The 72,089-nt window shown below is 42.5% G+C and overlaps 1 long non-coding RNA gene across 3 annotated transcripts; it reads left to right on the forward strand.

Annotated features, from left to right (window-relative positions):
* The first annotated feature begins 6,466 nt into the window (after window positions 1-6,466).
* LOC143669948 (uncharacterized) lies at window positions 6,467-38,506 on the forward strand. Of its 3 annotated transcripts, none has more exons than XR_013169138.1 (4): window positions 6,467-6,887; window positions 33,768-34,191; window positions 34,343-34,544; window positions 35,558-38,506. It is a non-coding gene; the product is annotated as an uncharacterized LOC143669948 (long non-coding RNA). The 3 variants fall into 3 exon arrangements; XR_013169136.1 differs by lacking the exon at window positions 6,467-6,887 and adding an exon at window positions 31,707-31,987; XR_013169137.1 differs by lacking the exon at window positions 6,467-6,887 and adding an exon at window positions 31,707-31,987 and having other exon boundaries at window positions 35,579-38,506.
* The last annotated feature ends 33,583 nt before the right edge of the window (window positions 38,507-72,089 follow it).

Consider the following 72,089-nt stretch of genomic DNA (forward strand, 5'->3'; position numbering starts at 1 on the left):
GAAACTAAGCAAACCAAAACACAGAACTGTGTTCTGAAGGAACTAAGTGAAGGACCACTGATGCCAAGTGAGAAACCCACACAGGAAACAGAGGCTGAAAGCAATGGAACACATGAGTAATAGATTAGTTGTTACCAGCAATGTGCCTTCCCAGCTGAGGGGTTCTGAATGGCATTAGCCTATCTTGAGTGAAGTAAACTCTTATTCAATTTCCTTTGTAAAAGACATTTCATTTCTGGTATATTACATTCCAGTAACTTAGCAAACTAAAACACTATATAATCATACAAAGTGTACAACAAATGGTTCACAGTATTAATGTAGATCTGTGCATTCCTCAAAATTGATTTTTGAGCATTTTTATCACTCCATAAGAAAATAAAAGTAAAAATAACATTCAAAACAAACAATACCTGATATCCCCTATTGTTTATTTATTTAGTGTTTGTTGCTTATTTTTTCTTATCTTCCCATATACTGGATAAAGCAATTGTCAGTCACAGGGTTTTCATAATCACATGATCACATATTAAAACTCTATAGTTATACAATCATCTGCAGAAATCAAAGCTATTTTATTACAGTTCAACACTTTCAGGGATTTCCCTCTAGCAACTCAAGTCCATGAAAAACTGTAAAGAGATAACTATACACTGCATAAGAATAACTTCTGGGACAATATCTCAGTCTTATTTGAAATCTCCAAGCCACTGAGACTTTATTTAGTATTATTTCTCCTCCCCCTCTTGGTCAATAAAGATTTCGCACTCTCATGAAGCTGAGGCCAAGCTGATCTCACGGACTGTTGTCTCACATTTCTAGGGAGATTTACACCTTTGGGAGATTTACACCTCATTTAAGGGTGAAGGCAGTCAGTTAACCTGTGGTTTTGGCTTTAAGAGAGAGGCCACAAATGAGGATCTTTGGGGTGAAACTTTAGCATAATAATAAGTAGGTTTTTCTTCTCCTTTGCAAAAATAAGTTTCATAAGGCAAAAATAAGTTTCCCCAAGATCAAGGGAATGTCCCATCAAATTGGCAGTCCCCAGAGATTGTGGCTCTTAAGCTTTTTCCAAAATGGTCCCCTCATACCTTAAAAATTGGTCTGCCCTCACAAGATTGAATTTAAAAAAAGGACATGGCTTTTCTGGGGTACATAACAGTTTCAAACTAGTAAACTAATGAAAGGTCCAACAATTATTATTTTTTTTATTTTCTCAAAGGTCCACCTCTGGTTTACAATTCTGATTCTCACAGTTCTCTTCATGGTCTCAATTCCTTTTATTTTTCTCTACTCATTGTTCTTTCTTTCCTTCTGCTTGCTTTGGAGTTAGTTTCTGTTTTTTTATAGTTTCTCCAGGTAAGCATTAATACCTTAATTTTTGCTCTTTCTTCTTTTCAATATATGCATCTAACATTATATTTCCCTCTCAGCCTGACTTTGCTGCATCTTTGAGTTTTGAAATGCTGTGTTTTAATTTTCCCTTTCCTCAAGATATTTACTGATTTCTCATGCAATTTTTTCCTTGACCCATTTGTTGTTTAACAATATGTTGTTTAGCCTTCATATATTTATGAATGTCCAGGGCTTCCACCTGTATGATTTTCAACTTCATTCCATTATCATCAGAAAGTGTTTTGTATAATTTCAATCTTTTGAAATTTATTGAAACTTATTTTAAGACCTAATATGTGATCTAGCCTGAAAATGATACATGAGCACTGAGAGAAATATGTATCCTTCTGTTGTGAGGTATAATGTCCTGTAAATGTTTCTTATTTAGGTCAATTACTGTATTATTCAAAATCACTGTTTCCTTATTTTCAGTCTAGACATTCAATTCCTTCATGAGAGTGTATTGAAAATTCCAACTATTTTGTAAAGGTCTTACTTCTCCCTTCAATGTTATCAGTGCATGCCTCATATTTGGTGTCACTCTGGTTCATGCATAGACATTTATAATTTTTATCATAAATTCTTGATGAATTGTTCCTATAATTAATACACAGTGTCTTTTTTGCCCCTTTTAATTGTTTTTCATTTGAAGACTAATACATAATGTATTAAAATAGTTATCTGTGCTCTTTACTGGTTTTTGATTGGGTGAAATATCTTTTTTCATTCTTTCACTTTCAATCTGTTTCTTTCCTTGGGTCTAAACTGATTCCCTTGTGGACAGATATGGTTTGGTCCTGTTTTGCAATCCATTTTTACAGTCTATGCCTTTTGATTGGGGACTTTAATCCATTAACATTTAATGTTATTACAGTAAAGCTATACTTGTCTTTGGGATTTTAGAGGTCATAAGTTTTTTTCTCTTTTTACCCTTACTGATAGATTTCATTCTACACTCTTCTCCTGACATGTCTCTCCTGTGTTTTCCTAAATATGTAATGCTACAGTTAGTATTTCTCATAGCACTGGTCCTTTAGCCACAACCTCTTCAAGTAACTATTTGTCTGAAAATATTTTAAATTCTTCATCAATTTTGAATGACAGTTTTGTTGGAAATGGAATTCTAGTTGGCAGTTTTTCTCTTTCATAATCTTAAATAGATCATCATTGCATCTTATCTGTATGGCTTCTACTGAGATATCTACACATAATCTCATCATATCTACCCTGTATATGATCAATTTTCTCTTCATACTTTCAGATTCTCTGTTTGTCCTTTACTTTTGACAATCTAATTAGTAAGTCTTTGTGGAGATTTATGTGGATATATTCTTTTAGGGTATGCTGCCTTCTTGGATCTGTAGTTTTTTCTTTCATAAGATGAAGTTTTCAGTGAGTATTTCATCCATTAATTTTCTGTCCCTTTTCTTTCTCTTCTCCTTCTGAGACACCCTAACATATATTCCTGTGCTTCATGTTGTCATTTAATTGACAATGCAATGAAATGCATTGCTTAACAATTAAAAAGTAAATAAACACTTATTATACCTATATCACACACCAATTAACAGGTAACCAGGCTTCATAAACTTAATTTCATTAAATTAATAAAATTAGTTTAATTTAATAAAAATTTTGGATTACTTATTTTCAGAAGTGTAATCAAAAGACAAATTGAAGTTAGACCTTGAACCACATCCATAACAGTACTCAAAAACAGAAAGGTATAGAGGTCATACCAAAAGCAAGGTAATTTTTAAATCTGGATCTATGTCTCATTCCCAGCTCCAGGGGAGTCAAAATTCTATTTTGACTTCCTGATCCAATTTTACTGGATGGTCTACTCAGCCTGTCTGATTTCCAGACTTGGAATTGGAAATGTTTTCTCTATTTGTATCTTATTAAGGCACCAAGGCTCTTGTTTGTGGGCAAACAGAGGAAAATTTGGTTGCAAAGCTGCTAGACTAAAAGAGTCTAAGCCACAAGAGGCTTGATTACAATGCTCACTCATCATAGTAGTGTTCTAGAACTTTGGGCATTTAGATGTCCTCTCCTCTTAGGAACTTTATGGGGTTGCCAAATTGATACCAGTGAAATTGTTGAGTTCACTTTTTGTTCAAATGGTCAAACCCTTCTTGAGATGGGCAGTATTTCAAAAGAGAAAGAACTTATTGCCAGGCATGTAACAGGAGATCAGATGACCTGTAAGTCTAAAAATACATCTCCCTGAACTTCAATACTTCTGATCACTGTATAGTACTAAAATCATGGGCTAGTTTTATGATAGTGAGCAAAATGACTCAAGATGTCAAGTTTAGTGGTGGTCTAATTATTGAGTATGAACAGGTTGATTACATACTTGGTCACAGAAATTGTGTAAGAAAATAGTTGCCTTGATATTATGACTGGCATAATTTTAAGTATTATAATGAGGTATAGGTCACTTATAGGTAAAATTTAAGCTACTCTATGTGTCAGGTGAGCCAGTTTTGCTTAGATCCAGCTTCATCTACCAAGATAGTTTTGGAATTGTATTGGGTTAGATTTGGGTAGTCAAGTCTCTTCAATAATAAATATTAAGGGATACCTTTAGTGATCATAAGACTCTAAAATTGAAAAACAAGATAAATGGGCACAAATGAGTATCAGCCACACAGTTTTTACAATCACAATATAAAGGCACTACTACATTTTCAGTCCTAGGTCTCAATGTCCTCACCCACTCCTGTGAGAAGCACAGTGAGAGATCTGCTCCCTGAATTGGGGAAAGCTAAAGGCTGGGACAACTGAGGGTATACTCCAACACATATAAATTAGAGGACACATACTCATATTGAGGCAGATTTTTGCTGAAAAAAAAGAGAGAAATGATCCTTGCAGTCAGCCTAACCTGATGAGGTGCAGCCTGTTTTCTGAAGGCACAGAGCTATTAGGATGGTTATGTCACTGAATAGGGAGATACAAGGGTAGTTTAGTGGTAGAATTCTCACCTGCCATTTGGGAGGCCAGGGTTCAATTCCTACCCGATGCACTTTCCCCAAAACAAACAAACAAGCAAACAAATGAAAAACCAAACAATAGCAAAAATTCAACAAATGGTGCTGCAATAAGGGGATACTCACATGGGAAAAGAATGAAATGTGACCCTGCCATACAGCATGTAAAGAAAAAAAAAGTTATTGAACAATGCCATCCACTGAGCAGAGCATAAAATGCAAGAGAATTCAATGAATTTTTGAGAAACTACCGCCAACATTATTTCAGGTTGACTGGGACAGGTCTATACCCACTGCATGGGAACCAAACACTGTTTTGGCTGATAAATGTGGATGACCCAACTATTAATGCAGTGACCTTAAACAAATCTAGGTCTTGAGGATGATGATAAATGGAGCAACAATGGGAGAAAGCAGGCTTCTTTTTCCCACAGAGACATTGCTGTAGTGTTGAATGTCTGCTCCCATCCCTGAGGCCAAACACTGTACATGCTGGTTCTGGAGGTGACTGAGTAGAAGAACAAAACTGGAACTCGCTGGTGAGAGAGATGAACAGATGGAGAGCAAACCTGACCAATAGGAAAATCCCAGACAAAAGAAATAAAATGACCTCTATAATAAACTAACATGAAAATCAGATACATTGACACCAACGAAAAGTCACAACTTATAGCAGTAAAAATGAAGATCTGTCCCAACCAAAGGAACAAGCTAACTCCTCAACTAAGATTCATGAATTGAAATAAATATTTAATGATGCTAGAACATATCTTCTAAATCAATTCAATGAGTTGAAGGAAAATATGAAAAAAACATGAATGTTATAAAGAAAACACAAGGTGTCCATACTGAAGAACTTGAGCACTTGAAAAAACTGATGGCAGAATTTATGGGAATGAAAGAAAATATATAAGTGATTAAAAGCAAAATGAGGACATATAGCAGCAGATTTTAATAGGCAGAACAACGAAATAGTGAACCAGATGACACTATATCTGAAATTGTACACACAAAATAAGATAGGGAAAAATGGAAAAATTTGAGCAGGCTCTTAGAGAACAGAATGACAACATGAAATGCATGAATATGCATGCTATGGGTGTTTCATAAGGAGAAGAGAGAGGAAAGTGGGCAGAAAGAAAAATGGAGGAGATAATCAATGAAAATTTCCCAATATAATACTACTGGTCCAAGAAGTTCAGCATACCCTAAATGGAATAGATCTAAATAGACCTATGCCTAGACACTTAATAATAAAATGGATAAAAGTAAAGACAGAGAATTCTGAAAACAGCAGGAGAAAAGCACAACATTTTCCCTTTCACATACAAGAAAATCTTGGTACGACTAAGTGTGGTTCTCTCAGCAGAAAACATAGAAGCAAAAAGGCAATGGGACAATATATTTAATACACTGAAAGAGAAAAACTATCAGTCAAGAGTTATATATCTGGTTTACACTTTGATATCATTTATATGACTTGCTGAAGAGGTAGAAACTACAGAATTGATCTGTCATTACTGGAGGTAAGAGCTGATGAGAGTTTGACGTCTCTCATGTAGCAGCATCAAGAGATTATTTGGAGTGATGGAACTTTTCTGTATCCTGATTTTTGTGGTAGTATTTGGTGAATACTCATGGAAATGTGCACAAAAATGAAGTATATTTTACTTTGTTAGGAGTAGCCAAGAAATAATGGAACAAAACCAATAAAGTTGTAGATGCTTCAAATATTTTTCATGCTCTTTGCCTCTTGGTAAACTTTAACTTACTTTTAATCTTTATGAATTTCTTATTCTTGACATTTCATAAAAATGGAATCATACAATAGTAGTTCTTTTGTTTCTGGCTGATTTCACACAACAAAATGTTTCAACATACACTGTTTTGGCATCGAAATGCAGTTCTGATATTTTGTACAAGGATAAACCTCAAAATATCCATAAAATTTGAAATAAAATTAATTAATAAATAATAATATGGTGATAAGTCATAGTAATATCAGAAATAGCTACCATAAAAATAATCCAGAATGCATGGTAAGAACAGATTATTTTTATTTTATTAATATCAAAATATCGGCTTGTCTTGCATGTGTGATAAAACATGCTTTGTGTTGACTTGAAACTGTTGTGCACTCAAAATATCGATGTTCTTTTATCCTCATTCAATACTGGTGGGTGGAATCATTTAGTTAGATTGTTTCCATTGAAATGTGACCCATCCAGTAAGGGTGGAACATTTTATTTAGGTGTTTTCCATGGAAATTTGTCTCTACCCCTTCAAGATGTGTTTACATACTGGAGTCTGCTAAGAGGGAAGTATTTTGGAAGAAGCTTCAGAACCCACACAGTCAGAAACCTTTTGAAATGGAGAAAGAAAACAACCTCAAGGAGCAGGTTTTAAATGAGAAGCCACAGACCCCAGCTGATGTTAGCCATGGCCCTTCTAACCTGACAGAGGTGTGGCAGATCCATTGGCCTTTCCTGAATCAAGGTAACATTCTCTGGATGCTTCAGTTTGGATATTTTTAGAGCATTAGAACAGTAAACTTGTTACTAAATTTCCTTTTTAAATTGTTTATACATTCCAATTCTCATACATTGCATTCCAGCAGATTTAACAAACTAAAACAGACTTGGTGCCAGGAAAGTGGGGGCACTACTGCACTTCACGAATAACAAACATTTTTAAATGTTTTTTAATGGATAAGAAAAATATTCCCAGACAATTGTGAACAGTTTGAAAGAGAGGGCCTATAATGCCTGTTTTAGTTTGCTAGCTGCTGGAATTCAACACACCAGAGATCATCTCTTGGAGTCCCTTTAATTATTATTTTGTTATTTTTTTACTTAACAGCACTTCTAAGAATTATATAATTAAATGTGTCAAGTTGTTTCCTTGTGATTTTTTGTTACTTCAAAATAATAGTTGTTAATCCATTGCATGTAATTCACATAATTTAACATCATTTTATATTGCATACACAAAGATGACCATGTGTATACTGAGAACAAAATGCTTTTGAGATTTTTTTGCAATAATCTTAAAGAAAAGCAGGAAACATTTTCATGTATGCTGAAAAGTATTTCTCAATTAAGTCCATTTTTATTTAGTTAATATAAACAACAAATTCCATGTTTTTGAATAAAATATAAAACCATAAGAAGTTTAATTATTACATTTCCATATCATGTAGTGCATATCATAACCCAAGAGAGAAATTTGCCTTAGTTTACACCACTTGCTGCTACTCCATTTCTAATCTTCTCTTGTAAACATTTCTAAAGCATAGAATTTTCACACTCAGTACAATATTCAAATTTGTATGGATACTCCCTTTTTAGTTCAGTCATTAATTTTACTATGATAATTCAAGTGACAATACCTACACTGTGGTAGTCTTTTCACTGATGAATTCACAAGATTGTAAGTTTTCATCATTAACGCATGTTCCTGCAATGGCCAATCAAAAACTGCTGATGATCTTTCATTGATTAATATTCATTGATAATTCATATTACTTTATATTGAACAGACTTATGCAGAATTTTCATAGAAGACTGTGTAATGTTAAATTATGTTTTTCAGATATGATTCTCTGATAACAGACAAAAAGTAAATGACATGGGGGAGATTTTTTTGCATCTGCACATTTTGTTGAGATATATTCACACACCATATATTCCACCCAAAGTATCAAACAGTGTTTTACAGCATCACCACTTAGTTGTGCAATCATCATTAAATTCAATTTTAAACAATTTTCATTGTTTCAAAGAGAAAAATAACAGATACTTGCCAGAGACCTGGGTTGGATTCCCAGTGCCTGCCCATGCAAATATATATATATATATACAGATAGACACACAAAAAAAATAAAAAACACCCAATATCACTTAACACCCCCCATTATTGACTTCTAGTATTGGTATGGTACACCTGTTACTGTTGATAAAAAAAATTTAAGATATTAGTGTTAAATATTGTCTATAGCTCAGATTAGGTAATTCTTCCCATTTACCACTCTGCTAACTCTTTGTACAAATGCTGTACATTTTTAGTAATTCATGGAAGAATTTATTTTTATTTGTAGTGTTCATCAGTGACGTACATGACTTTAAACAACCCCTTTCAATCAAATCACCTACAATATAACAGTGTTACTTATAATCCCAATAACAAGTTACCACCACCTCTATCCAGTCCCAAATATTTATGTTCAACCATCTTAACAATTCTGAGCAGATTATATAATTGCTCTGCCTTCTATAATTTCTGCCTATCTCTTGGCACCCTATATCCTACATTTTTAAAACAGTGAGTTTACATATTCTAGATATTTCTCCTTTTGTGTCTGGCTTATTTCATGCAACATTATGTCTTCAGTTTTCATCTGTTATCACATACTTCAGGAGCCCATTGCTTCCAACTGCTTCAAAATATTCCATTTTATGTATATACCCTATTTTCTTTATCCATTCATCTATTGATGGACATTTGAATTGTTTCCATCTTTTGGCCATTGTAAATACTGCCATTATGATCAATGGTGTGCAAATGTCTTTTCCTATCTCTTCTTTCAGATCTTCTGGGTATATACTGATTATATTTCCATTTCTGGTATATTGCATTCCAGCATCTTTAACAAACAAATACACTAAAGTTCCCTTTTATTCAAATTTTTGGAAGAATTTGAGCAGAATGTTGTTGGTTCTTTTTGGAATGTTTGATAAAATTACCCTGTGAAGTCATCTGGTCCTTGGCTTTTGTTTATAGGGATGCTTTTGATAACTAATTAAGTCTCTTTCCTTATGATTGGTTTGATGAGGTCTTCTATGTATCCTCCAGTCGGTATAGGTTGTTTGTGTGTTTGTAAGAAATTATCCACATCATCTCAGTTTAGGTTGTTGGCTTACAGTGGTTCATAGTAGCCTCTTATGATCTTTTCTATTTCTTTGGGGTCCATGTTAATACACCCCTTTAACTCTGATTTCATTGTTTTGCATCTCCTCTACTTTTTACTTTGTCCATTTAACTACAATTACATTAATTATTTGTTCTCTTAGAACCAATTTTTTGTTTTATTGATTCTCTCTATTGTTTTATGTTTCTCCAATTCATTTATTTCTGCCCTAATTTTTGTTACTTCTTTTCTTCTACTTACTTTAAGGTTAGTTTGTTGCTATTTCTTTAGTTTATTTTTTCAGTTGGGTCTTTCTTCCTTTTAAATAGACATATAGGACAATAAATTGCCCTTTCAGCACAGCCTTTATTGCATCCCAGAACTTTTGCCATTTTGTAGTCTCATTTTCATTTATCTCCAGATGTTTTCTGATTTATCTTCCAATTTCTTCTTTGACCTACTGAATATTAAGAGTGTATTATTTTATCCTCATGTACTTGTGAGAGTTCCAGTTCTTTGATGGCTATTATTTCCAGCTTTATTACATTATGATCAGAGAAAAAACTTTGAATAATTTCAATCTTGTTAAAATTATTAAGACCTGTTTTGTGCTGCAACATATTATGTGTCATAGAGAATGATCCATGAGTGCTTGAGAAAGCACTGGTGTTTTGGAGTGCAACCATCTATATATATCTATAAGTTCAAATTCATTTATCATCTTGTTTAGGTTCTCTACTTCCTTCTTGATTCTCTGTCTGGTTGTTCTATCTAAGGTAGAGAGTGGTATGTTAAAGTCTCCCACCACTAATGTACAAACATCTTTTGCTCCTTTTAGCTTTAATAGTGTTTGCCTTATGCACTTTGTAGCTCCTTGTTTGAATGCATAAATATTTATGATTTTTATTTATTCATGGTGAATTTCTCTTTTTACTAATATATGGTGTCCTTCCTTGACTCTGATGACATTTTTTAATTTAAAGTCTATTTTGTTTGGTATTAGTATAGCTACCCTAGCTTTATTTTGGTTGTCACTTAACTAGAATATCTTTTTGCATGCTTTCATTTTAAACCCACTTGCACCTTTGGGTCTAAAATGAGTCTCTTTTAAACAACATATAGATGGATCAAATTTTTAATCCATCCTGCCTATCTTGTCTTTTAATTAGGGATTTTAATCCATTCACATTCAAAGTTACTCCAAAGGCAGTTCTGAATTCAGTGATCTTATCCTTTGGCTTTTATTTATCAGATACATATTTTTATTTCTCTCTTTTTTGCCTTAAAGAAATGCTTACTAATACTCTTCAATTTGGTGCTCTTCACAGAACCTCTCTGTCCTGTCTTTTTTCGGTCAACTGTACTCTCTTTTTTTTTTATTTCTTCTTGTTAAAAAATTCTCTCACCATTGAATTATTTGTGAATATTTAAACTCTCCCTCATTTTTTGAAGAAGATCTTTGTTGAATAAAGAATTCTTGGGTAGCCATATTTCTCTTCTAAATTCTTAGATACATCATACCACTTTATGGTGTCTGATGAGTAGTCAGCACTTAGTGTTATTTGGTTGCACTTTTATGTAGTGATTCACTTTTCTCTTGCTACTTCTAAGACTTTCTCCTTTTCAGCATTTGAAAGCCTGATTTGTATGTGTTTTACAGTGGGTCTATTTGAATTTATTCAATTTGGAGTTTGTTGGGCTTCTTTGATTTATACATTTATGTCTTTTATAAGGTTGGAAATTTTACCCTATTATTTCCGCAAATAATCTTCCTAGCTCTTTACTCTTCTCTTCTCCTTCTGGGATACCAATCATACTTATACATGGGTACTTCACTTGTCAATCGTTTCCCTGGGATCCAATTTAAAAGTTGTCATCTTTTCCACTATTTGTTCTTTCATGTGTTTGAATTCAATTGCTCTGTCCTCCATTTAATTTATTCTTTCTACTGCCTTTTCAAATACACTCTTGTGCCTCTCAAGTATATATTTAAATTTTATCTACAATATCATTCATTTCCATAAGATCTGCTGTTTATATATTTATTATTTCAAATTTTTCTTTATGCTCTTCTAGTGTCTTCTTGATATGCTTTATTTCCTTAGTAAACTTATTGAACTTCTTTAGGAGTATAACATGAGAACTGCTTCACAGGAAATACCAAAGGAAGTCCTGCCAGCAGAAAAAAGATAGGAAAGAGGGTTTGGAAGAGAATATGGAAATAATGATTATCAGTAAAAGTAACTAAAAAGATAAAAAGAGTGAAAAGTAATAGATCTGACAAATAAAGGGTAAAGGATAAAGTGGTTGAAGTAAGGATGGTTTTGACAGTAACAACATTAATATTAATGAATTAAACTCCCCAATGAAACGTTATAAATTTGTAGACTGTATTAAAAATATGACCCAACTATATTCTGTTTACAAGGGCCTCATTTTGGACCCATAAATACACTTAAGTTGAAAGCAAAAGTGTAAATAAAGATATCTCACACAAATAGCAACCAATGATAAAACTAGGCTAGGTATACTAACATCAGGTAAAGTAGACTTTAAATGAAAAAAATGCTATGAGACAAGGAAGGACATTATATATTAGTAAAATGGGTACTGAACTGAAAAGAAATAATATTTGTAAATATTCCTGCATCTAATAAAGTTGCACAAAAGTATGTGAGGCAAACACTGGTAAAACTGAAGGATGTGATAGATGTCTTTACAATAATAATGAGAGACTTCAACATATCAATCATTCCAATAGATAGAACATATACATGAAAGATCAATAAGCAAACAGGGAACTTAATTATATGACAATTTAACAGGATCTAATAGGCACATATAGAAATTTTCACTTCAAAAGAACAGGTTATACATTCTGCAAAATTGATCAAATTCTGGAACAAAAGACAGGTCTGACTAAATTTTAAAAGATAGAAACTATGCAAAGTACTTTTTCTGATCATAATGGGATGAAGCTAGAAATCAATACAACTGTAGAACTGGAAATTTCCCAAATGTATGAAGGTTACTTAAAATATGCCCTTAAACAGTTAGTGAAAGGATTTGTAAAAGAAATCAGCAAATATCTTGAGATCAATGGAAATGAGAACAAAACATATAAATACTTATGGGGTGCAATGAGGGCAGTACCGAGAGGGAAAATTGTAGCTTTAAATGCTTATATTAGAAAGGAAAGAAGATATAAGGTTCCAAATCCAGGAAATGAATTCAGCTAAGGTTCCCATACCAATAATACCTACCTACATTGCACCTTCTGTGTATTAGTGTATAGATTTTTCTACCTAAAAATTGAAAATAAGACATGTGCTCTCAGCCAAGACTATAGCAATATATCAGACAGCAAAATTCAATGTTTTGGACTATCCAAAACTTTATGTTGTGCCCTTATAAACAATATTGAAACACTGGCTATACTCAGGGAGATGACCTGCAAGGTGTCATTCCTGATCCCTTACCTCTCACCTCCCTTTCTTACCCATTCCCCAGGCCCTGCCTTTTTTTTCAAGTTCCTGTCTGGGCCAAGTAAGAGCCTGCTGGAGAGTCTTGATAAGCATTAAGCATTTGATTGTCCCAAAAGAAATAAAAGCATCTTGAGAGAAGAGGTAGATGACCCACTCTTGGTACTCTCTCTTTTGGTCATAATTTTAGTATGTACAAACAAAACTAATTTGCCTGTACTTGGTTCTGTAATTGAGGTTTGAAACAGGAGTGTTTATTCCCTTTTATAGATACAGTTTCATTTTTCAGGACCTTTGTTTTTTTACCTGTCCTCAAGGCTTAGACTTAGAGCACAACTGGGCATGAAATTCTCAGCCTCTTCTGAGTTTGATTTTGAAAACTGGACTTACTAGCTGACTGACACTGTGCTGGTCTTTCTTGAAATGAAGAGCATCCATTTCAGACCATCTGTCTCTCACCTGTCTCCAAAATAATTTTGTGTCCAGAGAGATCTATTTCCTTTGAGATTTTAGAGAATGTACCTGGGTTAGGAGAAGGCCTTGGAGAGGTCTAAAGGGTGTATTTGTACTTATGTGTGTGTGTGTGTGAGTGTGTGATGAGTGGCAGCCTAGTTTATATTTATATTTAACTAAGGTAGATTTGACCACCCAATGTCCTTTTTAATTAGAGTATTATTTCTTGACTCATCTTAGTAATTTTTATCAGACATTTTTTGCTTCATTGCAATATAATAGGTTTAAAGTGCCTATGCTAAGGACTTCATTATGTAATAGAGAAAAGTGAGAAATTATGAAGGGAACATAGTATTCTTACAGTATTATCTTGGAGTAGGGAAAAACTCTGAAGATCACACAAGAAAGTACCAGAACATTTGAGAAGTGGACAAGCTTTTTATTGCCAGCAGGCTCAGAGGACTTCTGTCCAATGTTTAATTGCCCAATATCCTTTGTCTCCAGATTATATATGCTAGCAAGCCAGGAGTACAGAAGCAGAACTTGCAGGGTGAGTTACCATGGGAATGGATGGGTGGTGCTGTAAGCCCTGGTTCAGGGCTGATTTCTCTTATCTGGAAAGTAGACATTTCATTTTGCTGTGCAGGCAGGCCTGGACATGATGAAGAAGGCATTTTGTTTCACTACATCTTTCAGAAAGCATGCTTTTATACATTCTTGAGAGTACACAAATTCAAAAAGTTATTTTAGTAAGGAAATACAGCAATAATACTGAGGTCACTTTTATGAACTACCTAATTCCCCCACTTTAGATGATATTATTCATCTAAAAAATAATTTAAAGTAAAATAAAATAAAGAATTTTATTCTATAGATGTAGCACCGGTTTCACTTGTGGGACTAATTTATATTGATGATAGTTTGAGGGGTGCAGGCTATGAAGATGAAGTGGGAGGCAATTTTTCTTTCTACTAAGGCTTCTATAGTTTGACTTATACTTTTTAGTAAACAAGAGAAGGGCAGGGGAGGATAAGACATATACTAAGCAGCACTAAAACACCTCCAATCAAAGTTTTGAACCTCCAAAACGTTGAGAACCAACACCCAAACAGGTTTTTGGGTTCCCAGCCATTTCAGGTCTGAACTGGGACACGGGCTAGGGTTCTCATGTGATTGGTGATTTCCTCTCTTACCTTTCCTTGGTCATCTAACTGCAGGCAATAGTTGCAAAAGTTGAATTTTCCACATACTCCACCTTCCTTTGTTAACAGGTAGTTAAGAGCTAGTCAGTCTGATAAATGACCTTTATAAATTTGGTTTGTTTCTGTGCTAACAGATTTAAAGCCCAGGCAGTTTCAATTGTGATCAGTTCAACTACTGCCTGGGGCTGAATGATGTGATTTGACATGCAAATTGGGGACAAAAACAGCATCCGGCAACTTATATAGAAAAGGAGTAGTTACCTGGATATGGATAATGCCACCAAATTAAAGTAAAATTAGTTTCTGAAAAGAATTGTAGGCAGACTACTTCTAGGAGAGCTAGCAAATGAAAAACAAACACAGAGATGAGGATAAGGGAAGTCAGGCCACAAACACAGCAAACCAGGGTGCCCATGTCGTGAATCCTCAATCTTTGTCCTTGTGTGGTTCAGCCAACCCTGGAGTGACTGAAGCAAGGCTCAGAGTCTGACGATTTCCTCCAGCTTAAGCCATACATGGACCAACCAGCAGAGTGGCTGGGGCATGGAAGGTGGTTTTTTTATGCAGAGTCAGATACAGTGGGTTTTCAGGGTTAGTCTGGCACTTCTTAGATGGGATTGAGCTATTTCCAGGTTTCAACCAGGAATGGTGGATCCAGGGGATGATCTCGGCAACTTTAACAGCTGTAGGGGTAGAAAGGAGGACCGTATAGGGCCCTAACCAGTGGGGTTAATGGCTGATTTTCCAATTTTTACACAGACTATGATCTGGGGTAAAGGAGAGCATAAGGTTGTTAATAGTAGTGGGAATCTTCATTTACCAGCTGTGCAGTAGAGACATAATAAGCTTAGGCCCTGGAGTTGCTTTTTTTAAAGATGGTTCTCTGAATTGTGTAATATTTCCTTGAAGTTCTTTAATCAGTGTTGGAGGGCTTCTGAGCAAAAATTTAAAAGGGGAAAACGTGTCTGTTTTATGGGACTGCATCTTACTCTCAACAAGGCTACGGGGAGAACATCAATCCATTTTAGATTGGTTTCCTGACAGAGTTTCTTCAGATATGATTTCAGGGTGCAGTTAATTCAGTCCAATTTTCCTGAACTCTGCAGCCTATATGCGTGTGGAGATTCACTTTATGTGGAGGGTTTTGCTGAGATTTTGCATAATTTGGGCCACAAATACCTGTCTGTTGTCAGAGCTGAGGAGGCTTGGCAGACCATACTGTGGTTTGATTTCTTTGTGCAAGAACCAAACTACTTCCTGGGGTTTTCTGAGAATGTTGAAATGATTTCCACACATCCTGAGAAGGTACAGACTCCTACTAGTAAATAGTCATATCTCCTTGCCTGGGGAAGCTCTGTGTCATGTACCTGGATGTTGTCAAATGGCATTTGCCCTATGACTTGAATTCCCTAGGTGGGTTTTGTCAGTGGTTGTTTTGAGCACAAGTTACACATTTAGCACAAACTATTCAGGCAATTTGATGCAGCCAGTGAATGCAAAAGTACTGTTGAAGAAACTGCTCCAGAGATGTTTTAACACTGTGAGGATTTTCATGAATTTGCAAAACCACTCCTGGGCTGAGTGCTTCTGTGATTACTAATTGACTATCCTTGAATTTCCACCATCCATTCAGTTAAGAAGGTGCTGTTTTCTTGGCTTAGACAGGTACATTTTACCTTTGAATATTTTGGCCTCAAGCCACTTATAGATTCTAGTAGAATTGCTGTTATTAAGGTGAAATGGGTTCCCCTTTAGTCTGCTGCCTAGGCTTCTTTATTGGCCAGATGGTTCCCTGGGGCTACTGTTGTGTTTCCTGACTGATGCCCAGGGCAGCAGATGATGGTGACCTTTACAGGGGCTCATACTGCTTCCAAGAGTGACAGGATTTCTGAGTCATGTTTTATTTCCTTTCCCCCAGCATTGATCAATCCTTTATTTTTGTATAGGTCCTCGTGCACCTGAGCAGTGTTGAAGACATGATCAGTTTTAGTCTGAGTTGTCTTCAAGGCCTGCTAGACCTACAAAATCAGTAGCTCTGGGTTCTCCATTGCTAGTGGGGTGTTTGCACACCTTTCTCATCGTTTCTTAGGGTAATATGCTTTACAGTGTCCTTCTTCCTTACAGTAAGCACACTGGTTACTTTCCAGTGGAGATGTTTTCCTACCTTCTCTGGGAAGCTCCTAATAAGTGGGTGCTTTATTTCCTGGCCCTGGCCACTTGAATGTTCTGGATATTGAGAATGAGGGCTTTTTAGTGCCCTGAGTGATCACCACAGCAATCAAGTCTGCCTTTTTTTTACTTGGCAGTCTGCTTTTCTCTGTGCCTCCTGGTCTTGGTTCATGTAAACTTTGGTAGCCACCTCCAGGAGCTGGAATATATTCATTCCAGAAAGCGCTTCTAATTTCTGCAGCTATTTCTGGATGTCAGGTTGGGTTTGCCCAACAAATACATAGCTAACAAGTTTTTCATTTTTTGTACCTCTGTATTAAAAGGAGTATATAGTCTAAAGGCTTCAAAAGGGCACTTGTGGAACTGGCTAGGGGTTTCATTTGCCTTTTGCAGGACTTTAGTGGGTTTTGACATATTGATTGTCTTTCTAGCTTCCTTTTTCATGCCTTGAATGAGTGCAGTTTGGTAGAGATCCAAATTATTTTTGTTAGCTTCAGTGTTCAGGTTCCACCCTGGATCGACATCTGGGAAGGAATCTGGAGCATATTGGAATGTATTCACCATCCCTACAGGTGCATTTTTTTCCAACCACTTCAGGGCAACATGTCAAATCTGTTTCCACTTTTCTGTGTTGAAGAGGGTGATGCAGAGCTGATGACAATATTGCAACATTGACCCAAGGGTCTGTATAATTGGCTAGATTAAGTTGATTATTGCCTGAGGCTTCTCAGTGTAGGAGGGAGTGTGGTTTTTCTAGTTTATGAAGTCAGTGGTTGAAGAAGTTTGTAGAGGAATATTGGCTGAAATCCCTGCAACTGGCCATATGGATCATAATAAATTAGCCCTAGGGTTTCTTGAAGGGGCAGTTGCAGAACTTCTGAGGTGTCATAGGGTTTTCCAACTCGGGATTAGAGGTTCCAGGTTTGCAAGATTCCTGGAGGTGGTTCAGGCACACTGTGACTAGGAGAGATAGGAATCAATAGCAGTGAGCTAGTTGGAGTCGTTTATGAGGTTCAGTTTCCAGTACAGGGCATCAGGGGAGTTGATAGGGCTAATGGAACCACAGCTGGTGCTTGAGGTGGGGGTCAGGAAGCCAGAGCTGAGTAAGGCAGGGGTCATAGGTCTTTATGGGCAGTGGGGGGTACCAGAGGTTTTTCTGGGGTCAAGAATTTAGGAAGGTGGAGGTAAAGAATCTATGTCTTCTGCGGGGAGAGCAGCCCCTCTGCCCCTTTATCTTGGCAGCCCATGGGTGGGAAGAGGTTTCCTTCTATCAGTAATCTGGAGTTCTCCAGCGTTGAAAGTTTAGTGGCAGCTTGGGCTAATTGCTTTGTGACAACTGCTACAGGGAGTGTAATTCTCAGGTTGGCACAGGCTACCAGGACTTTTGCATGGCTGTCAATGCAAGCTTTTAATGATGGTGGTGAATTTTGAACAAGTTGGGACCAGGAGTCAATGTACAGGAACTGGTCAGTGTGGCCAGGCTGTCTTGTCACAACTTGTCAGATGTCTTGGATCAGTTGGGTGTTGAATGACCCCTCAGACAGCCATCCAATTCCAAAATGAACCAGTCCAATTGGCAAAATTTGTGCAAATCTTGTGGCTTAAGCTTGACTCCATAGTTTCCAGTAAATTCTTTTATTAAAATTCTTAAGAAGGTAGGATAAGGGGGTTTTGCTTTCAGTATCACCCATAGCAATATTCTTGGGGCACCAGACAAAAAAAGCATAGAATAAACAAAAGACAATTGTTTCATCCATTTCTGACCACTTCCCTCCTAGGAGTTTAGGGTTCTTTTGGCAAGAAGTGGGATGGTATAAACCCTCAACCAAGACTCTCTTGTTGAGATGGCTGTTTTACAAGTCCTATGAGACCCATGGAACTGCAGATTTGGACAATTCACTTTATGAGTGACACAGCACCAAAGCTGCAGCACAAAGCCATGTCTCATTCACACTCTTTCACACACCAGGCACTGAACGGCATGACAAGTTATGTTGCCTCCCAAAACCAGAGTGTATCTAACTACAAAGAGTTTCTCCTTCAGCTTCTCCTCTGTCCACAGGTTATTTGGCCTGGTTTAAGAGGTGATCAGTCTCCTCTTCTACCTGAGAGGCAGGATCTGTCAGTCCCTATAAATGATTGAATGGCCATTCTTACCAGTCCAATGGGTGGGGCTCCAGCTCAGGTCTCAGGGCTGCTGATCTCCCTACTGAATTCGAGGCAGCTGGTGTCCCATTCCAATCAGATGAGCCTGAGCCAGAAGAAAAGTTTCCAATCGTGTCCAGGGATGGTCAGGATTGGCCCACAGCTCAGGCCTCCCCAGAGAAAGGGAGGGTTCACAAGGGTCTCTTTTCCTTGGGATGTAGAACTTTCCAGCCAATGCACCACAAATGAAGTAGGGAAAAACTGAACACCACACAAGAAAGCACCAGAGCCTCTGAGGAATTGACAAGCTTTTTATTGCTGGCAGGCTCAAAGAACTTCTGTCCAAAGTCTGAGGACCCAATATCCTTCATCTCCAGAATATATAAGCTGGAAGGCATGGACTACAGTACAAAGAAGCAGAAATTTCAGGGCAGGAGTTACCTGGAAATGAACAGGGGTGGTGTAATAAACTCTAGCTCAGGGCTGATTTCTCTTAGCTGGAAAATAGACATTTCATCTTGCTATGCAGGTGGGCCTGGACATGATGCATCAGGCATTTTGCTTCACTACCTCTTTCAGAAAGCATGTTTTCATACATTCTTCAGAGTACACAAATTCATAAAGTCACTGTAGTAAGGAAATACAGCAATAATACTGAAGTCACTTTTATGAGCTACCTCAATCCCAGTTACTGCCTGTATTCAAGATCATAGACTTGGTATGGTGAGAACAAAAGGTTCCTATACCATATATTGATCAGTATGTCATAGATTATTGGCCAAACATGAGAGTAACTGTCAGATTTTGCTGCTGATGAGTTACCATGATGATAACAGAACTGATGAAGTGCAGAGTAATATTTATTTTATCTATGTTTTGGCTGTAGTTCACCCTCCCTTGGATCACATAAGCTGGCCTAGTGCCATCCTATCCCTTTGTAAGGTGGCTGTGGTGGAAGAAGCCATTGTGTGTATAAAGCAGACTAATAATTTCTGTGTCTTCTTACCAACTAGAGGAATGTTGATGTCAGTTCAGTGAGGCACTTAAATATGTCACTCAGCTATCTGCTAACAGATATTCTGTAGCTTATCAGAACTCATAGACTCAAGCAAATGTATTCCCTTGCATAAAAGAAAGCAAAATAATCTCATCCTGATCAATTATCAGGGTCAGAGTGATCATATGGTCCTGGGGGCTTGAAAACAGTGACTCAGGGAGGGAAATGCTTAAAGAAGAAAAGGAACAGTTCAAAGCTAGATGTTGAGAAAGGAAAATCCTAAGGATAAAATTAGGAGACATCAAGTTCATTTTCTGGAATTTGTCCTCAGAAGGATTGGCTCCCATGGGATGAAAGAAGAGGCTTTGGAGTCAGGTGCTGGGTCCCAGAGAGAGCTTGATGCCATGGGTCTTGTGTCTGCACCTACTCAGGGAAATGACTTAGGGACTCCCATGTGCTGCATTTGGGAGGATAGATGCAAACTACTTTGGGACATAAGCAACAATTGGGAGAGTGTTTAGATGTGCATTGAATTACATCTGAAGGAGCCCAGCTGATGGTTTCATTATATGTCAGTTTAGCTTAAATGAAAAATTTGGAAATCTGCTTTGCTGCAAGAGCACACAAAGGAGCAAGATATCTCTCCTACAAATAACTAGGACTATAAGGAGAATAACTTATCACAGTCAAGGTTATTTAGATATAAACCCTCAGAAAACAAAAGCAGGGTCCACATGAGAATACAAAGGGCCAAAGTTTATCAGCCTAATAAATTAAGACTGAAGAATGCCCTGTCTTTAAAAATTAAAGGTAAGTAAAAGAGAGGACAGGAGGTGGTGGATAAATCACCGGCCAAGGAAAGCAGTAATAACCACCTTTAAGCTACATGGATATGTTAAATAAAAAGGCTCTGCACCAGTATGAAACTGTTATGTAATGCAGAAAAGTCAAGTCCTTTCATCCTGTTGCAATAATTTTGCGTGGGATTTGTAAAGTTGTTTCCATGGAGATGTGACCAACCCAATTGTGGGTGGGACCTTTTAATTAGGTGGTTTCCATGGAGCTATGTCTCCACCATTTAAGTTGGGTCACCTTAGAACCAACACAGATAAATTTATTAAGGTAAAATTTCTATGAGGAATTTATTACTACTGTTTCTCTTTAAACATATATATGTATAATTCTTGCTTTAACTATTTTCAAATCTATCTCTACCAAAACTGTCAGTCTCATTATCTTACCAATGTCACTGCAGGGTAAGTAAAAAAAGCTAAAGTGAACCTTACCAAGGCACTATATATGCTCAGTATTTTAAGGAAATACATTTTAAATCAGTGAAATTTTGATAATTTTAAGAAGTAATATTTGATTAAAAATATTAAATTCATGCATCTCTTTGTGATCTCCCTTCCACTATCTCTCTCTCTATTTCTCAATCCGTGTATTTCAATATCTAATTCTCTATATCTATTAATAAACTGCTGCCAAAAAGGGTCACAAGAAACAAGAAAATGAGAAAAAAGGGGAGATTGGGACATAAATGAAAATCTATTAATTTCCATATCTATATCTCTATATATGCATATATCCAACTCTGACACTTGGGGACATTCTCTAGTTTTACTTAGTCTTGATTTGCAAGAAATAGAACCTGTGTAAATGTGATAGCACTCATACATAATCTTCGGTAACCTATGTTGAATATGCTAATTGTTTTACACATGACATTTTACCTCCTTAATAAGTCTGTAAGAAATTACATTCCTTCTTTTCTAATGGCAAGTTTGATTTTAGAGAGACATAATTTGGCCTACTTGACATCAGTTATGGACCAGGACTATATATAATGACTCCTGCTTCTTTGCCTAAGCATATTACCTAATGTGATCTTTAAAAGAGAAGTCTAATTTAAGTGTTCTTTATTTTGAAATCATGTCTTTAATTTTTGTAATTGATAGCAAAAATATAAGAGCATTTGAAAGGACAGGAAGAAGCCCAGTATCTAATGCCTACAGGGTGACATTCAGCATCTTTTCTCCATGTACTTGAAGGAATGTTGATGATAAGAACAACAATTAAAATTTAAAAAGTAGACAAGGTGAAACTGTGATTAGTGGTGTAATTTGGTGATGAAGTTCATCTGTGCATAGTACAGTAGAGCTCTGTATGAAGGGAAACTAACAGTAACTAGACAAATGAGACAGTAACCTAGTCTGAAGTGGGAATTAATGTAGAGAACCTTGACTGAACCATATGCCAATTTTTTAAAATAAGAGTGAAATGAGTACATTGGTTTAATCTGTAAATGCACAAGCATTATTTTTGAAGATGTTCCTCATATTTTTTATCATATAAAGCACAACATCAGTGAAAGCTTAAAAATAAATTTTACAAAATATGAAATACTAGCTCATTTCCTGGAAAAGTGTAGTTGGAGACAGTTTTCCACAGTCTATAGTGACTTGTTTTTATGGTTGCAAGCATGCCCATCTATTATTTTACTCAACCTAGGAAATGCCACATAATTCTATATAATTTACATTATATAGACCCCTGGGAAGTTAGATTCTGGTGTCAACTTGGCCAAGTGATTATACTCAGTTGTCTTGTCAGGCAATCACTGCCCTAGCCATTGCTATAAGGATATTACATGGCTGGCTGATAAACCAGTAGGGTGTATTAAATCATCAGTCAATTGATTGCATCTGTGACTGTTTGCATCTGTGATAAAATAGGCATATATCCAACAATGAGATTATCCAATTAGTTGAAAGCTGTTATGGAAGAAGAGGGATTCTTATGCTGCTTCTTCAGCCAATGAGCTTCTCCTGTGGTGTACATCTAGATCCTTCATTGCAGCCACTAGCCTCACAGCCTGCCCTATGGACTTTTGACACTTCCATACACATTCACCTTTATAGATCTCATATTTACAGATTTCTACTATTGGTCCTGTTTCTCTAGGGAAAGATGACCATCATAGCTTTGTGCCAGAAGTGGATCTTGAGAAACAGAATCTTAAAAATGGGGTTTTACCATTGGTTTCCTACTTTGATTAGATTCAGAAACACTAATGACTGTGTTTCCAATAATCAAGATAACACTATATAAGTCTATATATAGAGATTAGTTGGCAAAGGAGATACTCAAAATACCACTATTAGATTCACACTTATATGAGGCAAGACTCTGGGTAAAAATGTTTTTGACATCTTTCCAGAGCCTTGTGGAATAGAGAGGTATAGTTATGTTGGCTAGTTCTTGTTATATATGCTGTATACAGTGATGAGGAACGGGATGAGCTTAGGGCTTCAAATTTGCACCATAAGTGCTGTACGAATTATATAAAAGTTTTCATGTGTTCTCTGAATGAAAATCATATTTCCTGTGGTTGCAGACATGAGATGTCTGAAAATCAGACACAAAGTCTCACTCTGTTAGTAGCACATTTACAATGTAAACTAAAATCTTAACCTTACAAGGGTCTGCTGTTCAAGTAAGGGCCTTGACTGGAAAAAAATGGGAACTTGATAACAGTGGCAAATGGAGTTGGTATCCATGGAATCTGCTGAGTCTTTGACAGATAGACATGTAAAAGACTACCCTGAGTAAAGAGCTTCCCAACCTCCAGGCTGCCTGTGTAGGAAACCAGCTTCCAAGCCTCCAGTCTCCCCAGAGGAGTATGCCATCCAACGTCCACCTAAGAGATTAATCCTTCAGTGTCTGCTAACCCTATAACAACCTCCACTGTGTAAACAGCCTTATTCCTCTGTCTGGAACAACTAATCTTCATTCACCAGATTAAACTCAATGGAATGTCCTTAGGAAATTGACTTAAAAGGCACGTGGGTTTCTTGTCATGACCCTCTCTCTCCAACCCTCTTTTCTTCAAGACCTATAAGTATTCTAAAGTGCAAAGAGAACCCAAAGGTTGAGGTACAAAATATGACCCATAAGGAGGTATACTATACTCCAAAAGAACTGCAGGAGTTTTCCAATCCTCATAGACAGAAATCATGGAAGTAAGTGTAGGAATGGATATTAAGTGTGTGAGATAATTTTGGAAGTAATATAAAGTTGAATCAAACTGAATTTATTATAGGCCAACTAAGAAGAAATTCTCATTAAATGCTGTAGCTCAATGTGTTAGAAGGGGCATTATCAGTTTATTTGGAGGCATGGCTAAAGTATGAATCAAAAGGTGGCCAACATTACCTGAGTTCAAAATGCCATGTATTCTGATATAATGTAGATGCAGATATCCAGAGGCTTAGATAGATTGGCATGGTAGACTGGATGTATCATGGAAGACCTGATCAACACTTCCCAACAATGTCCAGAGGGCACATTTTTCACCAGAACCTTGAGAAATAAATTTTTGTGACTAGCTCCATCATCCCTAAAAAGTTCTTTAGTTGCTCTTCTTTGTAGGTCACATAATACTGTGGGAACTGCTGTCACTGAGCTGGAATCCTTAAATAGAATGGGGATGATCAAATGCTGAGTTGGTAGGAGCCAGGTGTTGACATTTAGGCAAGGTGAGCATGGCCACCATAATGGAGAGTGGTCCCAAAGCAGCAGTAAAAAGAATTTCACTTGCAGAGAAATGTGGCATTAGCTAGTAGACCATGGGTAACCTAATAGTAAAATATATGGGCAGTCTACTAAATTCCTGTTTGAGCTGCATAAGCAGAAGTATTACAGGGCAAGTGAAGAGAAGTCTAACTTGAATTACAAAACCAGAAAGTCTTGGCCCCTGTGCATGTTTGAAAGTATTATGTACCCTATATAAGGCATGGTTTAAGCCTAGTTCAATCTTGTGAAGGCAGCAGTTTCTTTTAATCCTAATTCAACACTTATGTTGGAATCTTTTGATTAGATTATCTCCAGGGAGATGTGACACACCAAACTTGGGCATGAAATTTGATTTGGTGAAGATATAATTGCACCCATTGCAGGTGGGTCTTGATTTGTTTACTGAAATCCTTGAAAAGAGGAAACCTTTTGGGAAGAGTCAGAAAAGACAGAACTGACAAAAGTTCAGAACAGAGCAAACAATTAGAAAACAGAGATATGGATATTTGAGATACCTGGAACCCAGCAGATGTTACCATGAGATGTTCAGGAAACCAGAAACTGGAGTGAGTCAAGGGAAGCCAAGAGATGAAAGCCAGACCTGGAAAAGCAAATTGAGGAAACTCACAGGAACAAATGCCATAAGGAATGGATCCAGGAAACAAGGGACCAACATATGCCAGCCACATGACCTCCAAGCTGAGGGAGTTCTCTGAACAGATTAGTCTTTCTTTAATTAAAGTATCTTTCCCTAGATGGCTTAGTTTGGATGTTTTCATGGGCTTAGAACTGTAAGCTTGAAATTTATTAAATTCAATTTTTAAAAGTCATTCCAATTCTGTTACATTGCAATCCATCACTTTAACAAAACAGAAGAGCTCCTTAGTTCATTCCCAGATTTGAGATAGTTTAAAGGTCAATAGTCTATCGAATGAAGGGAGGGCCAGGTACATTTGGTAAAGGAGCATTTTACACTACCTCAAATTTACATGGTTAACTTTCCTCCCAGCCTTCCCCAAGGAGATCTACAGATTTTGACCAGGGTGGCTGTGCACTGGGATAAAGGAAGTGTTCAGATAGTTCATGGATTATTGGTTACTAGCTCAGAACTGACATTAATTCCATGATTCCCAAAAAGTCATTCTCACCCACCAGTCATAGTAGGGGCTTAAGACTGATGGAATTTTGTCTCAGGTCCATTTCACAGTGTGTCCAGTAGGTCTTTAGTCCCATTATGTGGTCATTTCCCCAGTTCTGGAATGCATAATTAGAATGGACATACTCAGTAACTGACAGAATCCCCACATCGGTTCTATACCTCATGGACTGTGGGCTATTATTGGAGAAAAGGTCAGATAAAAGTCACTAGAACTTCCCATGCATAGAAAAATAGTGAATAAGAAGCAATACTGTATTCCTGGGGGGACTGCAGTGAATACAGCCACTCTTAAGGAATGAAAGGAAGTAGGGATGTTGATTTTCACATCTCCATGCAACTCTCCTATTTGGGTTTTGCAGAAAACAGATGAGACTTGGATGATGACAGTGGATTGTTGTAAACTTAACCAGGTGGTGACTCCAATTGCAGCTGCTGCTCCAGGTGTGGTTTCAGTTTTTGAACAAATCAACACATCATCTGGTGTCTGGTATGCAGCTATTGGCTGGCAAATTCTTTTCTCCCTAGAGCTGTCAATAAGGACTATCAGAAATAGTTTGCATTCATCTGGCAAGTCCAGTAGTATGCCTTCACTGTCCTGCCTCATGAGTGTATTATCTCTCCAGCTCTGCATCACAATCTTGTCTGCAAGGAACTTGACCATCTCTCCCTCTGACAAGACCTAACACTGGTCCATTATATTGATGATATCATGATAATTGGATATAGGGAACAAGAAGTAGTTACTACTCTAGACTTATTAGTGATGCATTAGCATGTCAGTGGATGGGAGATAAATGAAACAAAAATATGGGGGACTTCCACCTCAGTGAAATGTCTAGGTATCCAATGGTGTGGGACATGTTCTGATATCCCTTCTAAGATGAAGGATAAGCTATTGCATCTGGCCCTCCCTCCTATAACCCAAAAGGAGGAACAGTGTCCAATTGGCCTCTTTGGATTTTGGAGACAATAAATTCCTCATTTGGCTGTACTCTTCTGGCCCATTTATCAAATGACCAGAAAACCTGGTAGTTTAGAGTAGAGAATGATGTTTGATGAATTTGTAATGTATAGTTGTGTTAACTTGCAAGCTGCAAGAATGTGATATACCAGAACTGAAATGGCTTTTAAAAAGAAAATTTAATAAGTTACAAGTTTATAGTTCTAAGCCTATGGAAATGTCCAAACTAAGGCATCTAGAGAAGATACCTTAATTCAAGAAAGACTGATGCATCTGGAACACCTATCAGCAGGGAAGACACACTACTTCCTTGCTGGACCCTTGCTCCTGGGCTCTATGCTTTCGTGGAGAAGGGGAAGACACACTGGTTCCTTGCTGGCCCCTTGCTTCTGGGCTTTGTGTCTCTGTTCCTGTGGGCATTCCTCTTTTTGCTTCTCTGGGACTGGATTTCATCTTTTGGTTTACTTTGGCTTTCTCAGGTTCTGGCTTGCTTAACATCTCATGGTGACATCTGCAGGGCTGCAAGCATCTCCAAACATCTGGGTCTCTTTTTTTCAAGTATCCATAATCTACTGTGATGTTTCTGTCAGTTCTGAGGCTTCTGTCCTTTCTCTAGGCTCTAGCCTTTCTGTCATTTCTCCAAAATGTTTGCCTTTTTAAAGGACTGCATTAAAGCAAACAAGACCCACCTGAAATGGGTGGAGTCATATTTCCATGTAATCAAAAGTTAATACCCACAATTTAGTCTTCACCTTATCTCTTTCCTGACATATTTCATTATAAGCTTCAAGGACAAGTCAGGCTGCATTTTCCACACTTACTTTTGAAATTTCTTCAGCTAATCCTGGGTGATTGCCTTTAAGTTCTAACTTCCATCCAAAAGCAGTACTCAATTTGACCAAATTATTTGCCGCTTAAAAACAGGGTCATCTTTCTTCCAGCCTACAATGACACATTTCTTATTTCTGTCTAAAACCTCATCAGAGATATCTTAGAGCACTCATTTCTTCCAACAGTGTCTTCAGAGCAGTCTAGGCCTTTCCTATCAGTGTTCACACAGGTCTTCCAGAATCTTTCCCTTATCCATTCAAAAATCTGTTCTGATATATTTGGTATATACAAAGCACTGCAGAACCCCATGCCCAGTGCTGAATTTGGATATTTCAAAGCTGCCAGAATGTGATATAGTAGAAATGAAATGTCTTTTAAAAATTGAATTTAATAAGTTTGAAGCTCACAGTTCTAATCATATGGAAATGTCCAAACTAAGGCCTCTAGTTATAGATACTTTAATTCAAGAAGGCCTAATGCATCTGGAACACCTCTCACAGGTGGCATGCATACTGGTCCCTTGCTTCGGGGCTCCACATTTTCAGCCTCTGTGCCTGCGGGCATTCTCTACTCTGCTTCTCTGGGGCTGGCTTTAAACTCTTGCTCCTCTTGGTTCTCCTCCAGATTGTGGCTTTCTTAATATCTTATGGCAATTTTTCCTGGGTTCCAAGTATCTCCAAATATCCATGTCACCCTCTCCACAGGTCCACATCTGTGTCAGCTCTACTGGGAACTTTCTGTTGGCTCTGAGGCTTCTGTTATTTTCAATTTTCTGCAAATTGTTTCCTTTTTTAAAGGATTCCAGTAAACTCTTCAAGACCCACCTGGAATGAATAGTCACATTTCCCTATGTCTAAGGTGACATGAAAAATTGAGTGAGTCACATCTCCGTGGAGAAAGCCTAATCAAAAGATTCCAATGTACAGCATTGAATCTGCATTAAAAGAAATAGCATCTCTCACAAGATTAGATCAAGATTAAAACATGGCTTATCTGGGGTACATAATTCTTTCAAATTAGCTCATTCCACCCTCCAGACATCAAAAGACATGTTTTTCATATGGAAAATGTATTCATTCCATTAAAATATCGCAAAAACCTTAAAATATTTCAGTACAAAATAAATGCAATACAAAGTTAAAACCAGTATAAAATTGCATCAAATCCTTTACAGGCATTGTCTGTTATAAGGCAAAGATTTCCTTCTGTCATTGGACCTGTAAAGCTCAGAACAAGCTGTCTGCTGCCAATATGCAAATGAGGGATAGACATAGGATACATGGTTCTGTTTACATAGGGAGAAATCAGAAAGAACAAAGGGGTCCCCAGACCCACACAGTTCCTAAAACCTGCAGCAAAATTCCATTGGAGAATTCCATATATGTGAGTCATATATCCTTGGGGCTTTAGAAAACAGCAGTCCCATTCTTTCCCAGGGACTACACCATGGCCTTGTTCTCTCTCCAAATGCTGAGATAATTTCCAACACTGAGGATCACACAGAGGGACCATCTTTTCCTAGACATCATCCTCTCCTTTAATTGGGGCCACATCCAACCTCTCTGGGGAATATGCTCAACTTCTTCAGAACAATGCGTTAGTTACCAGGTTTCCCCCACTGCCCATATTATATGTTCCACCCTCTCTGAAGCCTGAGGTGGCACAATTCTTTATGAGCAATGAAGTCGAAAGCCCATCTTCTGCTTTTGGATCAAACTCACCCTTTCTACTTGATGGTTGTGTCTTCTTATCTGGCTCAAGACCTTAGCTTCTATCGTTCTGCTTCTGAAGTTATTTTTCCTTTACTTTGTCCATTTTTGTCCCTTTTAATGCAGACTTTCCATCAATCCTAGTTTTTGATGAAGTTGCTGAATGCTTCCACTTTTGATTAAATCCTCACATGGGGCCATATTCATTGGGGTATCACTTTCTGTAAGCCCAGAATTTTCTTGAACATAAATTTCTATTTTATTTGTACTCAAGACTTCATTTCTCAACTTATCTCCTTCCTCTTGCATTCCAGGTTGCATTTTCCACATTTTATCTGTAAATGCCTTCTGCTAAATATCCAAATTCATCACTCTCAAAATTGGCTCTCCATCTAAAAAGAATGCCTTCCTTCCAGTTTGGAATGACTGTTCATCATTTCTGTCTAAATCTTCATCAGAGGTGTCTTTAGAGTTCACATTTCTATGCATAGCCTCTTTTAAGCACTCTAGGCCTTATCATAAGTCTACCAGAATCTTCCACTTATCCATTTAAAAGGCTATTCCAACATTTTGGTATTTGCAAACCACAGCAACACCACACTCCTGGTATGACAATCTGTATTAGTTTGAATGCACTATACCAGAAATTGAACAGCTTTTATAAAAAGGAATTCAATAAGTACAAATTCACAGCTCTAAGGAAGTGAAAGTGTTCAAACTAAGGCACCAACAACAGGTTACTGTGCTAGTTTGAGAGTATTTATGCACCCTAGAAAAAGCCACACTGTAATCCTAATTCAATCATGTGTAGACAACAAACCCTATTTAGCACTGCCTGGCAGAAACTTGATTAAATTATCCCCAAGGAGATGTGCCCCGCCCATTCCAGATGGGTCATGATTAGTTTACTGGAATCCTTTAAAAGAGGAAGAATTTTGTAGAAAGCTTGAGAACCAGGAGAGCCCTGCAGAACCATGGCAGAAACATGAGGCCAAGAGTTCACCACCCAGAGGCCTTTGGAGATGAAGAAGTAAAATGCCTCCAAGAAAGCTTCATGAACCTGGAAGCCTGGAGATACAGATAGTAGACACTGTTATGTTCACCATGTGCCTTTCCAGTTGAGAGAGAAACCCTGAACATCACTGACATTCTTAAACAAAGTTATCTTTCCTTAGATGCCTTAGATTGGACATTTCTATAGTCTTGCTTTATTTGGGATATTTTCATAGCCTAGAACTGTGGATTTGCAACTTAAAGAATCCCTCCCTTTAAAAGCCACCCTGTTTTTGGTATATCACATTCCAGTAGCTGGCAAATTGGAAAAGATTTTGGTACCAAGAGTTGGGTGCTGCTGTAGTCTACAAGTACAAAACATGTGGAAACAGCTTTTTAAGTGGATAATGGGAAGGTTCTGGGAAGAGTTGTGAGGAACTTGACAGAAAAAGCCTGAATTGATTTGAAGAGGCTGTTGGTAAGAATTCAAACTCTAAAGATACTTCTGATAAGGTCTTAGACAGAAATGAGGCATGTGTTATTGTAAACTGGAAAGAAGGGAATCCTTGTTTTAAAATGGCAGAAAATCTGGCTAAATTGACAAGTGACTTTGGCTGGAAGGCAGATTTTTAAAAGACATGAATTTGGATCTCAGCAGAAGAGATTTACAAATGAAATGTGGAAAGTGCAGACTGGATTCTCCTTGCATCTTATAATGAAATGCAACAGGAAAGAGTAAAGCTGAAAACAGAAATTTTACACAAAGAAAACAGAAATGTTCTGGAATATTCTTGGGTTTCAGGAATGGAGATGCCATGAGAATGGCACACCACATAAGGATTGAGCCAAATGTATAACCAGTCGGCCATTTCAAAGAAAGCCAAGATTGGAGATGGAGTTAGCCAGGAAAGATTTGTGGAAACACCTGCTGTATGGTGGGTATGATCCTCACTTCCTACATAGAAAGCCAACAAGGGTGCTCTGGCACTCATAAAAATGGAGCCACTGCTAGTCTGGACTCAGGGGCTCAGAAAAGGGTCAATGTGAAGGCTTTCTCCCTCCTTCTCATTCACCACTGGTATATGCAAATAGACAATATGCTTCACCATTCCTGCTCTCTATTAGTTTTTTATTCTCTACCCACACCGTTTTTGCATATCCATCCATAACCCAGAGGACAGTAGCAGCAGAGGCCAATCCTTGTATCTGATGCTCCTTTGATTTACCTTGTCAACAGACAGATACAACATATAGAAACAAAGTGAATGGTAGTGTGAACAAGTATTAAAATATATTCAGTTGGAAACGCTAGTGATAAAATAAAGGGCGGGCGAAGGGACATGGTATGTATACATTTTTTCCTGTTTATTTCTTATTTCTCCTTCTGGATAAATGCAAATGTTCCAAGAAATGATCATGGTGATGAATATGCAACTATGTGATGAAATTGTGAATTACTCATTCCTTACACAAAACCGAATGAGAAAAATAGCACGATTTGCATTTCCGTGTTGTCTTTTGTTATTTGAAGAAAGAAAATTAAACAAGAAAAAAAAAAGAAAACATCACAGGGGCCTCAGCCCCTGCGTCACAAGTCTGTCGCAGTCAGCTGGGGGGAGGGGCTGCGGGAGGTGAAGCTGAGCAGGAGCTCTCCCAGTACCCAGACCCCAGCCGACGTGGCGGTGGCGGCGCAACTCATGGTCAGGGTACCCCAGGGAGGGACTGGTGTCCCATTGCCCCAATGCTACCAGGCTTCTGGCAGGTGGAGGCCGATCAGCGTGTCCAGCACGAAGGCATCGATCTCCGGTGTCAGGGAATGGTGCCACCGGACGTCCTGCCCAAAACCCAACCCCCAGTGCCCCACCGGATAACGGACACCTGGGGCGCCCGCTGGGCTTTCCTGCCAGCGCTGAGGAAAAAGCAGAGCTGCGAGGTCTCCCCAGCTGCTGAGAGGACCGGAGGCACACGGCCAAAGTCAGGGGTGTTTGTGAAGGGCTGCCTGGTGTCCTACCAGGTGGGACGTCCCCGCTTCAGGGATCGGTTTCCTGCTGAGCCGCTTCCCGGGTCCCAGGCTGGAGCCTGGCCCCGGACGGTGCTGTGCCCAGCCCAGGGGGCCAAGCGGCAGCGGAGGCTGGCCGTTTGGGAGCGGTGGTGGGGAGAGGCTGCACCCCGGCAGCGGGGTGTCCGTCGGGTGTGCGCAGTGGCGAGAGCAGCGGGGGTCAGCTGGCAGGAGGGGTCAGGTTGCTGGAAGGGACCCCAGAGTATTGGGCTGCGTGCAGGGTTGCAAGGTGCAGCGCGCTGAGCGCGCCCGATGCGGCGGAGTGCGGGCGGGAGGCCGACCGAGGGCGATGCTGGCACAGGGTTGGCGACTAGCAAGTTGGGCCCCTCAGCACAATGTCAGCGAGGCAGCGCAGCCCTCCGCAGCCTCGGCTCTTCGGACTACCAGTTGTGGATCGCGGCACTAAGTTCTGAAATTGTTTCAGTGCGCATGCTCGCGCTTGAGTGGCGAAGTCAAGCAGGGTCAGGCGCGGATCAGGCTTGGATGGGAGACCGCTCGCCGTTGGCATCTGATTTCAGGTATCTTGATTCAGTTGACGGTGATGGACAACTCATTAACGGTATTGCTTGAGTGAGGAATCGAATGATTGCAAACTGGCCACACCTGTGCTGAGGGTGCCAACACGGCGACTTTGGAATAAATCTGTGTATATCAACTGCACTCTAAGTCTTTGGAAAATTATTTTTGTCCATAAACATTGACGGCAGCGCCTTCCATCCAGGTGGATAATCAACAGCTCGCAGTATCATCACACTGAAGTGGATAAAGAACCGTGATCCTTTGGTAGAATATGAGAAGAATTCATAAGGAGGAAAGCTCATACAAGTCATGCCCTTTCTCCGTCCTTCTTATTCATCACTGGTATATGCAAATAGACAATTTGCTGTACCATTCCTGGTCTCTATAATTTTTTAATTATTTCTCCACAACGTTTTTGCATATCCATCCCTAACCCGGAAGACAGTAACAGCAGAAAATAACGGATTTCCCAAGACCACAGTCACACTGTAACATTTGAATTTCTCCATGATCATCTTCATGCGTCAAGTCTTGGGGAACAGGACTCAACAGTTTCAAGTACTTCCCTACAGCCTCTCCACTCCACCGTAAATGAAAATTGGAAGTCCATAGAATGCCTATGAATCACCAGCAGGATAACATCGGGACTGCTTGAAATCTCTTGGCCACAGAATACTTCCTTTCTCTCAGTTCTCTTTTCCCCTTTGGGTCCAGCAGTCTTTCTCATTCTCTAGATGCTGGGTAACAGCTCATCCTGAGAGTTCTGTCCCCAGTTTCCAGGGAGATTTGCATCCGTGGGGGCAGGTCATACATGGCGGGAGGGAAGGAGTGAGTTCAGCTGCTGAGTTGGCCTCAAGAAGACAAGCCCCTGTGAGCCATAAAAGGCGATGACTAGCAGGATGCAATGGAGAGGCTGGAGGGAAGTGCCTGATAACCTAGAGCTGTGTTCCAGTGGCCATGTTTCCTGAAGATGACTGCATAATGATATAGATTTCACAATATGACTGTGTGATTGTGAAAGCCTTCTGTCCGATGTTCCGTTTTTCTACCTTGTCAACAGAAAGTTAGAACATATGAATCAAAAAGAATAATAGGGGGAGGAAATGTTAAAATCAATTTCAGTTGAAAATGCTAGTGATCAGTGAAAGGGAGGGGTAAGGGGCATGGTATGTATAACATTTCTTTCTGTTTTCTTTTTATTTTGTCTTCTGAACAGATGCAAATGTTCCAAGAAATGATCATGATGATGAATGTGCAACTCTGTGATGATATTGTCAATCACTCATTATATACGTAGAACGGAATGATCAAAACCGGAATGGTGGCATTGCTTGGTGTTCTCTGGTATTTAGAAAAAGAAAATAAAACAAGAAAAAATTGGAAATAATCACAGGGGTCACAGCCTCAACGTTACAAAGGTCTGCTGCAGTCCGTAGGGGGAGGGGCTGAGGGAGTTGGAGATGAGCAGGAGGCCCCGCCTTCAGCCCAGCCCCCCGGCCGACGCGGCGGTGGTGGCAACTGCGGGTCAGGGAACCCAAGGGAGGGTCTGGTGCCCCACCACTCCAACGGCCCGAGCTTCTGGCAGCTGGAGGCCAATCCTTGTATCTGATGCTCTTTTGATCTACCTTGTCAACAGACAGGTACAACATATGGAATCAAAGTGAATGATTGGGTGAACAAATGTTAAAATCAATTTAATTGGAAACGCTAGTGGTCAAATAAAGGGAGAGCTAAGGGACATGCTATGTATACACTTTTTTCTTTTCATTTTTTATTTCTCCTTCTGAATAGATGCAAATGTTCCAAGAAAAGATCATGGTGATGAATATGCAACTATGGGATAAAATTTTGAATTTCTCGTTCTATACGCAGAACAGAATGATCCAAATAGGAATGTTTGCATTTCTTTGCTGTCTTTTGGTATTTGAAGAAAGAAAATGAAAGAAGAAAAAACAGAAAATGTCACAGGGGCCTCAGCCCCTGCGTCACAAAGGTCTGTCACAGTCCGTCAGGGGGAGGGACAGCGGGAGGTGGGGCTGAGCAGGAGGACTCACCCACTGCACAGACCCCGGAAGACGCGGCGGTGCCGGGGGCAACTCAGGTTCAGGGAACCCCAGGGAGGGTCTGGCGTCCCATCGCCCCAACGCTCCCAGGCTTCTGGCAGGTGGAGGCCGATCGGCGTGCCCAGCACGAAGGCATCGATCTCCGGGGTCAGGGAATGGTGCTGCCGGATGTCCTGCCCCACCCCCAACACCCAGAGCGCCACCGGAGAGCTGAAACCCGGGGCGCTGACTGGGCTTTCTTGCCAGTGCTGAGGGCAGCAGAGCTGCGAGGTCTCCCCAACTCCTGAGAGGACCGGAGGCACTTGGCCAAAGTCAGGGTTCTTTGTAAAGGGCTGCCTGGTGTCCTGTCGGGTGGGACGCCCGGCTTCAGGGATCAGTTTCCTGCTGAACCGCTTACCAGGTCCCAGGCTGGAGCCTGGCCCCGGACGGTGCTGCATCCAGCCCAGGGGACCAAGCGGCAGGGGGCGCTGGCCGTTTGGGAACGGTGGTGGGGACACGATGCACCCCGGCAGCGGGGCCTCCGTCGAGTGTGCGGCGTGGCGAGTGCAGCGGACTTCGGTTGGCAGGAGGAGTCAGGGTGCTGGAAGGAACCCCAGAGAGTTGGGCTGAATGCAGGGTGGCAAGGTGCAGGCTGCTGTGCACACCCGATGTAGCGGGGTGCGGGCAGGAGGCCGAGCAAGGGCGACGCTGGCACAGGGTTGGTGGCCAGCAGGGCCCTGCTGTCAGGAGCCGGACAGCAGGTTGGGGAGGGCCCCTCACCACAATGTCAGTGAGACAGCGCAGCCCTCCCCAGCCTCGGCAATTAGGACTGCCGGGTGTGGATCGTGGCGCTGTGTCGAAATTGTTTCAGTGCGCATGCTCGCAGTTGAGTGGCGAAGTCAAGCAGGGTCAGCGTGCTTTGGGCTTGGATGGGAGACCGCCTGCCATTTGCATCTGATTTCAGGTATCTTGATTCAATTGACAGTAATGGCCAACTCATTACCGGTATTGCCTGAGTGAGGAATCGAATGATTGCAAACTGGCCACACCTGTGTTGAGGGTGCCAGTCCCGGGAACGCAGCGACTTTGGAATATATTTGTGTTTATCAACTCCACTCTCTCTAAGTCTTTGGAAAATTATTTTTGTCCATAAACATTGGAAGACACCAGTGCCTTCCATCCAGGAGGATAATCAACGGCTCGCAGTATCATCACACTGGTGTGGATAAAGAATCGTGATCCTTTGGTAGAGTACGAAAAGAATTCAAAAGGAGTGAAAGCTCATAAAAGCCATGCCTTTTCCCCCTCCTTCTCATTCACCACTGGTATATGCAAATAGAAAATTTGCTTTACCATTCCTGCTCTCTATTATTTTTTGATTATTTCTCCACAACGTTTTTGCATATCCATCCCTAACCCGGAAGACAGTAACAGCAGAAAATAACGGATTTCCCAAGACCACAGTCACACTGTAACATTTGAATTTCTCCACGATCATCTTCATGCGTCAAGTCTTGGGGAACAGGACTCAACAGTTTCAAGTACTTCCCTACAGCCTCTCCACTCCACCGTAAATGAAAATTGGAAGTCCATAGAATGCCTATGAATCACCAGTAGGATAACATTGGGACTGCTTGAAATCTCTTGGCCACGGAATACTTCCTTTCTCTCAGTTCTCTTTTCCCCTTTGGGTCCAGCAGACTTTCTCATTCTCTAGATGCTGGGTAACAGCTCATCCTGAGAGTTCTGTCCCTATTTTCCAGGGAGATTTGCATCCCTGGGTGTACATCATACATGGCTGGAGGGGAGGAGTGAGTTCACCTGCTGAGTTGGCCACAAAAAGGCAAGCCCCTGTGGCCACAAAAGGCGTTGACTGGCAGGATTCAATGGAGAGGCTGGAGGGAAGTGTGTGAAAATGTAGAGCTGTGTTTCAGTGGCCATGTTTCCTGAAGATGATTGCATAATGATATATATTTCACAGTAGGATTGTGTGATTGTGCAAGCATTCTGTCTGATGTTCCGTTTTTCTACCTTGTCAACAGACAGTTAGAACATATGGAATCAAAAAGAATAATAGGGGGAGGAAATGTTAAAATCAATTTCAGTTGAAAATGCTAGTGATCAGTGAAAGGGAGGGGCTGAGGTATGTTATGCATAACTTTTTTTCTGTTTTCTTTTTATTTTGTCTTCTGAACAAATGCAAATGTTCCAAGAAATGATCATCATGATGAATGTGCAACTCTGTGATGATATTGTGAATTACTGATTATATATGTAGAATGGTATGATCATATATTAAGAATGTTTATGTTTCTTGTAATGTTTTTAATTTAAATATTAATTAAAAATTAACAAGAAAATAAACTCTCTTGAGTGATCATACTCATATATTTGATTTTTGTCAGTCCTCAGTGACACACGTAGAAGATGCCCCTTGAAAGTTGGTTACTTGAAGAATCAGTCCCCATGCCACCTATTAGTAGAGCTCTCATGAGCTCCCAGACCCTTTCACTAAAGTCCTGGCAAACCTCACCCTGCTGGGGAATTTTCCTTAAGAAGCTCTTCCTTTGTGTGTCATCAGAGTGTTTCAACTTGGCTCAGCTAGGCTTGACTCTGCTCACACCTACAGAATGTAGCCAACTCTGCTGAAGGACTGCTGTCCCAATGCCCCCTGCTAACACAAGAGGGGATTTGTTGAGGAGTAAGCCCACTTCCTCACCCCCCTGCAAAACGTTAGTGGCCCTCTTCCCAGTTCCCTGCCTCTCCCCACAGCCCTGTCCACCACCTGAAAGTGTGAGGATTTGCACATGGCTGAGCTACCCAGCTATGCCTTCGCTGCTAGCAAACCCCCAAAACAACAGGATGGCCTCCACGGGGGTATGCTATGTTCAGGCATTCTTAACACCCTGTGAATTTACATTTTAAAATAAGTATTCAGTATTGGTAGAGTCCCTCTAGGATCTGAAAGATCCTTTAATATATATGGAAGTATTTAAACTCCCCCATCTGGGAACCCTTGGTACCCTCCCACTACTGAGGACTCCCAAATAAATAGGCCAAGCTCTGGATTTTGAGGCTTCCTCTTATGAAACTTATTTCTGTAGGGGAGAAGCAACAACTACTTCTCATAGTTAAGAGGCTTAACAGTTGCTTCCAGAAAGCTTCTTTGTTATTCAGATGTAGCCCCTCTCTAAGCCCTAACTGTGCAAGGAAAATTGTTGCCCTCCCCACTACATTGTATGAGCTATTCAGGGTTGAAAATCTTCCTGAAAGTATGGGGTATGACTCCTGGGGATGAGTCTGGCTCTGGCACCGAGGGGATCAGTAACTCCTTCCTGACCAAAAGGGGGAAAAGTGTAATAACATAAGGTATCAGTGTCCAAGCAAGATCAAATGGAGTTAAGAAGCTATTTGGAGACTGCTCTTATGTAAGCTTCACTTAGAGGCTACTAATTGCCATGATTTGCTAACCCCCTACCAACATCAATCCTGTTGTCTCTTAAGAACATCTAGAGCTCGAATTGAGACTCTATACAAGTTTAATGCACTTGGTTTGCCCTCCTGGAACATATAATCCCCAGAGGGTTCCTAGGTAAAATAAATCCTGAAACCCAGAGGGACTAGTCTCTCCAAGATTATCAATTAATTATATCCCCCTATCCTTTAGTGACAACCTTCTCAACATGAAAAAGTCAGAATGGACATTGCTCAAAGATCCCTATAGATTGGGAGAAGGATCAAAGGAGAAGGAGGAGGTAGAACAGAAAATAGGATTTAACAAACAACTATGGCTAAATCACTATATTTAGTATTCCTTCTAGCCTCCAGTGTTTGGGAGGAGCTAGAAGGAAAAATCTGAGATGGTGGAATGATAGCCCATGACAGACTCTGGGATCTGTTCTGTAACTATCAAGTGTGCTTTGAAAATTATTGCTTTTTCCTTTCTTTGCTTTGTATATATGTTATATTATACAATTAAAAAACATTTAAAAATAACTATTCTTTTTCATTTTTTCCCTAGTTTCAAATGTGCACATGTAATCACACTTACTGGCTGTGAAAAAATCCCCAAAGCCTAGAATGAAGTGAGATGACCCCTGCTCTCCTGAGCTCACCACAGTGAGGGGAACAGTCAATGGTACTGACTTTTATTTAGCAAACTCTTCCCACAATCCTCTGAGGTTGGCACTATTACTATCCTCATTTTACAGATGACAAAAGGATCAAAGAGGGATGGGACTGGGTTCCAACCCAGCCACCTTGCTCCAGGGTCTGCATCTTCGACTGCTGTGTCTACCACCACTTGGCAGAAAAGTTACTGGTTTAAATTTTTTTAAAAAAACAGCTTTATTTGAGACATAATTCACATTCAATACAATGCACCCATTTAAAGTGGACGATTCAGAGAGTTTTAGTCTATTCACAGGGCTGTACAGCCACAGCTGATCTCAGGACATTTTCATCAATGTAAAAAGAACCTCCACCCCATTTAGCCTTCACCCCACTAGCCCTTACTCCACCCAGCCCGTGACAACCTCTCATCACTCTCTGTCTCAATAGATTTGCCTGTTTTGGACATTTCATACTGTTCTAATTTGCTCGCTGCGAGAATGTAATATACCAGAAACAGAATGGCTTTTAAAAAGGAGAATTTAATAAGTTGCTAGTTTGCAGTTCTAAAGTGAAGAAAATATCCCAATTAAAACAAGTCTATAGAAATTTCCAATCAAAGGCATCCATCCAGGGATAGATACCTTTGTTCAAGAAGGCTGATGAAGTTCAGGGTTTCTCTCTCAAGTGAGCAGGCACATGGCAAACACAGGGTTTGTCTCTCAGCTGGAAGGACACATGGTGAACACAGCATCATCTGCTAGCTTTCTCTCCTGGCTCCCAGGTTCATGAAGTTTCCTGGGAGGTGTTTTCCTTCTCCATCTCCAAAGGTGGCTGGCTCATGGACTATCTGCTTCAAGGTGCTGTGGATTCTCTGCTCTCTCCAAATCTCCTGCTTTCTCCAAAATGTTCTCTCTTTTATAGAACTCCAGAACTAATTAAGATCCACCCAAATGGGTGGAGATGCAGTTCCCCCATCCAGCTTAGCAACCACTCTTGATTGGACTACATCTCTAGTGAGATGATCTAATTACTGATTCAGACATACAGTATTGAATAGGGATTATTCTGCCATCATGAAATGGTATTTATATTAAAACATGGCTTCTCTAGGGGACATACATCCTTTCGGTTTGAAAGCACACATACAAATGGAATCATACAACAGGTACCTTTGTGTCTGGCTTCCTTTACTCAGCATAATGTATTCGAGGCTCATCCATTCTGTAGACTGAATCAGAACTCTGTTCCTTTCTACAGTTGAGCAATATTCCATTTTATGAGCAGATCACACTGGGCTCAGTCATCTGCTGAGAGACACTTGGGTTGTTTTCACCACCTCACTCTGTTTTATTGGGCAAATTTAACCAAGGGAAGCTTGATGAAAATAATTGGCATCTGCACTCCCCATGCCCCACCAGAGATCGATGAAGATGGGCAAGCTTTTTACCTTCTATCAGCCTCAGGTAGGCACCTCACCTTGCAGAGCACATCTTCCTACCTCAGGGGTCTTAAATAATTGCCAACTGCCTCATCGGGTGCTCAGCTAAAGAGCCAGCCTCTGACCCAACACTGGAGAGAGACCTGGGGCCTTCCACAGGGGTTTGCAAAGGCAATTTTGAAACAAGCTCTTTTCACCTCGAAGGACTGACTTCCACACTAATTCCCAGCTGAAAGTGTGACCCTGTTGTGTCATCTCTTGGGCAAACCACTTAGCCATGAGCCTTGCTTCCCAAGATGCAGCAGCACTACCTGCCTCTTGAGTTGCTAAGAGTCCATTCAGCAGCACATGCAAGCTGTTGGCACAGCTCCTGATGCACAATGCATAGCTCTTAGGACTGTTTCAGACAAAATGGTCCATTTCTGATCAAATTCTCAGGACATAACTCACTTGAATGTGCACTACAATTTATATGTGATGCAGTGAGTGTTTGTGGGGAAACAAGTGAGATTCAGGCTGGCTGGGCAGGAAAAGGTCATAAGGGTTCTGTCATCCATGGGCTTCAGACCAAGACTAAGAAAGTGAACTTAGGCCCAGTGGTCTAGTGTCAAAGAGGCTGATCTCATTTGCTAAAACTACTGGAATGCAATACACCAGAGATGGACTGGCTTTTATAAAGGGGATTTATTTACTTAGAAATTTACTAATTTGGGAAGGCATACAACAATGTCTATGGGCTTTCACTCCTGGCTTCTGGGTTCAAAAGGCTTTCCCAGGGGCATTTCCTTTTTGCATCTCCAAACATTTGTGTATGCCTTGTCTCTGAACTCTGAGCCAAACTGTGCTGGGCTCTGCTGAGCTGCTTCTCTCTCTTCTGACCACTCTCTTTTAAGCCTCCAGCTAATTAAATTAAGCATCACTCATTGTAGAAGACCCTCACCTTAGCTGGCCACAGCTCTAATCAGGCATAGAAGAAATTCACATGCTGACGATTTAAGTCCACAGCAACTGAACTGGGCACCATCATCTGGCCAAGTTGACACCTGAACCTAACTACCACAGAGGCCATGGGGGTGAATCAAGCTTTTTTTCTGTTCAGCTACATACTTAAGGACTCCAGAATGTCCAACCTTCAAAGCATTAGTACTCAGCTCCTGAAAGATGGTGACTGGTAATTCACAAAGCAACTCTCACTCACCAATTTGCCCATATCTCCAAAGCCAAGTCTTATTCATCCTTCCCCAAGCAGATCTAGAGAAATTGGGCCTCTCTCTCCCCAGTTACACTTGCCTCGGGACCAGGCAATGTGGGAGTGTTTATCATCATTAGGAGCAAGTTAACTTCAAACAAGGGACAGATGCTTTTAGGGTAATTTTATTAGCACTGGATTCTAGAATATCTTTTATATTCTTTTAATTAACACTCTGTGCTGCCCTGGGTCCTCCATAGAGGAGGGGAGGGAACTGACTGACTTGTAGAGGGTGAAAAGACTGAGCTGTTTGTATCTCCTGTCTTTAGTTATTTAAGGAATTCTCAAGGTAATCTTAGAATGTGACAGTTCACCTAAGCAGTTGGCCAGATACCCATCAATATGGTATTTTTTGGTGCATATGTTTATCCATAATAAACTAGGACAACGTGACCTATGGAAGTTGCCAGTTGTGCTGGGGACTGGGCAGGAAGACAATGGGGAAAAGAGCTGTCAACACCTACAAAGAACTTCCCTTGGCCTACACACTTTGCAGGTATTCACATCTAATTCAGAAAATGACCCAACAAGGTAGGTACTTCGAAAATCACCTTTTTACAGATAGGGAGGCCACAGCACAGAGAGATTACATAATATGCCCAGGGTCACCCAGCTGCAAAAAGGGCCAAGCTGGAATTTGAACCCACATGGACAGCTCCACACCTCCTACTCTGAGCCACAGTTCTCCATTCAGTTCTGTGTGGTTGCCTCAAATCCAATGTGGTTGTCTCAAATCCAAGGAAACTGTTCCTGGGCAGGCTCTCCATGAAAAACACCATGGCTGACCCAGCACCCACTCTCTATCTCAGGCCGACATCACTGGTTTTCCTGTGGAGCATGCCCACTTACATAGCTGGCAAGGTGCCTCATAACATGGCCACCAGCTTCCTGCAGCACAAAGACTGTGTGTGTGATAGAGCAAGGACCTGGCCTTAGAAGACACATCACCTTTGCCTTCTGCTACTGGTGAGATGGACCATCCCAGGCACCACATAGGGATAATGCAGCCCCATGGCTGGTGACTTCTGTGGAGTCATCAGTCATGGCAATCATGGGGGCCAGCTCAGGCACTGTCTACCGCAGCCTCTTTTATGTCTCTGACAGGGCATGTGGAACTGGGACAGCTATCCTGTGACCATGGAGGCAAGGGCTGACTGAGGATGAAGCCCCCACACCCAGAGCAGAGTTGACACATGGAGGACATCGGTGTTTGTGTTAGTTATCTGGTCTGCCTGCCTACCTAAAGATGAAGCCAAGAGAGGAGAAAGCAGAGTTGAGAGATGGGGTGACCAAATGCTGGCAATATCACTTGAACCCTGGATCCAGCCAATCCAAGGTTTTTCAATTACAAAGCAGTTTTTTCCTGGGCTAAGAACAAGTTGGGTTTCCCTTAAACCTTCTTTTCTCCCAGGTGAAGGCAAAGGGCATTAGAGGTCTGCTCATCCAGGCCCAGCTTGCAGGTATCCAAACCTTGGCTTTTTCCTGACATATGAGGTCCAGATCAAATGTCACCTCCTCCAAGAGGCCTTCTGTGACTATTTCATGTAAAATGGCCCCTCTCAGGCCATGCTTGTGAGTTTCTGTCTGATCCCACCTACCTTACTATCTTTACAGTACTTGTCATACCTGAAACTTACTCTTCATTTTTCTTTTTTGTCCCCCCCTTGTTATTTATTTTATTATTTATTTTTTATTTACTAATTAAAAAATTAACAACAAACAAAAAACATCAACATATCATTCCATTCTACATATATAATCAGTAATTCTTAATATCATCACATAGTTGCATATTCATCATTTCGTAGAACATTTGCATCGATTTAGAAAAAGAAATAAAAGGAAAACAGAAAAAGAAAACAATAACAGAAAAAAAAATTATACATACCATACCCCTTACCCCTTGCTTTCACTTATCACTAGCCTTTCAAACTAAATTTATTTTAACATTTGTTCCCCCATTATTTATTTTTATTCCATATGTTCTACTTGTCTGTTGATATGGTAGATAAAAGGAGCATCAGACACAAGGTTTTCACAATCACAGAGTCACATTGTGAAAGCTATATCATTGTTCAATCATCATCAAAAAACATGGCTACTGGAACACAGCTCTACATTTTCAGGCAGTTCCCTCCAGCCTCTCCACTACATCTTGAACAACAAGGTGATATCTACTTAATGCATAAGAATAACCTCCAGGATAACCTCTCAACTCTGTCTGGAATCTCTCAGCCATTGACACTTTGTCTCATTTCACTCTTCCCCCTTTTAGTTGAGAAGGTTCTCTCGATCCCTTGATGTTAATTCTCAGCTCATTCTAGGGTTTTTCTCAATCCCTTGATACTGAGTCTCAGCTCATTCCAGGATCTGTCCCACACTGCCAGGAAGGTCCACACGCCTGGGAGTCATGTCTCATGCAGAGAGGGGGAGGGTGGTGAGACTGCTCGTCGTGTTGGCTGGAGAGAGAGGCCAGATCTGAGCAACAAAAGAGGCTCTCTTGAGGGTAACTCTTAGGCCTAAATTTTAAGTAGACTTGACCTATCCTTTGTGGGGTTAAGTTATATATGAACAAACCCCAAGACTGGGGGCTCAGCCTATAGCTTTGGTTGTCCACACTGCTTGTGAGGATACCAAGAATTCAACTTCAGGAAGTTGACTTTCTCCCCGTTCTCACGATTCTCCGAAGGGGGCTTTGCAAATACTTTTCCACTCACTGATCGAATCTCTCTGGGATTCATCAGAGCATCACTCTAGACAAACCAACAAAATCTCATGTCCTACCTGAGATTCCAAGAACTTATGGCATTCAATCAAACTATCTACATAAGTTATATTAGGAAATGCACTAGTCAAAATATAAATTTTGTAACAAATAAACATTTTTTGCTTTAGTATCACACATAAGGTGACATTTTAAAATATTAATTACCATCTATTTTCAGCACCCTGCAATAATGACATTCCTTTGTTCTTCCTCATGCAAAAGCATTTTTAAAATTTGTACATTGTACATTTCACTATTATTATACACTCTAGGCATTCCTGGATTATACCATCTCAATCTCTAACATCTATCTTTCTTTCTGATTTCATTTATGTCCCCAGCCCTCCTCCCTCTATCATTCTCACATGCAGCTTCAGTCAGTGTTTTAACATAATTGTATTACAGTTAGGTAGTATTGTGCTGTCCATTTCTGAGTTTTTGTATCCAGTCCTGTTGCACAGTCTGTATCCCTTCAGCTCCAATTACCCAATATCTTACCCTATTTCTATCTCCTAATGGTCTCTGTTACCAACGAAATATTCCAAGTTTATTCACTAATGTCAGTTCATATCAGTGAGACCATGCAGTCATTTGTCCTTTAGTTTTTGACTAGTCTCATTTAGAATAATGTTCTCAAGGTTCATCCATGTTGTTACATACTTCATATGTTTATCCAGTCTTAAAGCTGCACAATATTCCATTGTATGTACATACCACAGTTTGTTTAACCACTCCTCTGTTGATGGACATTTTGGCTGTTTCCATCTCTTTGCAATTGTAAATAATGCTTCCATAAACATTGGTGTGCAAATGTCTGTTTGTGTCTTTGCCCTTATGTTCTCTGAGTAGATAGCTAGCAGTGGTATTGCTGGGTTATATGGCAATTCTATATTCAGCTTTTTGAGGAACCGCCACACTGCCTTCCACAGTGGTTGCACCATTTGACATTCCCACCAACAGTGAATAAGTGTACCTCTTTCTCCACATCGTCTCCAGCACTTGTCATTTTCTGTTTTGTTGATAATGGCCATTCTGGTGGGTGTGAGATGATATCTCATTGTGGTTTTTATTTGCATTTCTCTAATGTCCAGGGGCGTTGAGTATCTCTTCATAGGCCTTTTGGCCATTTGTATTTCCTCTTCTGAGAAGTGTCTGTTCAAGTCTTTTTCCCATTTTGTAATTGGATTGGCTGTCTTTTTGTTGTTGAGCTGAACATTCTCTTTATAAATTCTGGATACTAGACTTTAAACTGATATCTCGTTTCCAAATATTGTCTCCCATTGTGTAGGCTGTCTTTTTACTTTCTTGATGAAGTTCTTTGATGCACAAAAGTGTTTAATTTGAGGAGATCTTAGTTATTTATTTATTTCTTCAGTGTCCTTGCTTTGGGTGTAAGGTCTATAAAACCACCTCCAATGATAAGATTTATAAGATATTTCCCTACATTTTCATCTAACTGTTTTATGGTCTTAGACCTAATGTTTAGATCTTTGATCCATTTTTAGTTAACTTTTGTAAAGGGTGTGAGATATGGGTCCTCATTCATTCTTTTGCATATGGATATCCAGTTCTCTAGGCACCATTTATTGAAGAGACTGTTCTGTCCCAGGTGAGTTGCCTTGACTGACTTATCAAAGATCAAATGTTGATGGAGGAGAGGGTCTATACTGAACACTCTATTCAATTCCGTTGGTCAATATATCTATCTTTATGCCAGTACCATGCTGTTTTGACCACTGTGGCTTCATAATATGCCTTAAAGTCAGGGAGCGTGAGACCTCCAACTTTGTTTTTTTTCCTCAAGATACTTTTAGCAATTCAGGTCACCCTGCCCTTCCAGGTAAATTTGGTTATTGGTTTGTCTATTTCTGAAAAGTAAGTTGTTGGGATTTTGATTGGTAGTGCATTGAATCTGTAAATCAATTTAGGTAGAATTGACATCTTAGCTATAGTTAGTCTTACAATCCAATGCCCTTCCATCTATTTAGGTCTTCTGTGATTTGTTTTAACAGTTTCTTGTAGTTTTCTTTGTGTAGGTCTTTAGTCTCTTTAGCTAAATTTATTCCTAAGTATTTTATTCTTTTAGTTACAACTGTAAATGGAATTCATTTCTTGGTTTCCCCTTCAGATTGGTTCTAATTCTTTCTGGAATGTTTGGAAGAATTCACATATGAAGCCATCTAGTCCTGGCCTTTTCTTTTTGGGAAGCTTTTTAGTGACTGATTCAATTTCTTTACTTGTGATTGGTCTGTTAAGGTCATCTATTTCTTCTTGAGTCAAAGTTGGTTGTTCATGCCTTTCTAGGAAGTTGCCCATTTCATCTACATTGTTGTATTTATTAGCATAAAGTTGTTCATAGTATACTGTTATTAACTCCTTTATTTCTGTGGGATCATTGGTTATGTCTCCTCTTCCATTTCTGATCTTATTTATTTGCATCCTCTTTCTTCTTCTTTTTGTCAATCTTGCTAAGGACCCATCAATCTTATTGATTTTCTTATAGAAGCAGCTTCCAGTTTTATTGATTTTCTCAATTGTTTTCATGTTCTCAATTTCATTTATTTCTGCTCTAATCTCTGTTATTTCTTTCCTTTTGCTTGCTTTCAGGTTAGTTTGCTGTTCTTTCTCCAGTTCTTCCAAGTGGACATTTAATTCCTGAATGTTTGCCCTTTCTTCTTTTTTGATATAGACATTTAGGGCAATAAATTTCCCTCTTAGCCCTGCCTTTACTGTGTCCCATAGTTTTGATATGTTGTGTTTTCATTTTCATTTGTTTTGAAATATTTACTGATTTCTCTTGTAATTTCTTCCTTGACCCACTGGTTGTTTAAGAGTGTGTTGTTGAGCCTCCACATATTTGTGAATTTTCTGGTGCTCTGCCTATTATTGATTTCCAACTTCACTCCTTTATGATCTGAGAAAGTGTTTTTTATGATTTCAATCTTTTTAAATTTATTAAAACTTACTTTGTGACCCAGCATATGGTCTATCTTTGAGAATGATCCATGAGCACTTGGGAAAAAGGTGTATCCTACTGTTGTGGGGTGTAATGTCCTATAAATGTCTGTTAACTCTAGCTCATTTATTGTAATATTCAAATTCTCTGTTTCTTTATTGATCCTCTGTCTAGATGTTCTGTCCATTGATGAGAGTGGGGAACTGAAGTCTCCAACTATTAAGGTAGATGTGTCTATTTCCCTTTTCAATGTTTGCAGTGTTTGCCTCATGTATTTTGGGGCATTCTGGTTTCATGATTGTTATGTTTTCATGTTGAATTGTTCCTTTTATTAGTACATAGTATCATTCTTTGTCTCTTTTAACTATTTTACATTTGAAGTCTAATTTGTTGGATATTAGTATAGCTACTCCTGCTCTTTTTCTGGTTGTTATTTGCATGAAATATCTTTTCCCAACCTTTCACTTTCAACCTATGTTTATCCTTGGGTCTAAGATATGTTTCCTGTAGACAGCATATAGAAAGATCCTATTTTTTAATCCATTCTGCCAGTCTATGTCTTTTGATTGGGGAGTTCAATCCATTAACATTTAGTGTTATTACTGTGTGAGTAGTACTTTCTTCTACCGTTTTGCCTTTTGTATTTTATATGTCATATCTAATTTTCCTCCTTTCTACACTCTTCTCCACACCTCTTTCTTTTGTGTTTTAATATCTGTCTCTAGTGCTCCCTTTAGTATTTCTTGCAGAGCTGATCTCTTGGCCACAAATTCTCTCAGTGATTTTTTGTCTGAAAATGTTTTAATTTCTCCCTCATTTTTGAAGGACAATTTTTCTGGGTATAGAATTCTTGGTTGGCAGTTTTTCTCTTTGGTAATTTAAATATATCATCCCACTGTCTTCTTGCCTCCATGGTTTCTGCTGAGAAATCTACACATAGTCTTATTGGGTTTCCCTTGCCTGTGATGGATTGCTTTTCTCTTGCTGCTTTCAAGATCCTCTCTTTCTCTTTGACCTCTGACATTCTGACTAGTAAGTGTTTGGAGAATGTCTATTTGGATCTATTCTCTTTGGTGTATGCTGCACTTCATGGATCTGTAATTTTAGGTCTTTCATAAGAGTTGGGAAATTTTCAGTGATAATTTCCTCCATTAGTTTTTCCCCTCCTTTTCCCTTCTCTTCTCCTTCCACGACACCCACAACATGTATATTCTTGCACTTCATATTATCATTCAATTCCCTGAGTCCCTGCTCATATTTTTCCATTTTTTCCCTATAGTTTCTGTTTCTTGTCAGATTTCAGATGTTCCATCCTCCAGTTCACCAATCATAAACTCTGTCTCTTGAAATCCACCATTGTAGGTTTCCATTGTTTTTTTCATCTCTTCCACTGTACCCCACATTCCCATAGTTCTGTGATTTGTCCCCTCAGACTCTCCATTTCTTCTTTTTGTTCATTCCCTGCCCTCTTCATATCCTCCCTCAATTCATTGACTTGGCTCTTGATGAGTTTTTCCATGTCCATTCATATATTCTGAATTAATTGTTTCCGCTCCCGTATCTCATTTGAACTGTGGATTTGTTTCTTTGACTGGGCCATATCTTCAACCCTCCTGGTGTGATTTGTTATTTTTTGCTGGCATCTAGACATTTAATTACCTTAACCAGTCCATTCTTGAGATTGCTTTCACCTCTCCCACCCAGGGCCCTCTTGCTTGATGAATCTGTTGTCCATCTGTTCTTTGACCTTCAGTTCAGCTTTTTCTGGTCCTCTAGCTTAGGTCCTGTTCAACAGAGAATAATTTTCCGGTTTTGCCTTCCTGTCTTTTGCCCTGCTTGCGTGGTGCCTTTTTCCCACTACACTTAGGAGGGTCTGCCTAAACACCATAGACTCCAGTCAAGTCTTCCCAGACCAAACTGGCCACCCTTCAGGGGGAAAGATTCACCCATGTCAGCCTTCCCGAGGGTGAGACCCAGCAGGTCAAAAGACCCTCCCATGAAGTCTCTGGGCTCTGTCATTCCTATCCTGCCCAGTATGTGGTGCTTCCACCTGTGGGTCCCACCAGCAAAAGATGTTGTAGCATCTTCAACTCCGGCAGACTCTCCCTGCAGGGGGCATGGTGGAGACAGAGGAGCAGCTGCAGGCCACTTTCAGTGGCCTAAAATCACCAAGCCCTGGCGTCTGAACTCCCCGAGGGAGGGATTCCACCTGAGCTGGGCCCCACCTCTCCCCTGGGGAAGGCACAGGTGGGAGACAGCCCTGAAAACAGTCGGTTTCTGCCTATGCCTGGGGCAGCCACAGCCCGAGGAGTCCCGCTGCAGAATCCAGAGACAGCCAAGCCTCCGCAGAAACACAGCCACAAAAACCTCTGTTTCCTCCCCTTTCCTCTTTTTCCATCAGCCCAATAAGTGACCCCCACTTGACCAGCTTCACCCGAGCTGGGGGCCCACTTCCAGCAGTCAGAATCTTTCAATCAACTCCACAACACTTGCCCAACTGTGCTCAGTCCCCGCTGCTGGAAAATTTCCCCTCCTTTCCCCTCTGGGAAGCAGCCCATGGGGGAGGGGCACCTGCTGCCATGGCCTGGGGAACCCATGGCTCTGGGGAGACTCGCAGCTGGTCCAGCCAGTCCAGACCGGGGCACAGTGAGTGTTCAGTCACCGATGTGGCCCCGGGAGTGTTCTGCACTATCTCTGGTCATCTAGTAGTTGTTCTGGAGGACAAACCAAAATGCGGACATTGCTAAGCCACCATCTTGGCCACACCCCCTCCTTTATTATTTACCTGTTTTTTTTTTCCTCCATCCCCCAAACAGAATGTACACCTCCATGAAGGTCCAGATTTACTTCTGTCTTGTCCACTGTTAAATTTCCCAGAACTTGGCATAGGTGCTCAATTAAAAAGATGTAAATGTTGAATAAATGAATGAATGGATAATTGGCCTCCCCAGAAGCAGTCTAGGACATGAGAAATTTTGAAGAACTAAGGAAGGATGAAAATGATAATCTCCTCTCTCCATCTCATATGCACATGCAACCTCCTCCAGCTGCCTCCCTGAAGTCACCCTCACTAGGTCTCACTGGTGAAGCCTTCAACTTAGGGCCTCTCCACTTCATGCCTACCTCCTCCTCCTTCTTCCTACCTGCTCTATGAGGACACCTGCACAGTGGAAATGATGCAGAATTTGGAGTCACACAGTCCTGGACCACATTCAGTACCTCCAAACACTAGAACCTTGGGTGGGTCACTTTTGTATTCTGAATCTCAGTTCTCTCATACATAAAATGTGCCTGAACTGAAAGCACCATGTATAAAGAGCACATCACTTTTATAAACATTATAAAAATTATTTTGTGGATGGAGGGACACTGGCCTTGCCTAGATTAAACATCTCTCAGCAGCTTAAACTGCCTCAAGTTTGACCCGGCAGTCACCCTCCTCCCAGCAGTTGCTCCCCAGACAGTGCAATTGCTTAAATGGCCAATATTTCTCCTTGCTCAGCACAGAGCCCGATCATCACAGGGCAGCCAGGAAGGGCTGTTAGCTTGATTGGCTTCTTTTTTCATCTCCACATCAGCTGTTAAATGGCTCAGCTCAGGCAGCGGAGGTGCTCCTGCACAACCCAGAGCTGGAGCAGGGTCTGATGGAGTCCTCAAGTTTCAACAAGGTTATGACCCCACTATATTCCACCTCCCAACAGCAAACTCAAATCATGGCCTCCCCCTGCTCAAAGACCAGTAACAGACCCTCGTTCTTGCCTTGGGAATCAAGTCCAAGTTCTCCCCTTACTCTTCCATACTTAAGGGTTTCCCTACCTGGCCCCACCCTTCTTTCCTCCATAGGCTCTGCCTTCTATTGGGGTGGGAGAAATTTCATTCAAAGTCCTCCAGGTGTGCTCTACTCCTCAACTGTGTGACCCTGGGAAAGTAGCTTCACCTCTCTGCCTCAGTTTCCTGGTTTCTTCCTCAGGCAGGGCTGATTACAACCCACTGGCATCACAACTCAGTGGAAAGAAAGAGTCACTTTCCCAGTTGTTCCAGAAAAAGTGTCAGAGAAGGTTTTCATTGGCCAAACTGAGGTCACATGACTAACCTTGGCCCAATCACTGTGGTGTTGTAGCAGATTCTGTCCCACACATACCACATGGGTGAAGGGTAAGGAAGAGGGGACATGATAGGGAGATTTCCTCCCAGGAGAAGAATGCCTGGGAAGGGAGGGACACCGATGTCCACTGCAGGAGCCTGAGCTCCCTGTCTGTGTCCATCAGGTGAGACACTGGGATTGGAGGCCCAAAGCCTGTGAGTGATGGAGACACATGGCCACAGTTGCTCATGCTCACCTGGACCTGCCCAAAAATCCTGCCTGGGGCACTGGGTTGCCTGCAGAGTGAGTAATACAAGAAATGACAAAGAACAGAGAGGTTAAATATTAACCTGCCTCAGTCTGTACAGTTTGATCTGTAAAATGGGGATCAAAACTAGCACCACCCTCTTAGGGTGGTGAAGTTTAAAGGAGATGTTACACCTGTTATTATTCATGAGAAGGGCTCAGAAAGATACACACGGAGATATTGCACATGGATTCCTTGCTAACCCAGGCCCTGTCAAACCCCATGTTCCCACCATCAAACATTGGCCTAGGCCTTTCTCTCTGCCATCCAAACCCACTCAGGCCTCCCTCCTCCATGAAGCCTTGCTGGGATTCCCAATGCACTCAGACTCCCTAGAGTCCCACAGACCTGAACTTCCAGCTCTGCTCCACCAGCTGTGTGACCCTGGGAAAGTGGCTTCACCTCTCTGAGCCTCAGCTGCTTCTTCTGGAAGAGGAAGAGTACCTGAGATAGTTCTGGTGGATACTTAGCACTGACTGTACTGAAGGGCTATGCTCTCTCTGGGTCCCTTCCCTCCCTCATGGCTTAGGGGAATCTATCCATAACGCTAGTCAACTCTAATTAGCTAATAGTCTAATGTTAGTAGACTCTATTTGAGAGTTCAGAATTGAAACCCAGATCTACACCTAACAAGCTATGTGACACTGGGCAAGTCATTCTTCCTCTCTGAGCCTCTGGTTCCTCTATTTCACAAAGCAGTTATGAGGCTGGCAGGAGCCTCTAAAGCAGTGCCTGAGACAGGCAGATATATAGTTGATGGGCATTCCCTCTTTCCCACCTCCTCTGAGCAGTGTTCCCCAACTGCCCTGCTTTGGTGACCTCTTAGTCTCTGCTCCTGCCTGCACAGTGAGCTCCCTGGATGCTCAGATCAGATCAGATCACTAGTGCCTTTGGGTTCCCCAGAGCCTGGCACAGGGCTGGTAAATAGTGGATATTCTAGGTATTTTGAGATTGATGATGATGACGATAATAATGATGGTGAAAAAAAAGTCACTGGAGACTTCCCAGGTTTCCTTAATCCTTATCCTGATTTAATTTCAGCTTAATCTGATTCCAGAAGTTTTTTTCAATTCCATTTATGCAAGGATACAGGTATAAACAAAGGTAAAAAAACCCAGCATCTGCTATGTACCCAGCCCGCTACCAGGCAAGCCTCTCTTTGCCAGATTTGATTGACATCTTGTCCTCAGCCACACAGCTTCATTCAAGCAGTTTCATGGCTATGAGCTGATCTGGGGTGGTACACACAGATAAGCATGTTTTATTTTTATTTTCTTTTTTCTATTTTTGCATGGGCAGGCACTGGGAATCCAACCTGAGTCTCTGGCATGGCAGGTGAGAACTCTGCCTGCTGAGCCACCAGGGCCCACCCAGCATGTTTATTTTAACTAGAAATTTTATTTAGCCACATATATCAGAAAACACAAATAACAGCAGCTTACCCAAATAAAGGGTTTCTTGTTCTTTTAACAAGGCATGTGTAGATGGCCCATCCAGGGCCAGGAAGGTAGTTCTATCATGCTACTGACATTTGAGCCCTTTTCAAGTATCATTCTTATGGGCTCCTTTGAACTCAAAGTGTTTGCTCCACCTCCAGCACTGCATCTACATTCCAGATGGGAAGAAGGAAAAGGACAAAAGGCAAAAGACCTGCACTAGCTTCTTCTGTTCCTCTTTCCTTCCCTCTTTTAGAGTTTTCACAGGAGCCTACCCAATAACTTCTACTTACAGAACTATGTCATGGGGCTACCTCTATTTGGAAAGGAAGCCAGGAAAGGTAGAGTTTAAACTGGGCACAGGGGCTGTCTTGAACAAAATTAGGGTTTCACTGACAAGGAAGCACAGAAGAATGACTATTGGGAAGGCAGCCCGTAGCATGCACCTATGATTTCACAGGAATTATTACTTAAAGCAGTGTTTCTCAAGCTTAATACATTTGTTAAAATCACCCCTAGGGCTTTTTAAAATACAGGTTGCTGAACTCCACCAGTGTCTAACTTAGGAGGTCTGAGGTGAGAGCCCAAGAATTTGCTTTTCTATCAAGCACCCCAGTGATGCTCAGGCTACTGATCTGGACACCACCCTTTAAGAATGGCTCAAGTCTGTATTCAAGTAAAAATACATGAATTGATTTTTTTTAACATAGGCAGGCATCAGGAATCGAACCTGGGCCTCCGGTATGGCAGGCTAGAACTCTGCCTGCTAAGCCACCATCACCCGACAATGAATTGATTTTTAAAGCACAATAAAAGGACATCATAGTTGAGATGTGTTATCCATCAGATCCCAATAGAAAACAGAGGATGTGCTCACACAGGAAATTGAAAAGAACATAATAAAAAGAATATTAACAAAGGTGGGGACAAGCAATGGTGAAGCTTCCCTTCCCAGGCTAGCAACAAGTGGAGGGGGGTTTTTAACACACCTGACTGGGGCAGGGGTGGAGGCAGTTATTTGAACCCAAAGATGGCAGCTAAAGAGAGGATTCCCCCAACGCTCCATCCCCAGAAGAGTGGTAAACTTTGTGGAGGTGGGGACATGCCCAACTTGAGGTAAGGCAGAAAAGGGGCCAGGTAAAAATACCCAGCCTCTGACTCCACCACCTCTGAACTCCAACTTGCTTCTCCCACTGGCTGCATTCAGCAGAACACCAGAGGGCCACAGGCCAGGGTAGAAAAGGGTGAAGGGTGATTCTGGAGAGGTGAACAGAAGATGCCCAGCACAGAAACAGCAAAAAACACAGGGGAATGATTGAGTTTAGCAAACAATGGTTCAAAGTAGGCAGCTCCCCAATTTGTTCATTCAATCATTCACTGGCAGCCAGCATGTTGGAGGCACTGCACTCGGAGCCAAGGATTTACTGCTGAATCAAGCATGATCCCTGCCCAGAGAGACTGCTGTCTGCTGCGGTCCAAAGCACTGTGGGGGGTGGAAGCCATTCCCCCCACTTCCTGCTGCAGTCCATCCCAGCCAGTGTCATGGTATCTTCCACAGATAGCATCTGTTTGTTGCCCATGAGATTTCTGCTGTGATTTAAGCTTTCATTAAAGTTTAACTATGGGGGAAAGACTGTAAAAATAATCACCTGCTCCATCACAAATCACAATGTTATTATGTGCTGCTGAAATAGGAGATGTGGGACTGGACCAAGGGGATTTGGGATTAAGAACAAAATGAATTTAAGACACTGGGTGCCCACACCCCCCCCCCCTGGGAATACCCCATAAACCTTTATGCATATAGATTTATATTGGTGAACTGTTGACTAAGGCTCTTTTGGGGCTCTAAAAGAAACACCAGCTCTCACCAGGTCCCTGCTGCCACATCAGCCTTATGTAAAACGTCTGCCTCCAAGCTCAATAGCCAACAACAAAAATGATGAAGACTCTGATCCAGACATGGATAATTGCTCTGGCTTTCTCCTGTGAATTTAAACAGCTTTCTCAAATTACTGCTTCTGACATGATCAATAAAATTGAGCTATTGCTGTATCAGGCCTTTTGACAAAGATCCAGGGAACTGTGCTCCCAGGACTGACAGCTCACCTGGTGGGCTGGGCTAGGCTCTGGGGAGACAGGCAGCAGAGTGAAGGCAGGGAGGTGGGGGACTGGCTAAAAGCCAGATCAGGAAAAGCAGATAAATTTTCAGATTCCATCTCTCCAGCTGACCTCACTTGTCCTCTATCCCTCTTCCCCCAAATTAACCAAGCAAAGCGTATCTGTCCCATGCCACAACCCAATTGCTTTTAGCCTTGTTCAGTGATAGCTGGCCAATGAGATATCCTGAACTATGGCTAGGTGTTAAAGGAAGGGCTTGCAGCCCGTACCAGCTTTCCAGGAAACATGCTTTTCTTGGCCTCTTGTCCCACAATACCTCCACACCAAGGGGTATGATTCCAATACTCCAAGACCAAAGATAAACTCTAGCAGTGGAAATGTTAATAAATGACAGATATCATGGCAGAAAAGACATTTTTAAGTTGAGATAATATTCACACAGCACAGAATTATCCATTTTTAAATGTAAAATTCAGTGGCACTAAGTACATTCACATTGTCATGCAACCACCACCTCTTCTGAGTTCCCAAATATTTTCATCATCCCCAAAGGAAACCCCAGACCCACTGTCAGTAGCACAATTCCCTGCTTCATCCATCCCTGCTAAACAACAACCTGCTTTCTGTCTATATGGATTTGCCTAGAAAAACTGTTTTAATCCTTCATCACCCCTCACATTGACGGGTCAGGTCAACAGGTTTTGAATGAGGGCTGTAAAGCCCAGATGCTTAAAATAAATAAGGCTACAAAGGTGTGAATTCTCATCCAGGCTTCTCTTGGACTCAATGTTCAGAAGACTAGAGACTGTGAGGTTTATACGTGAGAGAAGGACCTGGAGTCAGTCTGACTTAAGTTCAAATCACAACATCATTTTTCCATCTGGGTGACCCTGGGCGGATCACACTTAACTGCTTTTAGGCTCAGTTCTCTCCTCTGTGTCATGGGGGCTTTAACTGTGGGAAACAGAAAGCTGCTCAGCCCAGCCCAGATCCTGGGGAAGGGTTATTTTAGCACAAGTCAGTTCTTGCTACTCACAGTTATGTTCTAAAAAGCAATTGCCAATGCTGAATATGTGTTTCTATGTAAGATACCTTATTTCATATGTGTTGTTGACTCACTAACTCTGAACTCACAGCCAACAGCTCTGTAACTCAGGCCCGAAGCAAGCTTCTCTAACACCCTTATTTTCTCTATAGGGCAACATCACTGCCTTGCTTAGGGAGACTAAAACACACTTCAGCCCCAGGGCTGTTTTAAAGCACAAATAAATGCAAAAATAGGTGCCACGAGAAGGGCACGTGTCCACAGTGGGGTAGTGGAACCAGCAGCGCCGCGCGGCCCTGTTCCCCCCACCCAGCTGGGAAGGAGCAGTGCCCACAAGCGCACACCCAGGCATTATCACGAACGCGCCGCGAGTGAGCTCTGAGTTACAGATACATTTTAGCAGGTTGGCGGCTTGGCAAAGTCGGAAGGCACAAGTAAAGCGGTGGACTGCACTTGTCATCGGACCCCTGGGCGGGGGCTCCACGGGAAGGAAGGGCTGCTGTGGCCTGAGGCAGCGCCACTGAGGGGCTGAGAGGGCAGCTCCCTGCCCCGGTTTCCTCAGGGCTGCCACGACCCCGCGGTGGTCATCTGCTGCTGCACACGCCATAGCCCTTCCAACAAGGCGGGCCCTCCCCGTCTCCTCAGCTCCACCCTCTCTGTCCCCTGGAAGGGAGGCGTAATGGGCAGATGGCCTTGGTGCCTGCAGATGGCCATTCCCCCTTCTTGAGCCACTCGTACCAAGGATGGGCATGGGACCCAGGCCGGGCCAATTAGAGGCTGGCAACACCCTGGCCTCTTGTGATTGGCTCGTGAATGGGCATGTGACTTCATGCAGGTCAATAAGTATCAGGTCCAGGGATTTTTGCTGAGTCATTGTAGAGAGGACTGGCTCCAGCAGGACTCAGGGTCGGTGCTCTAGGGGGTTAGTAAATTCCACTCCTGGCTTTCTGCCTCCCTTAAGGCAGCTTCATTATTATAACCAGTCCTTTCCCTCCTCCCTGATCTGGCTTCAGTACCCACCCTTCCTCCCTTCCCTATTTTTCTCTCTCTCTCTCTTCATCTACTCTCCTCTCTCTCCCCTCCTTCCCTCCCTCCTTCTATCCCCCTTCCCTGATCCCTCCCCCTCCCCTCCCCTCCCCTCCCCCTCCCCTCCCCCTCCATTCTTTCCTCCCTCTTTCCATCCTCTCTTCCTTCCCTCTTTTCCTCCCTCCCTCCTCCTCCTCTCTCTCTCTCCTGGTCTTCCTTCCTTCTCTCTCTCTCTCTTCTCTCTTCTTTCTTCCTCCCCCAGTAGAATCCCCTGCCTGCCCATCAGCTTTCTGTGGCTACAGCACTCCCTGGCTTGTGGCCTCAGCCCTTCAGCCTCTCTTTCCACCTTGGCATCACTTTCTCCTCTCTGTGCCTCTCTTTTCTTCTGTCTTCCATCAACCCTTGTCCTTAGGGGGCCTACCCAGATAATCTCGGGCAATAGCCTCACCTCAAAATCTTTAACATAATCACAAATGCAAAGACCCCTCTACCAAATAAGGTCCCAGGCCCAGGCCCTGGGGCTGAGGATGTGGGCATGAGCTGGGCAGCCAGCACCAGCCCACCACCTGGGTGGGGGCATGGAGACTGCCCTGTGCTCCAGAAGTGGGGACTGGTTTTTGCAGTGGCTCATGGTCTGTTCTGATGGGTTCTGAAGGTCTAGAGGAAAGATCAGTAGGAAACACAGTTTTGTTCTGATCTCAGGATGTGTTTGGAGGGCAAACCCCAGGAAGGACACCGAGTCTGGGAAGTCTGAGCAGGGGTGGTGCTGGACTGCCCTGGAGATGGTGGGCAGGGCCCTTAGGGGGTGGGTGCCCCTCAAGGGGAGGGTGGGGTAACCAGAGCAGCCCAGAGCTGGACTCCCTTCCAAGTGTTCAGGTCTCACAGGATGGCTAGGGCCAGGGAAGAAGAGGTGTGGGTAGGTTAGAGAAAAATTGAGGGTTAGGGAAAGCCCATGGGGGGGTCTTCAGGCCTCTAGACTCAACAGCCAGTTGCAGAAGGCCAGCAAGTAGCCTTTGGAGAGGGACTCTTCCTGGGAACAGATAGCACCATCCCCTGCTGGAACCCATGGGCTGGCTTCTTTAGATCATGGTGGACTAGTGGGGCAGGATGCTGGGGTGCTACTAAACCACTTTCTCAAGAGGATATTTGTTGATGGCTCAACAGTTAGAAAAGGCCTGTCCCCTGGGAGGGGGTGGGTGGGGTGGGCAAGACCCCTACAGCATGAGCAAATCAACCTCCAGCCCCCCTTCCCACCAGCCACCCACGAGTCAGAAGCTCTGGCCTGAAACTCTTGCTTATGCCCCAAATGGTGCCAGCTCACACTTCCTACCTGGCTTCCTCTTCCCTGAGTGTGGGCTATGAGAACAAACTGTTCTTTTAGGAAGGGAACCTTTTCCCAGCATAGCCCCAGGCAGAGTGAGAGAAGCAAAGCAAAGAAGGGAGGGGGAAAAACAGCCCTAAACACTCAATATATCATTTTGCTACTTTCAACCCAATAAAACCCATTTTCAAAGAGCCCAGGGGAAGCAGGTGTGATGCTGTCATCTACATTTTTGAAATCACTTTGGGTTTTCCTTCTGTAAGCTGACAGCAAGCCAGCAAGAGAGACAGGAACCCTGCAGGGGACAGATCACAGCATCGTGGGGCAGCCAGGGAGTGGCAGGCCATTCCTGCAACTTTCTTAGCCCATATTTTAGGTGACCACCATGGTGCTGGTCACTGGTGGGAAGGTTAAATGACCTCCTCCTTTGGCTGCCTTCTGCTGAAGTCTCCGATTTCATAAACATTATTGCAGATGTGGTCTCTGGCCAGGGAAGATATACCAGCCCCAGCCACACACCAGGCCCAAGGACTCTCAGAAGAAAGCTGGTCTGAATTTCTGAAGCCAAATAAAACACTGGCTCCAGAACATTTTCTTGTCATCTCACTGTTGGATTATGGAACAATCACCCCACTGATAGGTCCTGAGCCTGCCCAAGTTTTAAATTAAACCTCTTGAGTTTTCCCTGAGAGAGCAGATAAAATCCTTCCAGCTAAGGTTTGGAGGAAAGAATGTGGTTTGTGTGTGTGCAAGTGTATTTCCCCTAAAACTCGTTTTCTTTTGTTGGACTCCTTGAAGCTCTGTTTAAATATTTTGCTTGGGGAAATAACTATGCTTGGTGAATGCTAACACATCCTTCCAGAAGGAAATTTTCCATGGCTGCCTGGATTTCAGAGTGAAGCTCTTTCTGAAAGGAAGAGGCAAGTCCCCTTTCCAAGAAGTGAGTGTCCTAGGAGTGGTCCTGAATGTCAACCACAGGCTCTGAAAATCCACCATGCAAAAAAGCTACAGTTGCATACTGGAAGGCAGAGAGAGAAAAGTGAGAGGGTTTTGTTCCCTGGCTGATGCCAAAAGAGGCCCCACCTCAGGCAGCTGTTTAAACACTGGCCTGTTCCTTCCCCTCTCAACATCTTAGAGTCCTTATCCCTCAGGGAGGGGAAATTACAGAAGTTCCTTTTGTGGAACTCCCACTAGTGAATATAGGAGATGTTAATATTACCCTAACATTCAATCACTCAACAAATATTTACTGAGCACCTACTATGTGTCAGATTCTCTTCCAGGTACTTGAAGTGGACTCTCTGGAAGCTGGGAGCACACATGTGGTTTTGGAAACTACACAGGGCATTGCATGATGCCTGGTACATAATAAGTGTTCGATAATTTTCTTCTTGTTTAATGTAAAAGTAATAAATAAGGTGGAAGAGTCTGGAGATAGTAGGAGGAGGTGGTGTTGTCATGTATTCTATGGGTTGGAGGTGGCGGTCCCTATGCATCCTGGGTCCCAGCAAAATTGTGACCCACTCACAAAGGACACTTAGCCCAGGTGAGCTAAGTTAAAGTCAAGATTAAAGTTGAGGCACAGGTTAAAGTCAAGGGCACAGGTTAAAGTCGAGGGCACAGTTAAAGTCGAGGTTAAAGTCAAGGGCACAACCTGGCAGCATGGGATGGGCGGTACCCAGCCTCTGACTTACTCAATTTGGCCACTGAGGGTCTTTTATACATTGGAATTTTAGGTCTGCACTTGAAGACTGGGATATGTCACTCACAAATCCAGGCATCCAGCCTTTCTGGAAACATCAGAAATTCTGGCCACTCTGGGCCATGTTCCTGACTGCCATGCAGGACAGGTGCTGAGTGGACACACTCTGGTCTCCACAGGGCACCCCTGTTCCCTCGAGTATGTGCCTGCGTGCTTCTCATGGGCACACGAGTGTTCAATCCTTGATTTCAAGGGAGCCAGTGGGAGTTCTGACAGGGATCTCAGTGCGGTTTTGTTTTGTTTTGCTTTTTTATGTTCTGATTAAAGTTCTTTATTAGAGTACATTTTGTACATGAACATGCATATTTCATTTCCTTGCATGTAGTTTTGAAAGTATAAGAACTTTCTTACAAATATATACATTAAGGCAGCTTTCTATACATTTTCTTTTTTTTACTTTTTTTATTGTATAGTATAACATATACACAAAGCAAAGAAATAAAAAAGCAACAGTTTTCAAAGCACTCTTTGACAAGTGCTTATAGGACAGATCCCAGAGTTTGTCATGGGCTACCATATGATCCCCTCAGATTTTTCCTTCTAGCTGCTCCAGAACATAGGAGGCTAGAGGATTTGTTCGAGTTTGCTCTCTACTGGAATTCAATGTACCAGAAATGGAATGACTTTTAAAGGGGGAATTTAATAAGTTGCTAGTTTACAGTTCCAAGGCCAAGAAAATGTCCCAATTAAAACAAGTCTGGGCGGGCCACGGTGGCTCAGCAGGTAAGAATGCTTGACTGCCATGCCCGAGGACCCGGGTTCGATTCCTGGTGCCTGCCCATGTGGAAAAAAAAAAAAAAACAAACAAGTCTATAGAAATTCCAATCTAAGGCATCCAGCGAGAGATATGTTGGTTCAAGAAGGCTGATGAAGTTCAGGGCTTCTCTCTCAAGTGAGAAGGCATATGGCAAACAGGGTCAGTGCTTCTCTCTCATCTGGAAGGGCACGTGGTGAACACAGCATTGTCTGCTAGCTTTCTGTCCTGGCTTCCTTTCATGAAGCTCCCCCAGAGGTGTTTTCCTTCTTCATCTCCAAAGGTCACCAGCTGGTGGACTCTCTGCTTCTCATGGCTATGTCATTTTCTGCTCTCTCAGAAATCGCTCACATTCTCCAAAATGTTTCCTCTTTTATAGGACTCCAGTAAACTAATCAAGACCCACACAAATGGGTGATTGGATTACATCTCCAAGGAGATTATCTAATTACTGTTTCAAACATACACTACTGAATAGGGATTAGAAAAAATGGCCACCTTTACAAAATGGGATTAAGATTAAAACATGGGTTTTCTAGAATATGTACATCCTTTCAAACCAGCACAGGCTTAAGAATTTTTTTATCATCAATCAACTATTTTCCTTCTTTTTTTTTTGTGAAAAATAACATATATACAAAAGAGCTATAAATTTCAAAGCACAGCACCACAATTAGTTGCAGAACACGCTTCAGGCTTTGATGTGGGTTACAATTTCACAATTTTTAGTTTTTACTTCTAGCTGCCCTAAAATACTGGAGACTAAAATAAATATCAATTGAATGATTCAACATTCATATTCATTTGTAAAATCCTATCTTCTCTGTATAACTCCACCATCACCTTTGATCTTTCCATCCCTCTCTTTAGGGGTGTTCGGGCTATGGCAATTCTAAATTTTTTCTATTGGAAGGGTCTGTCACTAATATATTGGGGTAAAGAGATAGAACTATCTGATGTTCTGGAGAAGCTGAACTAGGTTTCAGGACTTATCTGGACCAGGGACCCATCTGGAGTTTGTAGGTTTCTGGAAAGTTACTCTAGTGCCTGGAACCCTTGTGGAATCTTATTTATAGCCCTAGGTGTTGTCTTATATATAGCCCTAGGATTGGCTGCAATGGTCTTGGCTGGGAGTTGGCAGGTTGTGATAGGTAGCAAGGACTAACTGAAGCTTGCATGAAAGCAACCTCCAGAGTAGTCCCTCGACTCTATTTGAACTCTCTCTGCCACTGATACTTTATTATACTTATTTCCCACCTCAGTGGCATTTTGAGTAAAAAGAGGCCTTCTCCCCCCATGTTGGTGCAGACATGGGGTGGTGTGGAGGGATCCCAGGTTTAGGAACCAGAATCGGTGGTTCAAATCCTGGCTGGATGATGGCCTGTCCGGGGCCACCCACTTAGTGGCCACTGATCCATATAGAACCAAAGAGCCCCACCTCCCAGCCACAGCATCATCTATGGAGAAGGGTGAATCCAATTGGCCCGCCCAAATGGACTGCCTACTACCAGGCAGTGCCCTGGAGAAGGAAGGGGAAGGGGAGTAAGTGAAGCCAACAATGAAAGCAGATAGTCCCAAAGTTAAAATGGAACCTCTTGCCTTCCATCTTTACTTGCATGTGTGTATTTAATAAAATTTCTTACCTACTTGCAAAAAAAAAAATTCCTGGCTGTGCCACTCACTGTCTGGGTGATATCAGGAAGCACACTTAGCCTCTCTGAGCCTGGAGAGAGGGGAGATGTGTCCTGGTGGGTTGCTGTAGTCACTGACTGAAAGTAAAAGGTCTTCTGTGTGCCAGCTGCAGTTAGGGACCAGGGACACAAATGACTATGCAAGGAGTTAAAAGCTCAAATGCCTCTAGAGGTGCCAGGCAGGCAGCAAAACAGGTGGAGCAGCTCCAGCATGCTGCAGTAGGGGTTGGTGGGGGGTGATGGAATAGTTTCAGACCTAGATAGAGGTGGTGGCTGTACAACATTATAAATGCATTAAATGCCATTTTAAAAGGGTTAATTTTATGCTATATGAACTTCATTTCAATAAATATTTTTTTTTAATAATGACAATTTATTAAAAACATTTGCAGGCCACCTCTGGGTTAGCCATATGGGGCCCCTGATCTCACTGAACTTGAATTTGCAGTCCAGTGGGGGGAGTGGGAGGTGAGGAAATGATTTCACAATTCTAGAATTGCCATTGTGTCCCTTTCCACAAGGAGAAATACTGAGAGCTGGCAGAGCCCATTTCAAGGAGGGGAAGGCTCGCTGGGGAAGGGATGTCAGACCTGTAGGCTGGGCTCATTGGGGGGGGGAAGGACAGGGTCAGCATAGGGAACAGCACAGATGAATGCTCTGCCCAGCCTCAGCTCCAGAAGGAGCCCAGCATGGTGCGGGTACTTTGCTCACACAAGGGATGACCGGGCTGCACCCACCCCTGGCAAGAAGAAACCTGGGGCAGCCCCTCTGGGAAACTCTGCCTTGTGTGGAGGGCTAGTGGGGCTGCACAGGATGCACCCCTCCCCACCCCCTGCATGGGCTGGAGGGAAGTCATGTTTGGGGACACTCCCTGGGGCCTGACATCATACCACCCAGCTTGGCTCCCACACCCTGCCCCAACCCACTCTTTCCTGAATGAGGGAACCTGGAAGGCACTGCAGAGTCTTCCACAATTAGGTACTATTGGGTGGGGCCTGGTGCATTCCAGAACAAGTGGAGTTAGCAGGTGGGGAGGTATGACCTCAGGAGGCAGGAGGGGAAGGGAAGGAGCTACCCAGGTCCCAGCCCTCTCTGCCACTCTGGCCCTCACCCTGTTCCAGTTAGCTGTGGGGTGCCCTAGAGGTGCAGTTTGTCAGCAGTAAATTTTTCCATCTCAAGCTCAAGGTCAAACTGTTTTGCATTTAGCAATGTGTCTGGCACCAGGTTTCCAAGAACAAGTCAGCGAAGGCCATCACAGTGGGAGATGTGTCCACTTTGAGGCAAAGCTTAAGGTGACTCTGGGTGTCTGCAAATGTCCCCTTGAAACAGCTGTCTCTGAAGAGCCCAGGCCTCTTACAGCATTCTAGAGCAGGGCCAGCAAAGACACTGACACTTCCTGCCACTGACACTTTATACTGGTATTGTATCCCAAGCCTGGCAACTGTCCATTTGCCTAAACTGTGGCCTAAGGCAAGCTTGCCATGTTCTAGGATGTTCCTATCCAAGAAGCACAAAGGAAGGGAAAAGATTGCAAGTGCTTCTTAGAGGGGATGGAGAGGGGGAACTGGAAGGTGAGGTCATAAAAGTCAATGAGACAGGTAGTTGAGTGGTTAGAAAGCTTGCCTTTCATGCAGAAAACCTGGGTTCAATTCCTGGACCATGCACCCAATAACAACAACAAAAATGTCAGTGAGAAGTGGGGGGACTTGGGGGTGCTGCTCCTACAGTGTCTGGTTTGGGATCATTGGCAATTGGATTTTCCCATAACAGGAAACTCTGGGACACCCCAGGCCTTAGCCCCAGAGACAAGGACTCAGTGGTGGGGCCTGCAGATCCTACAGAGGCTGCTGAGGGAGGACACCAGGTGCTGAGCACCTCTCCTGGGCCAGACCCAGACAAAGGAGACAGAGGGCACAACTTCTCCCTGTGCTTCCAAGTCATGCTCAGAGGACACCTCCTCCAGGGAGCCCTCAGGGTTTGTAATGCCCTGCCTCCATGCCCTGGGACAGTCACTCTTTCTGCACACTCTGCTGGTTTTCTGTCCTGGCCCCTGTGACTTTCTGTGGTTGGGGAGTGTGGGAAGTGGACACTTCCCTGGAGCAGTGCTCAGCAACAGAAGGGAGTTGGTGGAGAAATTCCAAGATGGCCTGTTGCTTGGCTGGGACAGCATTAGGGTACATCCTGCATGGTCTTCCAGAGGCCCCCAGTGGGACTGAGCCCTTGCTGTCCACTGCATGGCCAGCTGACCAAACACACCTGTGTTGTTTCCCTTCTTCTTTTGGTCTCACACCCCCTCTCCCACTGGTGCTCCCTGTGATACCTGCCCATTGACATATCTTGCAGTCTCACCCTTGTTTCAGGGTCTGCTCCCAGGGAATCCTACAGAGACACCCCACTCATCCATGTGGTTGCTGTCAGTTTGTGTTTCATTTCCCAACTAAACCCTGCATTCCGTGGTGGCAGAGCACATCTGATTCACCAAAGTATCCGCAGGGACACAGGACTGGGCATGCATTCGGTGCTCAATAAATGTACACCCAAAAAAGGATGAGCTGAAGAGGGACAAAGTGACTCTGCTTTCTAAGCTCACAACCTGCACACTCCCAGCCAATCTATCTCGAAAGACTACTGGGAAAGAAAAATATTAATATGTTCAACCCTAATCAAATCTGGATAATTTCACTAGAAACCTTTCCATAATTTCATCAGCATTAAAGGATTACACTAGCAACAAATTAAACCAACAGGCATGAATTTAGTTGCTCAAGAGGAAAATGTAGCTTGATTTAGAAATAGATGTTACAGTTTATTAACCAATCTAAATTAATTTGATTTTGAGCCGCTGTTAAATATACATTAGGATATAACACCCAATAGTATAGCTGGCAGGGAAAGAGGAGAGAGGAAGGAAAGCAAGTGAGGCAGACTTGGGCTCAGCACCCACACACAAAATGCTGTTAATTCTGCAGTATGGGGGCTGCATGTTCAAAATTGGTGAAGAGAGTGCCAGCCAAGACTCCTAGTGGTGAGAATTATGAAATCAATTCAAGCTGGAATAAACCAAAGGGGGATTCATCACCCCAGTACCTGAAATGTTCTGGGTGGTTTGGCCTCAGGTACAGCTGGATCTAGGTGCTCCAGGTCATAGGAAATTGGCCTCTGTTTCTTAGCCTATTTTCTTCCATGTAGATTTCACTCTCAGGCAGGGTCTTCCAAACTGGGGGGATGACCACAAGCTGCTCCAGGTTTTCATTTTGTGGCTTTGTCACCTTGCAGAAAGTATGCCCCTCTTTCTGATCTCACCCCAATTCTCTTTGGCTGAGTGCAAGTGATGAACCACCCTGATGGGTCTGTCTTGGGCCCTGTGCCCAGCCTGGAGCTGAAGTGGAAAGCAGGATGCACAGCTCCACTTGAAGCACTTAGACTGAGAGGTTTCTGGGGGGAGTCTCCCCCAAACCTGGGGAGCTGTTACAAATCAAGGGAGAATGGATGTTGTGCACACAGAGCAGGAATTGTCGACTTTGAGAGTTCAGGTCTGGAGGGACCAAGCCCAGAGAGGCAAAAGGACTTGCATGGATCACACAGCCTGCCTGGGCTCTTCCCTCCCAACTGGGACTTTTTCTACCCACAAGCTCCAACTTCCTTTGTGTGTGGGTGCTGAGCCCAAGTCTGCCTCACTTGCTTTCCTTCCTCTCTCCTCTTTCCCTGCCAGCTATACTATTGGGTGTTATATCCTAATGTATATTTAACAGCGGCTCAAAATAAGGGCCTCTCAGCTGTCCTTCCATGGGCTGAGACAGAAAGACGGCCTCAGTTGCTGTGCTCTGAATTCACCATTGCATCTGTGCCCAGCCAGTGACAGAGCACGGGAGGCTGTGAAGGCAGGCATGTCCCTTCCGGCAATATGTGGGGTCCCTCAGGTGGGCACTTATGCTTGAGGATGCCTCCTTGGCCAAGATAAAAAGTTTCTTAGAATCATGCTGTAGCCTGAGATGCTCCCCAGCTGCAGTGCTACCTTCCTGCATGGAGGTCAGGGAAGCACCGCCACCACCTCCTGTCCCTGCGTGGGTGCCCTCCACCCCCAGCCTCAGATGCCCATGTCCTAATCAGCAGGATCTGTGACTGTGTGACCTTCCATGGCAAAGGGACTTTGCAGATGTGAGTTAAGGACCTCAAGATGGGGAGGCCTCCCAGGCTTTCTGGGTGGGCTCCATGTAATCATGGGGCTCTTTATAAGTGAAAGAGGGAGACAGGAAATAACAGCAGAGAGAAGATGCTATGTTGCTGGCTTTGAAGATGCAGGAAGGGGTCATGAGCCAAGGACTGTGGGAGGCCTCTAGAAGCTGAAAAGACAGGAAAACACATCCTCTCTGAGAGCCCTCTGAAAAGACCAGTTCTCCCAACACCCTGGCTTTAGGCCGTTGAGACCCATTTTAGACTTCCAACCTCCTGAACTATACAATACACATGTGTTGTTTTCAGCCACTAAGTTTGGGGCAATTTGTTGCACCCACCACAGGAAACAGATGCATTTGGTATAAGACCATGTACTTCCCTTGGGCACAGGGGAACATGCCTGGTGCAGGGGGACCCACAAAGACAATGGAGAAGTAAACATTTTTAGGTCACCATCATTTCAGTTCTCTTATGCTACAGGTTGCAAAATTTACCTGAATGGTTACCCTAAAATGCAAGCTGCTGAACAGCAGGCAGGCTGTTTCCACCATGTCCTCCCAGACCAGGCATCCCCTGGAAGAGGGCCTCTCAGCTGTCCTTCCACGGGCTGAGACAGAAAGATGGCCTCAGTTGCTGTGCTCTGAATTCACCATTGCATCTGTGCCCAGCCAGTGACAGAGCACGGGAGGCTGTGAAGGCAGGCATGTCCCTTCCGGCAATATGTGGGGTCCCTCAGGTGGGCACTTATGCCTGAGGATGCCTCTTTGGCCAAGATAAAAAGTTTCTTAGAATCATGCTGTAGCCTGAGATGCTCCCCAGCTGCAGTGCTACCTTCCTGCATGGAGGTCAGGGAAGCACCGCCACCACCTCCTGTCCCTGCCCTTCTCCCCCGAGTCAAGCTCTTGCTCCTTTGACATCACCTTGGCAGGACCCAAATGCAGCCAGCACTGCTGTGGGAATTAGACAAAGGAGCCCCCCTGGGTGGACACATTGCAAGGATCAGATGCTTCTTCCAGAACAAACAGTGCCCAAAAAGGGACATCGAGTTTCCCATGCTTGTTTCCTGTGAATGTGACCTGATTTGGAAATAGGGTCCTGGCCGGTGGGATCGGCTAAGTCAATAAGAGATGGACCCTTAGCCCAGTAAGATTGGTGCCCTCCTAAGAAGGGCAGAGAAGACACCAACAGATGTCAACATGAGAGGACAGAGGCAGAGACCAGTGCGCCACAAGCCAAGCACACCGAGGGTGACCTCAGCCAGAGGCCAGGAGAGAGGCAGGGAACAGGCCCCCCGCTCCCCACTGTGAGTCCCTGAGGGAGTGTGACCCTGCTGGTGCCTTGATTTCAGACTTCTGGCCTCCAGACCCATGAGAGTTATGCATCTTTGTTGTTCTGAGCCGTCCAGGCAGTGGCAGCCCCGAGGAACTAAGGCAGGCAGCCAAGGACACAGGGAGAACATGGGCAGGGGTAACTCACACGTCCCCTCTCTGGCAGACATCTTTGTGCAGGGTGCAGCCTGTGCACTGGGCATGGCAGGGCTGCAGCAGAGGCCTGGGCTGGGGTGTCAGAGGGGGCGGGCTGGAAAGGAGCCCTGTGGGGGCGTCCGTGGGTATGGCACTATCCCAGCACAGGCACTGGCCTCAGTACAGACCACTGTGTTTGCCCCACACTGGGTTTCCTAGAATTTTAAATTAATTGGTGGTCTCATCCCTTATTTCTCTATTTTTTATGGGGTGGGGAAAGTCATGGGCCAGGAGTGGAACCCAGGTCTCCCATATGGTGGGCGAGAATTCTACCACTGAACCACCCATGCACCCCCTCAGCCCCTATTAATGTGAGTTTTAGCTTTTCTGGAAAACTCAGCCAATCTGGTGGCACAGGGCCTGTGTCCCCCACGTGGGCACAATCTCCTGGCATTCCTTGGTGGCTGCTCTCTCTTGTCAGAGCCTGAACATTACAACTGGCCACAGTCTGGCCTTGGAACCTTCCCTTTCTAGGTCCCTTAACACCAGGGTTGGCCCTGCCCTGTCCCTGCTCTCCCAACTTGCTGTGTGACCTTGGTCCAACCCCTGCCCTCTCTGAGCCTGGTCTCCCCATTTTTGTTTCCAAGGGGAAGGGACAGATCAGCTCTCGTCTTCAAGGGCCCTCCATGCTTTTAGGCTCTGACAGTGTTTGGGGAAGATGGAAAGGGAGATAAAGAGAAAATAGTTTGATTAATTGCCTCATTAAGCTTTCCTTGTTGGAAAGCCAGAATTGGAACGAGCTTCCTCTGTGCCATTGCTTGCCTGCACCCTGTCCAGACTTCTGCAGTTGAATGCAGAGGCTGGGGGGAAGGAGGGAGTCTGGGGTGGGGGTGGGAGTGGAGAAGGACCCTCGGAGGGGGCCAGGACTCTGGCACAGCGAGGTCACATCCATTTGGTGGCTTCCTAAGTCAGAGTTTCATTTGGCTGCATGTAACAGAAACTTCCAAACTGCAGCTTCAGCAGAGAAGGATTTCTAATCCTCTCAGGCAATAATGATGGTGACATACACTCCTGCAGTGCCTGTCAGGTGCCTGGAACTGTTCTAGCATGTTCCTTCCATAAAATCATCTGAACCTCAGGAGGGATGGAATGCCACCATCCCCATTTCACAAGTGGGGAAACTGAGGCACATAAAAGCTAAGTCTAAGCATGGTAAATTAGTGCTCAATGGGAAATGGCAGAGCCAGGCTTTGAACCCAGGCCATTTGTCTGCATCTCAAGGGCCTTCTGAGAGCAAGAGGCACACATGCAGCTAAGCAGGCTGGGGGCAGGACATGGTGGTCAGGGCCATGTGTGTGCAGGAGCCATGACACTGACAGCACAGATGGCATCCCCAGCCGCACTCCAAGATACAAGTCCCCTTTGAAGACCCTGGCCCACTGATAAACCCCCAATGACTGCGCTGGAAACCATGGCAGGGAAAACAAGCCCAGGTTCTGGATGGGCCCCCAGGGTCTTGGGATGGTTTTCCCAGCAGGGACCAAGGTGGGGTACTGCTACCTCCTCACTGGCCTGGCCCAGACTTTGTGTCTCCCTCTGGGTGGCAGGCCTCGCACTCTGCCACTCTGTCCCTTCCCCACAGGGCACTGGCTGTGGGCCAGCCATGTGGTTTGGGTTTGTTTTTCATAACAGCTTTATTTAGATATAACCCACATAGCATACAATTCACCCAAAAAGTGCAACTCAGTGCCTTTTGTATATTTTCACAGATCCATGCCACCATCACCCCCGTCAATGTCAGGACATTTTGATCAGCTCTAAAAGAAAGTCTGTACCGCTGTCACTCCCAGGTTCCCTTGGCAAAGCCTAACTCACTCTGTCTCTGTAGAGGGCACATTCTGGACTTGCGTGTGAAGGGACTCACATAGGACATTTCTTTTGTGTCCAGCTTCTTTTACTTATCACAATGTCATCAAGGTTCACCCACGTTGTCTCATGTATCAGAGCTTTGTTCCTTTTCTCTTTTTATGGCTGTGTAATATTCCCTGTCTGGATAAAGCACATTTGGTGTATCCATTCATTGTTGGTGGACATTGTGTTGTTTCCACCTTTTGGCTACTGCAAATAATTCTGCTATGAACAATGGTGAGCACGTGCTTATGTGAGCCTAGGTATTTGGTCCTGCTGGGGACACACCTAGGAGTGGAATTGCGGGGCCAGATGATAGCTTGGTGGCTAATGGTCTGAAGAACTAGCAGATTGTCTTCTGCAGCAGTTGCACCATTTTGCATTCCCAACAGCAGTGCATGAAGCTTCCAATTTTTCCACGTCTTTGCCAAAACTTAGCATCATCTCACTTCTTGATTAGACCCATCCTAGTGGGTGTGGAGTGGCTCTCATTGTGATTTTGACTTGCATGGACATGTGTGTTTTAAAACTCCCAACTGTTCTACTGTTATCAGCACTGGTGCTGGGCATTCTCCACTTGCCCCCACACCTGTTTCCAGTGGGTTTTGGGCACCAGGAGGCTGACCCTACAATCTGTCTCTTGGGCATCCTCTGCCTTCTGCTTCTGGTTGGCCTCAGCTGATGGGTGGTATGGGCAGGACTGGGGGGCAGGAGGAGAGAGGAATCAGGGTGCCCATTCCTCCAGCTCCCTCTCACCTGCTCAGTTCTGGCCAAAGCTCCTCAGTCTGGGAGTACAGCTGTCACCAGGGACCTTTCTGTGGTTCTGAGTCTCACAGGGCCCTAGTAAGGCTGTTACCCCCCTTTGCCCTTTGCCCCAGCAGCGGGGACTGCTCCTGCTGTTGTCAGCCCCATGCTACTGCACCCCTCATTCTGCTCAGCCTGTGTGAAGACTCCCTTCAATAAATACTCTTCACTGGAACCAACCAGGGGAAATTGTGCTTCCTGCTGGGACCTGGAATGCCCGGCATCTTTATTTTATAGAGCTGGAAACTGAAGCACAGAAAGATTAATTGCCCAAAGTCATACAAACTAGTAAATCAATTTGAACAAAAGCTGTCTCATTCCAGAATCCATACAATTAAACCAGGCAAAGAAGGGCCTTTAGGCCAAACCCAGACCACTGAGGTATAAGTGGAAGAGATTCGTGTAATATCTGAAAAGCACCATTAAATGGAGGATGCACAGTCATCATGCACAGAGCTTTTTTCCTTCCTTCTGGCTTGAATTCAGATGTGGTGGCTGGAACTGGAGCAGCCATTTTGGGTCATGAGGTGAAAGACCTGACTCCCTCTGGATTTTGTTTTCCTGTGATAAGCAGACTTCTACTTTATTTAACCCCACCCCTCCACCCCCAAATATTTTGGCTTCTCTGCCACTCACAGCTAATTCATAATGGCAGCAAAGTATCTGAGCAAATCATAGGTTTCCAACGAATGTGGGGCAGCCTTCAAAGTGGTCTCATTTTTGTTGTGAAGATTTTGGGAGCATGTTACGAAAGCCCCTAGCATTTATCACAGAGGTGGTGCTTGTATATTCTGAGTGCATGTATGTACAACCAGCTTGACTTAAATTCTTCTCCATTTCAAGTGCTCCCTACCTTGGGAAAAACAAACAAACAAACAAATAAACTTCATTCAGCACACTAGACTCTAGCAATCATCACATCAGCACTCTTCCAAACTCACTTTCTCAATGTCTTTTAAATTACAAATTATTTCAATCACACAAAGGGGGCAGATAGTAACAGAGCTGAGTGCATAAATATGAACACCTAGATTAGACAGATATCAACATTCTGCAGCTTTGGCCTGGCTGTTTG

Source organism: Tamandua tetradactyla, chromosome 26 (genome assembly GCF_023851605.1).
Source record: "Tamandua tetradactyla isolate mTamTet1 chromosome 26, mTamTet1.pri, whole genome shotgun sequence".
Taxonomy (NCBI): Eukaryota; Metazoa; Chordata; class Mammalia; order Pilosa; family Myrmecophagidae; genus Tamandua; species Tamandua tetradactyla.